Source organism: Elaeis guineensis, chromosome 2, assembly GCF_000442705.2.
Source record: "Elaeis guineensis isolate ETL-2024a chromosome 2, EG11, whole genome shotgun sequence".
Taxonomy (NCBI): domain Eukaryota; kingdom Viridiplantae; phylum Streptophyta; class Magnoliopsida; order Arecales; family Arecaceae; genus Elaeis; species Elaeis guineensis.
Window position 1 is genome coordinate 16281043 of NC_025994.2, and position 72089 is coordinate 16353131.

The 72089-nt window shown below is 38.2% G+C and overlaps 3 protein-coding genes and 1 long non-coding RNA gene across 6 annotated transcripts in view; 3 read left to right on the forward strand and 1 right to left on the reverse strand.

The window, feature by feature from the left end:
* Positions 1–7999: 7999 nt before the first annotated feature.
* Positions 8000–24014, forward strand: LOC105059540 (uncharacterized). The gene is made up of 5 exons (XM_010942871.4): positions 8000–8405; positions 10186–10321; positions 10468–10560; positions 18659–18862; positions 23463–24014. Exons 1-5 carry the CDS (start codon positions 8056–8058, stop codon positions 23670–23672), a joined length of 993 nt encoding a protein of 330 aa, XP_010941173.1. The 5' UTR covers positions 8000–8055; the 3' UTR covers positions 23673–24014.
* A 10336-nt stretch (positions 24015–34350) lies between these two features.
* On the forward strand, positions 34351–44338 carry LOC114912676 (uncharacterized). Of its 2 annotated transcripts, none has more exons than XR_012138529.1 (2): positions 34351–34981; positions 43854–44338. It is a non-coding gene; the product is annotated as an uncharacterized lncRNA (long non-coding RNA). The 2 variants fall into 2 exon arrangements; XR_003798390.2 differs by lacking the exon at positions 43854–44338 and adding an exon at positions 37088–38438.
* Positions 44339–58852: 14514 nt separating this feature from the next.
* On the forward strand, positions 58853–60166 carry LOC105059530 (protein TIFY 5A). Its single transcript, XM_010942860.4, has 3 exons — positions 58853–59002; positions 59115–59238; positions 59759–60166. Exons 1-3 carry the CDS (start codon positions 58932–58934, stop codon positions 60041–60043), a joined length of 480 nt encoding a protein of 159 aa, XP_010941162.1. The 5' UTR covers positions 58853–58931; the 3' UTR covers positions 60044–60166.
* A 4755-nt stretch (positions 60167–64921) lies between these two features.
* The window catches only part of LOC105059510 (glycolate oxidase 1), a 7573-nt gene continuing 405 nt past the window's right edge, over positions 64922–72089 (reverse strand). For both annotated transcript variants that reach the window (XM_010942833.4, XM_010942841.3), the window contains exons 2-12: positions 71763–71925; positions 70435–70559; positions 70011–70057; positions 68395–68472; positions 68157–68281; positions 67645–67711; positions 67510–67572; positions 66178–66247; positions 65982–66082; positions 65532–65636; positions 64922–65324 (exon numbers count right to left, since the gene is read on the reverse strand). In XM_010942833.4, coding sequence (XP_010941135.1) covers positions 65139–65324; positions 65532–65636; positions 65982–66082; positions 66178–66247; positions 67510–67572; positions 67645–67711; positions 68157–68281; positions 68395–68472; positions 70011–70057; positions 70435–70559; positions 71763–71899 — 1104 coding nt within the window. In that variant the 5' untranslated portion in view covers positions 71900–71925 and the 3' untranslated portion in view covers positions 64922–65138. The remainder of the gene's footprint in view (positions 65325–65531; positions 65637–65981; positions 66083–66177; positions 66248–67509; positions 67573–67644; positions 67712–68156; positions 68282–68394; positions 68473–70010; positions 70058–70434; positions 70560–71762; positions 71926–72089) is intronic.

Here is a 72089-nt window from a genome sequence, read left to right on the forward strand (position 1 = left end):
CCATATTCTTACCTTAAATGCCCTCATCATCAAAAAAAAAAGAAAAAGAAACAACTCAACTGATTTTTCCTTCTCCTCTTAGGGTGGTGGGAGAGAACAATAACATATTTCATGTTCAAATTAATCAATAGATTCTGCATGTTATATCATAACAAATATTAATAATTTAACAATAAATATTTTTATAAAATTTGATAGTATAAAGTAAATGATTATATAACCCCAACCTAATCCAACCCAAAGTTTTAAAAATGGCTGAATATGCAATGAGACATGATAATGTGTAGTATCCAACGAAGTTATAATTTTTTTTTGTCCAAAGATGTTTTCAAGATGTTCCACAGTTATGAAAGAACAAAATCAAATCAGGATTTCACTACATAGAGATACTTTCTTAAATATACATATATATAATGAAACACTTCAAGCCATTAGGATGACCTATTCTCCTACCTTAAATGCCCTCGTTACAAAAAGAAAAAAAGGAAACAATGCAAACCCATTTTCCGTTCCCCTCCTATGGGACTGGGAGGGAACAATAACATATTTTATGTTCAAATTAACTAATCAAGTCTGCATGTTATACTTTAATAAATATTAATCATTTAATAATAAATATTTTTATAAAACTTTTAGAGTATAAAATAAATGGTTATAGAATCCCAATCTAATCTAACCCAAAGTTTTAAAAGTGACTGAATATGTAAGAAGCCATGATACTGTATGTATTATCTTTCAAAATAGTACCCTCAGTCTTCTCTTTCTTCACTGTACTAAGAATATTCATACAAAAATCTTATTTCATTTTATCAATTTAGAAATCAGTAACTTCCCATACAAAATAATATAAAAAAGATTTCTTTCAATAAACATCCATTATGTGATTTTCGGCTATTTAGATATAATAATAGCCTCACCATCTTTTCAGAGTTGGAATAGATTAAGAAGAATAGTCTCTATTAGTAGAAGGATTCACAGATCAAGAAGAATAGTTTCTATTAGTAGAAGGGTATGCCCTCCAATTTTATAAATATCTTAAGCATATATATATATAATAATAAATGATTATATTATATTATTATTGTTATCTTATATCATGATTGTTAAGACTGTATATTATATTATTATTATTGTTATATTATTGTTATCTTAATGTTCAATGTATTTCTTTTATGATTTCTTAAAATTCATCTGTAATTGTGTTTTGAAATTTATTGTGCTTCTTTTTGTAATGTTTGTCCTAATATTTTTTTCTAACAATGACTTACTTTATGGGCGGATGTAATTATACAGATGGATATAGTTAAGATTTCATCGAAAGTCATGTGGGAAGAAGTCTACCTGCAATTAAAGTCAGGTGCGAAGTCCGGCTCCCGTAGGAGTCCGGACGAAGTTTACCTGCAGCTGGAGTCTGGCTCCCGTAGGAGTCCGGGCGAAGTCTATCTGCAATTAAAGTCAGGGGCGAAGTCCGGCTCCCGTAGGAGTCCGGACGAAGTTTACCTGCAGCTGGATTCGTGGGCGAATTCTGGCTCCCGTAGGAGTCCGGATGAAATCGGCAGGTGAAGTCGTGGGCGGAGTTCGGCTCCCGTAAGAGTCCGGACGAAGTCTACCTGCAATTAAAGTCAGAGGCGAAGTCTGGCACCCGTAGGAGTCTGGATGAAGTTTACCTGCAGCTGGAGTCATGGGCGAAGTCTGGCTCCCATAGGAGTCCGGACGAAATCGACAGGTGAAGTCGTGGGCGGAGTTCGGCTCCCGTAGGAGTCCGGGCGAAGTCTACCTGCAATTAAAGTCAGGGGTGAAGTCCGGCTCCCGTAGGAGTCCGGACGAAGTTTACTTGCAGCTGGAGTCGTGGGCGGAGTCCGGCTCCCGCAGGAGTCTGGACGAAATCAGCAGGTGAAGTCGTAGGTGGAGTCCGACTCCCGTAGGAGTCCGGGCGAAGTCTGCAGGTGAAGTCATGGGTGGAGTCCGGCTCCCGTAGAAGTCAGGACGAAATCAGCAGGTGAAGTCGTAGGCAGAGTCTGGCTCCCGTAGGAGTCCGGATGAAGTCTATCTGCAATTAAAGTCAGGTGCGAAGTCCGGCTCCTGTAGGAGTCTGGATGAAGTTTACCTGCAACTGGAGTCATGGGTGGAGTCCGGCTCTCGTAGGAGTCCGGACGAAGTCTACCTGCAATTAAAGTCAGGGGCGAAGTCCGGCTCCCGTAGGAGTCCGGACGAAATCGGCAGGTGAAGTCGTGGGCGGAGTTTGGCTCCCGTAGGAGTCCGGGCGAAGTCTACCTGTAATTAAAGTCAGGGGCGAAGTCCGGCTCCCGTAGGAGTCCGGACGAAGTTTACCTGCAGCTGGAGTCGTGGGTGAAGTCCGGCTCCCGTAGGAGTCCAGACAAAATCGACAGGTGAAGTCGTGGGTGGAGTTCGGCTCCAGTAGGAGTCCGGGCGAAGTCTACCTGCAATTAAAGTCAGGGGTGAAGTCCGGCTCCCGTAGGAGTCTAGACAAAGTTTACCTGCAGCTGGAGTCATGGGCGGAGTCCGGCTCCCGTAGGAGTCTGGACGAAATCAGCAGGTGAAGTCGTAGGCGGAGTCCGGCTCCCGTAGGAGTCCGAGCGAAGTCTGCAGGTGAAGTCATGGGCGGAGTCCGACTCCCGTAGGAGTCAGGATGAAATCAGCAGGTGAAGTCGTAGGCAGAGTCCGGCTCCCGTAGGAGTCCGGGCGAAGTCTACCTGCAATTAAAGTCAGGTGCGAAGTCCGGCTCCCGTAGGAGTCCGGACGAAATTTACCTGCAGCTAGAGTCGTGGGCGGAGTCCGAGCGAAGTCTACCTGCAATTAAAGTCAGGGGCGAAGTCCGGCTCCCGTAGGAGTCTGGACGAAGTTTACCTGCAGCTGGAGTCGTGGGTGAAGTCCGGCTCCCATAGGAGTCCGGACGAAATCGGCAGGTGAAGTCATGGGCGGAGTTCGGCTCCCGTAGGAGTCCAGGCGAAGTCTACCTGTAATTAAAGTTAGGGACAAAGTCCGACTCCCGTAGGAGTCCGGACGAAGTTTACCTGCAGTTGGAGTCATGGGCGAAGTCCGGCTCCCGTAGGAGTCCGGACGAAATCAGCAGGTGAAGTCGTAGGTAGAGTCCGGCTCCCGTAGGAGTCCGGACGAAATCAGCAGGTGAAGTCGTAGGCGGAGTCCGGCTCCCGTAGGAGTCCGGACGAAATCAGCAGGTGAAGTCGTGGGCGGAGTCCGACTCGCGTAGGAGCCCGGGCGATGTCTGCCAGCAATTGGAGTCGGGGGCGAGGTCCGGCTCTCGTAGGAGTCCGGACTTCGCGAAGAATCTGGTCGACGCTGGCGGGGTCCTGCCCGTCGGCAAAACTTGGGAGTGTGGCGAAGGCTCGGCCGCCTGGGAGGTTTGAAGAGACGTTGCCGGAGGTCGAAAGTCGGTTGGATCCCCGGAGGGTCACTCCCGTCACGAACTTCGGCTGGGGGGTATTTTATACCCAACAATGATTGTTAAGACTGTCATATTTTTGTAATTGCTATTATATTTCTTTCTTAATGTTCAATGTATTTTTCTTTTATGATTTCTTAAAATTCATCTGTAACTGTGTTTTGAAATTTATTGTGCTTCTTTTTTGTAATGTTTGTCCTAATATTTTTTTCTAATAATGACTTACTTTATGGGTGGATGTAATTATATAGATGGATATAGTTAAGATTTCATTGAAAGTCATATGGGAAGAAATCACATCCAGGCTAACTCTTCTAAATCCAATTTATGGAATCGAGATGCAGAATGGAGGATATATGAGATCATTTGTGGACATCATGCTAGCATAGGATGACAACTCATATAAGATAACTAAGATTTGAAAGTGACTCGGTAGAGAGCAAAATAAATCTAAAGAATTCACCATTGAATTTACAATTAAGAGATTGAAGAATATGCTCAATTTTAAAATCAAAGATTTTAATTATGAAGATAAAAAATATTTTAGATATTTATATAAGAGATTCCGTAATGTCCATAATGATTTTGATGTGCAGCATAGGCAATTGCAATGGGACTAGCATTTATCTATTGAAAGATATAAAAAACTAGCGAATGACTATGGTGAGCTCCAGAAGAAAGTAGAAGGATATAGAAAAATATTTTATCTAGATTCAGGATCATCTATAAATGAAAACAGTCCATGATAGGATCTAATCATCTTTTTTGTATTTTAGTCTTTGATCTTTGTAGCTAAAAAATGTTGATCCTTTTGTTGTATTTTGTAGCTCAAAATTTTTTATAATCAATGAAATGACCCTACACTTGCTGCCTTTTGGGAGGAGCAATATATCTTATTATTCAAAATATAACTTTCTTTGATTATATTCTTTCAAAGTTTTTTTTTTTTCTGAATAATGGCTAACTCTGTAGGCAGATATAATTATAAAAATGAATGTAGTTAATATTTCATCTAAGGTCAAATTAAAAAAAATAATTTTAGGCTCGCTCTTTTAAAACCAATTATGGAATTAAGGTGTGGGATGAAGGATATGTGAAATTATTTGTGGACATTATGCTAAGACAGAATGACAACTTATGTGAGGTGACTAGGATCTGCAGATGATTTGGTAGAGAGCAAAGTGAATTTAAAAAATTTTCTACCAAATTTGAAATTAGGAAGTTGAAGAATATGTTCCATTTTGAAATTGAAGATATTAATTTTGAAGATAAAGAATATTTTAGATATTGATATGAGAGATTCTATATATTCATAATGAACTTTTTGATAAAAAATATTTTAGATATTTATATAAGAAATTTTATATGTTCATAATAATCTTGATGCCCAACATAGCCAACTGCAATAGGATCATCATTTATTGGTTGAAAGATAGAAAAAAACTAGCAAATAACTATGGTAGACTCCAGAAGTAGATGAAAAGATATAGAAAAATATTTCATCCTGATTCAGGATCATCTATAGATAAAATCAATCTATAGTAGGTTCGATCATCCTTTTTATATTTTAATCTTTGATCTATATAAATAAAAATAGGTTTTCTCTTTTACTATATTTTGTAGCTTTAGGCTTCTTAGGATCAATAAAAATTATCCTATTATTTTTGTTTTTTCAAAAAAAAAGTAATATATCTTACTATGCAAAATATAACTTTTATTGATTATGTTTATTGTATTGGATTTCTTCCTCATAATTTCTTATGTTATTGATTTTTTAATGACTAAAATTTATGTTGATTATTTTTTTAAAATCAATATTCTCATGTTTAAAAAAAAAGTTAACAACATAGTTGCTTGCTCCTTATATACTTTTTTTTAACAATAGATAAAATGAAGCCAGTAGACACATGTAGCAGCATAGGAAAAGAAGGATATCTTATTGCCAATGAAAGGGTAAAAGATCAATGAAGATTAATAGATATTTTGATGATAAAATTGAGAAGTATGAAGTTTGAGATGCAAATGTGCATTCTACAATCGATGGTGAGAACCGATGGTGAAAGATACTTCAATAGTTATATACATGAAAAAATATTCAAATCTAGATCCCATCAAACATGTTATTATTATGATAAATATAAATAATATTATTGATGAACTTGATAATTTTTAGAGTTTTATTCATGATACTACTAATGAAAGAGAAGTTATAAATAATATTTCTTTTAAGGTGATTGAAAAAGATGTTGAGTTGATGATAGATGAACATATATTTTTAATATTTGGATATAATTTTTTTTTATATTGATGATATTTGTTGTGTGGGAGAGCTCCTTATGGGGTGTGAAGACCTGGAGATCAGCGAGACGAAGGAGAGGAAGAGGAGGAGAGAGAGAGATGGGCAACCACTAAGATCTAGGGTTTCAAAGGACAGTGTCTAGATGAGATTCTAGGGTTTCTTTTGATGGCGACTTGGAGGGAGAGATAAGAGAGAATTTTTTTAGGAGAAAATGATTCAATTCTCTTTAAAAATCATATACAATTTGATTTATATACAAAGAGTGCATAGCCTAAAAGGTGGTCCAACACACCCATAATCCAAAAACTTCCACTAGCCCAAACAAAAGTCCCAAAGCCTACCTTTGACTAGGCCTTTACTAATGGACCTTTAACAGACCTAAAACCTATCTTCTCATGTCTCTCTAGCTCATGGGACAAGCCCATAATCACTCTTTAGTCCAACCACACAAGTTCCTTGAGAAAAGCTCTACCCATTAATTAGCAGTCCAGTAACCCTAGCTCAAATCTCTTTGGCTGGTTCTCTCAATATACAGATCCACATTCAAGAGCTATACATCTTAGTTTTCATTTTGGATAAGAATCTCTCCAAAAGCCCACCACATGAGGGAGAACACATCCAAACATTGAGTGCTATTCGGACCACGTTTATTCCCTGATCCTCATCAAAAGCTCATGATAATTTGATCATATCTCCCAATTGGCTCATGCATTTTTGGATCTATTTTTACCAACATTTAGTTTATCATCCAAGCTTTCAACCTACATAAGAAACACCAAAAAGTTTTTTGTGGTTAGCAAGATATGCCCTTCAGAAGAAGGGCTGCCTGGCTAATGCCCTAAGCACTAGGTCTGTGCCAATGGCATGGCCAATCCAAAGAGGCTCTTGGCCAACCTCCTTCAAGGGGTCTCCTATCCCTTTGATAAGTGCCTCAAGATGGCCTTACCACCACCTTTTTCCCAATATGTTGATATTGAAGTTTTTTACTACTTAAAAAATAATCCAAGAAGATGAAAAATTTATTATAATTCTTTTGAAATAATTATTTTTTTTGTCCATCAAAAGAAGGTTCACTATGCTCTAAAAATCAAAATAAATCCTTCAATTTTTTCTTCGCCATGTCTTTTTTTTTTTGACTTTTTTTATGTAGCAAAATTCAATAAACTTCTAAGTTTAAGATTACTTAAGCATCAGCGTTATTTTTATAAAGCTTTAATTTGGTATAAATAACGCATACACAAATCACATGAAACAATCAAACCATACTCGTATTTAATTTATACCGTCATAAGGGAAGAGTTGATTTTTTATTATTAGAATAAATCTTAGATTTTTTGAATGTTTTATTGAATTATAGCGGAAGAAAAAGTACTTCAAAATTTTAGAAAAATATAGGAGCATATAACTTTATCTTTGTGTTTATCTCAATTAGTACAAAGATTGATAATAAAATTAATAAGAAACTGGAACCATATATGTTTTGGATCAATGGTCAAAATCATCGTCAGATAGATTCGCTACTTCCGATTGATAGAGAAAAAGTTTATATTTATTCAACTATATATATATATATATATATATATATATATATATATATATATATATATATATATATATATATATGATACTGAAAATGAAGTTAGCAATAGAATGAAAGCGTTAAATTCGAATTATAATCCTTCAGATATAGATCAAAAAATTATAGAAGATCTATTAAAAATATTTAATCATGCAAATTAAATTGTTAAAACTTTTAGAATAATCAGAGATCATTTTAAAAAATTATAATTTTTGCCAATATGATTAAAATTGTGAGACAAACATTGGAAAGATAGTCTACAATATAATATTTTTTTATATTTCAAAATAGCTGATTTGATTAATGATGATTTAAGTCATATGGACCATCATCATGGTATTATTGTTGAACACAGAATAAAATGATTAAAATATATCAGTGACTTCACCGACTATATAGTATTTTATTTTATTTATATATAAAAAAATAATTTTAAAATTAATATTAAATATAAAAATAATTTTTATAAATATCAAATATATATATTTAAAAAAAAATATTTTATATATATTTATTATAAATTTTATATTTTATCCTAAATTATTGTAATTTCAGCATCTTGCCTATATATGGTGACGAAAGCGTTGGCCACTCGCTAATATCTCACAAAAGTACACATACAAAATATCAATTTTTAAAAAATATTTATATAATTTTTATTTATGTATATATATGTTTGGAGCCGGTGCGAAATGACCGTCACCGTGCGTCATCCATCCGATACGGGAGAGGGAGAAGCAGCGGAGAGAGAGAATGGAGGCAATCTACTTGCTGGGTTCCATCACCTCCACCATCGTGACCTCCTCCCTTCTCTCCCTCTCCCTCGCCGCCCGTTCCCTCCTCTCCCGCGTCCTCGCATCTCCCTCTCCCGACCTAGGCGGTAGCGAACTAAGTACAAACGGCGGCGGTGGCGATGGGGACGTCCCCGCCGTCCGGCTCTACGAGGGGCGCGTGCGGCATGCGCGGAGGCGGCCCGTCTCCCACGCCTTCGAGTACCCCGTCCGCTACGCCCTCATCGATCTCGACCGCACCCAGCCCCATCTCCGCCTCTCTCACCTCTCCGCCGATCGTGCCCGCGAGGTCGCCGCCACCAACGGACCCGTGTAATTCTCGAAAGCTAGTAACTTTCCTGTCCTTTTCTCTCTTCGTCCCCCTATCTTCCATCAAAATCCAATCTTTTCTATCTTTAGGAGAGAACTTAGGTTGCGTTTGGCAGCTGGCAATCTATCCAGATTGCTGGCAATTTAAGGAGCCCCACCAGAGGGAGGGAGCGGCTTTCGAGATTACCATTAGGTCGGTAATCTTGTAATACTTTTTTTTTGGACAAAAATACTCTCAAAAAATTTCATGCTTTCCTTCCTCACAGTGGGCAACGGAAAGAGGAAGGGCCAAAACCGGCACCCTCCTCTACACACCCGACCGGTGGCGGCGGGAATCCAGCCGATCGGTGGGCCGCCGTCATCTCCTTGACGGCAGCCACTGGCAATCAAAAGGAAATTGCCTATCTATTGAGATCCGACGGTTTCCGCATGAGAAAGAGGGGCTGCAGGGACAGCGCGAGTGGCCGGCGCTCGGTGCGGGTGACCACGGGGCAGCGCGGGGGGCCGCGGGGGATGGGGTGCGGGGTATCGACGGCGTAGGTGGGTGAAGGCCGCGATGGAGGCGGCTGCGGAGGGCGCGGGGTGCGGATTCATTGGAGGGCCAGGAGACGGTGCAAGGGGTGGCGCGGACAGTCAGGGGAGGTGCCGGAGATGCGACTGCCGGGGACCAGGGGCGGAGCAGAAGGGTGGGAAGGGGGGTTGTGGGGTGCGAAGGAAGGAGAAGGAAAAAAAAAATATATATATATAATAAATATAATAATATATTATATATATATAATATAATATATATATATATTATAATATATAATATATTTTTGTTCTTTTATTCTGAAAAATTGAAACTTTTGTGAATGGGGTGTGATTTTTAATAAATTTGATTTAAAGATATTTTGAGAATTTAATGTTACATTACAAGTAATCTGATTGTCATACTAAATATATCAATCAATATTTTCAATAATTTTACTCAACATGATCTGTATTAAATACAGTAATCAATATTACTTAGGGATGACAAAATTGACCCGATCCGATGGATATGTACTCCACCCAAACCCGGTCAAACCCGAAAAATAGGTTTTGACCGGGTTTGGATTTGGATTTGAGTAAAACCCGAAAACTGTAGCACGGATATGGGTAGGGTATGAGTAGTACTGTTTTATACCCAAATCCGAATTCGAATCCGATCTGAACCTACGGGTATAAGTAGTACCTGAACCCATACCCGAATATATATGTTTATAATTCTGTTTTGGTAATTCTACTTTGGTTGATAACATGCATAAAATTATTTTGGTTATTTATATGTTGAATTGTAATTCTATTTCTACATTTGATTTCTATAAATCTAGACTTATAAATTATGTTGTACGTTGAATTGAAAATTTTATTTTGATTGATAATATGCATAAAATTATTTTGGTTGTTTATTTTTTTTTTAGTATGGGATAGGTATGGGGTGGGTATGGGTTGAATATATGAAAATTGGTTATCCGTGGGAATCTCCAAACCCATTGGATATGGGAATGGATATCTCTTTTCTTATCCGATTGGGTATCGGATAGGGTTTGGGTATAGGGTATTAAGTTCGGATTTGGGGATGGGTGGTACAATATCCGATCCAAATCCTACCCATTGTCATCCCTAATATTACTGATAATCTATCCAGATGATCACTGCTTGGCAATGCATCATTCTATTCTAAGTAGATAAAACGATGTAGTCTTTTATTAATAAAAGAGCTTATATCAAGTCAAGAAAGTTTGCCTTTTTTTTTTTCCAGTCTTCTCTTGACTATACCAGCGAGTGTGGGATACGAGCAGAACCCTCTCAGCGTTTACTACTGCTATGATGTCGTTGGAGAACAAGAACAAGAAGGAGGTGGGTCTTCTCCTCGCCTCAAGATGTGCATTGCAGAGGTTGGTAATTTCGAATAGTCTTCCCCTTTTGTTTTGATTAGAGCAGCATAATGTGATAAAAAAGTTATGATCTTGAGGGGTTTCTCTCCTTTATGGATCAATGATGATGGGTCTGTGAAGGTTGATGGTTGCTGGTGGAATTTCAGGTGACAAATACGCCTTGGGGGGAGCAAGTGTTGTTTGTGTTCAACCCAGGCTCCGATTTGGTTGCAAAGCCTCTGCATGTCAGCCCATTCATGGTAAAGTCTCTCTCTCTCTCTCTCTCTCTCTCTCTCTGCATGCGCGCCTGTATATATATATGTATATATATATATATATACATGTGTATACATGTGTATACATGTGTATACATGTATATACATGTATATATATATATATATATATATATATATATATATATATATATATATATAGACACACACACAACAACAACAACAACTCCTATCAGTGTTATTTTTGTTGTCGCATTTTATCGAGGAACATCTTTACAGAAAATGGTAATATGAAAGTGGATAATAATGAAAATGAAAAAGGTACTTTTCCTGAAACAAGGCAATAAAATGATAAAGAACAACAGTTAATACACAAAAGTAGAATGTAAAATAATTGGCAAATACTCGCATCTTTGTACTATCCAATATAAAAAATTATCATAGATAAGTTGTCAAACCATGTCTTATTCTGGTCTAAAGTTCTAAAAAAAACACTCTTCCATTTCCCTGCAATCCCCCAACTAGATTCTGTAAGAACTAAGAAGAGATGTCTGATTCATGAAGTCCATTGTTGTCACACTGGGAGAAAATTTTTCTCATCAGTATAAAACAACATTTGGATGTTCCCTGTGAAGTCATAAGAATATAATAAATGTTAGACAATAAAATTCCATTTCATAGAACATATTCTTGGTATCAATACTCATTGCCTTTGCTTGAGATGGACCCCAGTTGAGATGCAGTCCAATATAGCAAAAGGTTGAACTTTTAATGGAAATTAGTTTTCTGGCTTTTTCCTCAAACACTGACATATTGACACGTCCTTTTGTTATGAAAATCTAACCAGAAACCATGCATTGCTTCCTGATTTTGGATCTTTTTTCACTCTTTCTTATTATCCAACTTATTGTGGATAAATTCATACTTTGTAGGAAAGCAATTCAATTCTCTTGGTCAAGATTTTCTTGAAATGGGCCTTCATCGATCTTCCCTTTCTTTGCATATTCCAACCACTATATTTATTAGCTTATTGAAGCTTTATACACCTTGTTTAGCTCCTTAAGCCCTAAGTCTCTTAGTTGCTCGGTTCCTTTGTTCCACTTTTTCATCAGTTGCCTTTTAAGCATTCAATTAGCTGAAATTAACTAAGGAATGTTGGATATTGACACATGGTACACAATTTAAAAGTCTAGATAAGTTGACTTAGAAAAATAAGAACTAAGGACCTTCTGGAAAACAGAAACGAAAAGCTATCAACAGTTTCTTAATCCTACCGGTTTTTTTCTTTCCCACATGCTTAACCTTCCAAATTCCTAAAAAAAGCCCTAAATAACTGTTTGGACTCTTGGTAACCACAAATCTTCCATAATAGACTTTTTTCAATTCATTCATAATACTTTGTGAAAACCTTGTTGAAATTGAAAATTTTAAAAGAACATACGTTGTGCTCTGATACCACTTGTTGAAAGAAGAATAAAGAAGAAAGAGAGAGAAAAATACCACAAACAAATCAAGATAACATGGATTGGCCTTAAGCCTACCTCCACAGGCCTGAAAGCTTCATTATGAGAGAAAAAAATCAAACAAATATAAGAGAAATTCATCACTCAACCTTTGTACAAAGATCTCTCAACAAGAAGTCCCAAAATCCTCATAAAAGCTCTCTGAAATCTCTCTTGAAGTCTCTCTGCACGATTAAAACGTCACCAGCTATCCAACATAACAAATGGCTCGTCAATCGGAGCTATATAGACTCTAGAAACTCATAAACAGTGTTTTCCTAGGATATCGAGTCCAAAACAAACTCTAGAATCCTTCTGGACCGTCCGATCGTGACTGGCTCGAATTAGAGGCGTTCGATCACACATATCAGCCCTGATCACGCCTGAAATCTCCCTGGACCATCAGATTGCGATCGCAAGCGTCGTCAGCCGTTGGTTCGTGCAGAGAAAGGCCGTGCACCGTGACTTTTGGACCATGGATCGCTTCGGTCCACGACGGCCGCGTGGACCGCACCATCCCATGCGGTCCATCGTGGACTGCACCAAATTCAAATGCGCACGCCCACCCATGCCCCCATGCTGGGCCCGCCTGCACGCTCGCCTATGCTGGGCCGCTCTTGCCTGGGTCGTGCATCCCGCACCTGGGCCGAGGCCACATGTTGGGCCATGTCCGTGCTGGGCCGCGTGCCTGTGGCCGACCCATGCACTGCCAGCCTACACCAGCCCGTGGGCCCTTTCGACGGCTTGTGGGCCGTACCAGCCTGCTATTAGCCTTCTTTCACGTGTATCTCCTCCATTTGGACTCCGTTTGGGCTGTTCTTGGGCTCGTTGAATTTTGATCGTCGTCTTGAAGCTTGTTCTTAGCTTATTGTGGATTGAATCTCGAGGTATTTTCCTCAGCAATCTCCATCTCAACTTGATGTCCGGCCTCCATCTGTCTCTAAGAGCCTATGATCTGTCTCACCCCCACACCCTGGGGCACGCCTGCTATCTTATAGATGGGTAAACGTGAGAGTCGAGCCAGACTGCTCGATCCCACCTCCGTCATAGGCTGTGTCCACTCTGACCAAAGATCTGCTCGAAAAAGTCTCCTGCGGTAATAGGAACTTCACTCTGTTACGTCGCTTCTCGTCCTTCCAAGTCTCGCATCTCGTGTCCGATCCATCTCAATCTGAAGCTCCACCTCGCACTGGGCTCTTTCTGACTCCTGAAGCTCCACCTCGCATCGGGCTCTCTGTCAGATAGTAATATCCTCTTATCTTTTTCTTTCCCTCCAGAATAACTCTATCGCCGTGCATGACCTTCAGGATTTCATCATCAGCTACCCACCTGTAGTCATTTGAATCCAGTCTACTCAGTGAGATAAGATTCCATTTGAAATTAGATATGTATCGAACATTTTCCAATCTTCTCACTGCACCATCATGTGTTCTCCAGATGATCGTTCTGATATCTTTGATCGCACAGTTCGATCCATCCGACAGATGAACAGTGCCCTCACTGCTCTTCAAAGAGTCAAACAGCTTCTCTCTGTAATATACATAATGGGTGCATAAAGAATTTAAAATCTGCTACTGAAAAGAAGTAGATACCTCATCAGATATCACTAGGACATCATCCTCTGACTCGCTATAGACTGTCGCCGCAGTAGCCGTCGTCCGATCTTTGAGTTGAGGGCAATCTCTAGCACGATGTCCCAACTCATCGCACTGGTAGACCTGATCTTGCTGGAGTCTCTTGTCTTGGACCTAGATCATCCTCGTGGCGATCCTCTACTGCTTTGTATGCTGTCATCTGCTCCTTCAGAAACCACCAAAGTTGAGCTGTCGCCATCTGAGATCGAAGCTGAGTTCTTCCTCTTGAGAATCTCTTTTGGAGAATCACCATGGTGACCTCGTCCATCTTGATGGTGCTCTTCTCCACTAGAAGAGTAGTCACCAAGGACTCATACAAAGGAGGAAGCGACACTAGTAAGACCAACGTCCTGATCTTCTCCTCAATCTTCTCATCTACACTAACAAGATTGGTGAGAATATTTTGAAAGTGGCTGAGATGCTCCTGCACGCTGTCCCTCATCCATCCGTAGTTGGTAGAACTGCCTCTAGAGGAAGAGTGTTGGTGAGGGACTTCATCATGTATAACTCCTCGAGTATCGACCACAGTACCATTGGAGAAGTCTCGCCAAGTGCATGAATCACCACCTCATCTGTCAGGTACAAGCAGATGGTACTCACCGTCTGCATTTGTAGCCGCTCTCGGGTCTTCTCCTCCATAGTGGCCAGCTTTTTTTCGTACAAGAGAGCGTCGATCAACTCATGTTGGATAAGTATGTTTTTCATCCTCACTTGCCACAAAGTGAAATTGCTCTTTCTATCTAAGCGGATGATCTCCATCTTGATTGTGTTTATCTTCTCTATCTCCAATCTCGATCAACACCACCTCTGTCTGGATCGTCTGGTACCACTTGTCCATGATAACTTGGCTCTGATACTAATTGTTGTGCTTTGATACCACTTGTTGGGCTAGAAAGAAAGAAGAAAGAGAGAGAAAAATACCACAAACAAATCAAGGTAACGTGGATTGGCCTCAAGTCTACCTCCACGGGACGTGCAAGCTTCACTATGAGAGAAAAAAATCAAACAAATACAAAAAGAACTCACCACTCAACCCTTATACGAAGATTTCTCAACAAGAAGTCTCAAAACCCTCACAAAGGCTCTCTGAAACCTCTCTTGAAGCTTCTCTGCACGATCAGGATATCATCGGCTATTCAACGCAACAAACGGCTCGTCAATCGGAGCTATATAGACTCCATAAACTCAAAAATAGTGTTTTCCTAGTATACTGAGTCCAAAACAAACTTTAAAACTCTTCTGGACTGTCCAATCGTGACCTGCTCAAACCAGAGCCATCCGATCGTGCATGTCAACTCTGATCACGTTTGGAATCTCCCTGGATCGTTGGATCGCAATCGCAAGCATCGTCAACCCTCGGATCGTGCAGAGAAAAGCCATGCACCGCGACTTTTGGACTGTGGATCGCTCCGATGCATTGCGGCCGCGTGGACCATGCCATCCCATGCGGTCCATTGTGGATCGTGCCAAATTCAAACTGGACGTGTGCGCGCCCCCGTGCTGGGCCGCGCCCGTGCTGGGCCTGCCTACATGCGCGCCCGTGCTGGGCCACTCCTGCCTGGGCCGCACGTCCCATTCCTGGGCCGGGGTCGTGCGCTGGGCCGCGTGCCCGTGGCCGGCCCGCACGCTGCCGGCCTACACCGGCCCATGGGCCCTTCCGATGGCCCATGGGCCGTACCAGCCTGCTGCTGGCCTTCTTTTGCGCATGTCTTCTCCGTCTGGACTCTATTTGGGCTGTTTTTGAGCTCATTAGATTCCATTCGTCGTCTTGGAGCTCGTTCTTTGTTTATTGTGGATCGAATCTCGAGGCGTTTTCCTCAACAGTATATGCACTTACAACTTTTTTATTTGGGTAATTGCGATGGAACAATTCTTTCTTTTTTCTTGTCTTTTATGAAATTTATGAAAACAAGAGTGTTAGTCATAAATTGGATGATGGTATGACCAAACATCTGTATTACTTTAAATCCCTTAACTAAATCCTTATAGCCCCTTATCTAATTCATGTAGCACAGTGTCATAATGGTCAATATCAATGGGAAATCAGACCTTCACATCTTTTTTGCTGCCAAAACTTCCTTCTCATGACCTGTTTGTTAAACCAGTAAGTTTAGATGTCAAATTCAAACTTATAAACAAAGCATCCATCTACTACCAGAACTCATTTTCATTGCAGGCCTAGATATACATAATCCTTAATGTCATTCACTTTCTAGATATCTCAAATTGCTATTAGTTAAAAGGTATACATCAATGTAATCATATGCAGCCAAACAAGATTGTAGAATGCTGGTAGATCCGCAGCGGCCTGCAGCATACAATTTTTGTCTCGTGTTCAGAATTCACGCCTCACTCATAAACTGTTGATGAGGCCAATTTTGTGTGTTTCCTTGTGGAAAATCTAACTTCATGGTTATAGACACTTGCATGTTGGGAGGAGATGTCATGAGGAATGGTGCAAGAATGATATTGTGAAAGGAATTTCTTGTGTATTTCTGATTTCAAAGATAAAGGTTGTGGGGGGGTGTGATTGGCCTTGATTACTGAGATATTAATTATCCAAAAAACTCGTGATTGCAACAGATTTATGATTTGGATGTAAGTCTTAAGGGGAGAATGGTGCTAGTTGGATATTAATGCTAATTTATTTGGTAAAGTTGAAATTTCTATGAGGTGGAAATTGAAAAGTCAAGTGATTTGTCCTATTGTGGACTGGAGATGGCATAGGAAGTTGCAAAAAAGTTTGGAGGTGAGCAGCTAGGGTGAAATTCATTTTACCATATGATGCACTCATAGGTGGTGAGCTGTTGGACTTAAATGAAAAGGTTGTCAGTCTCAAGGGTGCCGCATTTCATAACCATTCTGATGTCAATTGAAAATGGATTGTTGTACTGTTGTCTTAGCAGTTTATTTTTTGGATTCTTTTCATATTTCCATCACTTTGTTAGGATCTGGCTTTATTTACCACATTTACTTCCCCTTGTCAGTGACTAAGCATTCAGAAGATTAACTTATTGTGTGGAACTTTTCTAAAACTGATGTGGAAAATAGGGAGCATCGGCTCTTGCAATAATCTGGTGTGGCAGGAGGTGTGTGAGGAATTGTGAGGTTTATGAAAATACAGACAGGACAGGGGCAGTGTATGCCTCTATGTTGCTTCTGATATCATCTTTTGGAGGAACTTATGGGAACTGTTTTCTTTCTAATGGAAGGCCTCAGTAGTTGTTACTCTTCCAAGCTTCTTACTTGGTTTCTTATGTGACTCTCTGTTAGATCTCTCTTGCTTTCTGTTTAGAAGAGTTTACCTTCCTATCTCCTTGTTAATGAAACAAAAACAAGATCCGATGCCTCCTGTTTGATTATAACACTCTTTAGCTCTCAGTAAGTAGAAAAGCCATGTGAAAATTTTATGTTTCAAACCACAGTAGTTTGTGTCTGAGGCGGTGAGGCTCTAATGTGTGCATATTCCTGGCTGGATGCAAATGTTGCATTCTTGTCATGATGCAGCATGGCTTCCATCTATATGTTAGGGTTCAAGTTATGATTCACAAAGGAGGAGTGCCTGATTCACTGAAGAACTACTTTCTATATTGCTGGTACAGCTCTTCTAGCAATTTGCCAGAGAAGCCATAATGTGTATCAATTGTTTTCAGTTCTGATCCATGCTAATGCGATGTTGATATAGTGGATCGATGGTAAAGCTGAGAGCATGTCTAAGAAAATCTATGGAAAGAATTACATGTAAGTTTCTGGAGTGAGGAGATATACTAAATATAACATTGCTTATGAAATTAAGGATGTCGGAAAAAGCTTTTCTTTTTGTTCTTTTTCTTTTCTTTTCTTTTTTTTGGTACATAAGTGGATCAACAATTAGCATCTTGATATTATTTCTTGTTTATGGCAGAGTGAGAATGTTGAAATGTTGAATCTACTAACTTTACCTGTAGCCTAATGAAATCTTTTCTTTTTTGAGTATCAGAAAAGAAATTGATACTGTTTTGAAAATTGAATTTCAATTACATTCTGATATTAAGTATTTTGTATTCAGTGGTAAATGTAATTGCAACATTAAAAGTCAGATCTACTTTGTAGTGCTGTGCAAAATAGAAACAATTTCACAAAATGTTATTAGAAAAGAAAGCTAAGTGAATATATTGGGATGTCCTGCTAAGAGGGCAAATTTGAACAATATTCAGAAAGAATTAAAGTGGGATTTATTTTTCTATTATTAATAGTGACTTAACAAAATTCACCAAAGAACTCCAAAATCAATTTCAATTGGAGCAATAATAAATTTGGGAACATTGTTTAAGATAAAATATTAGAAAAAGTTGGAATTGAATAGAAATTAGTGTGACTGATATATGATTGCTTGGAGCTCAAGCCTTGAGTAATTGAAAATTCTTGTGTTGTCATATGACCAATATCTAGGTACAACTTTTAGCTTTCATTTGGACTGTTAACTAGGATCTTATTCCTTGAATTCCTCATCTAGTATGGCCTTGACCATCGACCTAGATATTCTTTGAACTGATGCCAGTTGTGGCTAAGGCAACTTTAGGGAAGAGATGGGTTTGCATCAGAACCTAAAAGGTGAATTTGTGAAGAGGGAGACCTAGCTTTAGGTTATACATTAATGCAATGAGGAAACAACTTTCTCCAGGCCAAAGAAAGAATCTATAGAAAGAGGTAAGAGGACAAGTTTTACCATAGGAGAAAGAATCCATCTTTAAATCAGAAATTATGATACAGCTCCTTTTATCTATAAACAAATGAGGCTTATGAAGTGGAAGGTTGAAGTGCCACCATATTGAAGACTATCTTACAACTGCCTAATCAGTAAATATCTTTGATTCCAGTGTAGTTGTTTCTTGAGCTGTCATTGCATGTGTTATTGTTATCATTAGCATGTTTCAGCTCATTAGCTTTCTTTTACATCTTCTTTTTAACTTGTTTTCTTAGTTGTAAATGTTTTGGAGCCCAATGCAGGATATGCTGGGAAATTGGATTATGCATGCTGATGCACCTGGGGAGGATCTTTCCATTGCAATCTCAGTTGAACACCCCACACTTGGAAACTATTTCACTGCTATTTTGCATGCCAAGCAAGTCCACTCTTCATCCAGTTCACTAAAGCTGGCAACATTTTTCTGGCTGATGCCTCATAAGGTTGCAATCTGTATATACTGGCAGGTAAATTACAAATGTATACTATTGCTTCCATGACTAATACTACCTAATTACAAATTTACTCTGTACTTTGCAATCAGATTTTGAAAATGACTCATCAGTTTTGAAAATAAATTCAGAGGTATGGATCCTTAAGTTACTTATGACGTTGAATCCATGACTTAAGAAGGGTAACTCTTCTTCTCCTTCCTTGCATGACTTAGTCCTCATTTCTTGTTCTCCCATGGGAGAAAAGAGTTTTATAAACCTTACTCTTCTCTTCATCGCCATCCATGCTGTCACCACCTCAATGCCCTTTCTCATCTGATTCATGGTCTCACACCCCCTGAGCTTGGGATCCTGTATCAAATCCCACCCTCCCACCACCACCAGCAGTGGTGAAATTCCAAGTCCCTTACAATGGGCATTGCCACCTCCATTGTTGTCAGTGGAAACTTGGATGTAGGATAGCACATCCCACCCACCCCCACACCCCCTCCCTGAAACCCAATCCACCTAGTCTCAACAGCTAAAACCCATTCTTCACTGCCCAACCTAGGATACCACCTTGTGCACCTAGGAGCAGCCCTACCGTCAGGTGCTTTGCTGCCTTTGAGTCCGGCTGTGAAGGGGTAGGCGAGGCAGTAGGGCTAGAGGAGGGAGTGGTAAGCAGTGTTGATGGTGGGGATAGGTGGTGATTGGGAATGAGTAGGAGGTCAGCAACAGGAGAGGATGGCCATGGCAAAGGCAGCAAGGAGGGAGTGGAAATAAGAGTACATGAATCAAGGAATGTGGAGGAAATGAGGAAAGGTGGGGCATCTCTCACAACAAAGAGCTCTCCTATCTCACTGTTAGTTTCTGTTTTGCCTATACTTTAAGGTTGTAAAATTAGTTGATGTGGCATATTATCCATAGCCCTCTATATGATGCATTAGATGGTGCTCTTTAGTATTTTTGTTCCAACCATTGGGGGTCCCAAGCTACTTAAAGCCTAATTCTACAAAAGGGATCTCAGAGATGTCATTTATGATAGATGATATATTAATCTACAATTTAGATTTGAAAAAAAGGTATTTACTACATTGGACAAAATAGAAAGATTTTTTGAACAACATTAACTTGTGATGGTCATTCAAAAAAGATGATAAGATAGATGATTAACAAGTAATTTTTTTAACAAATACAACTTACAAGTAAATATATTCTTGATGGCAATCTTTTCTAATGCAAATGTAGTACATAATTTTCAAAAAGGAAATAAATGATGCAATTTTATCAAGGAGCCACTCACCTATGTCCTTGAGTTCATAATCTAGTGATTTAGTGAATGATTAAGAGTATATTCTAATGCAATCCGTGGTTGGTGTGAAACTCAATATGCTAATACCAGCAAATTGTCAAATAGGGAGAGTTTCAAAATGGAAAAAATGCATAAAATGTTGAGTTTGCTCTTTCCCAGGATAGTTATGGGATTAGGCTAAGATTGGAGAGGGTCCATTCTATTAATAACTTTTTAGAATATTGTAATTGGAATCATAAGCATAGACATAGGGTTACGGAGAGAGGTGCAAAATTATTGTCATGCCCCGATCCGACGGTCTAAGCCGAGCACGTGATAGAAGACCGCATATCCTTAGGGTTTAACCCCACAGGATATGCAAAGCCCTCCTTTTAATTCATATATATTCTCATCATTCCAAACTAAGGCAATGGTGAGAAAAGGAAATCCTTTAATACATTTATTTAATAAAAAAAAGTTCACAAAGACTAATAAGGATGAATGACATATGGTCCAAATCAATTTTATTTAAAAACAAAATTAAGCAAATGGCATCTAAAGTCCTACGCTCCTCACTGCTTGGTCCCAAGCACCATATGCATTTCTGGATTTGAAAATAATAGAAAAGATGGAGTGAGCTTTATAGGCTCCGTAAGTTTTCAATATTTTTGAGGGATCAAGCATAAATAAAATTTTATTTCAACCATAGCAATTTGACAATAATAAGATACATGTATCGATATAATTATATTTTTCAAAATATACCATGCATGATAGTAAAACACAAAATCCTCTCTTAGTTTTTGATGACTACAACCACACTGAATTAGTATACTAGTTTTTAAGACTAGTCTTTTTGTCCTGTCACGAAGTTAATCATGGCTGTATGAATCAGAATTTTTTCTCTTTTAGGCCTAGCACAGGCATATGCTAATAGATCGCATGTTTTATATTCAAGGGTTAGTTTCTTCTGGACCTTGTCACGAGGCTGATCATGGCTGTACAGCCTGTACTCACCAAAGACTGAGAGAGAATTTTATGTTTTATTATTATGCATGGTATGTTTTGAAAAAGTAATGATATATTATTATATATATATATATATCTTATTATTGTCAAATTATTATGGTTGAAATAAAATTTTATTTATGCTTGATCCCTCAGAGATATTGGAAACTTACTAAGCCTGTGAAGCTCCCTCTCTCTTTTTTATTTTTTTCAAATCTAAAAAAGTATATGGGGCTTGGGATCGAGTAGTGAGGAGCGTAGAACTTTAGATGCCATTTTCTTAGTTTTGTTCGTGAATAAAATTGATTTGGACCTTATGTCATTCATCCTTATTAGTCTTTGTGAACTTTTTTTATTAAATAAATGTATTAGAAGATTTGCTTTTCTTACCACTACCTTAGTTTGGAATGATGTCAATATGTATAAATGAAAAGGTAGGCCTTGCATATCATGTGGGATTAAATCCTAAAGATATGCGGCCATTTGTAATGTGTCCGGCTTGGGCCGTCGGGTCAGGGTATGACAGATAAATTAGCATCAGAGTTGACCTAGCCCATAGCACATGTGGACTAGAGGATACTATAGCACAAGTTCATTGGGATTGATCATGGGTTGTTCGTGGTGTTTATGAATAGATTTGGATCCTTAGTTTGGCGAGGATGCCAAAGCTTAAACGAAAGGAGTATATGTGGATCCGTGCAGGTGTATATTTAGTCCCACATCAGTTATTCACTAAGAAGATCTTGGGTTATTTATTCAGAGTCAAAAGAATCTGAATAATACCTTCCAGCTAGTTTTTTTGGATGAGATCCTAGATTGTTACAATTATGATAGAAAGAAACATGTGTGACAATCAATCACAATTGGGATATTTGTTACAACATGCTTCTTGCATAGCTCTTTGTTTTTCTGATTTTTAGCCTTCAAGAAGCGGGACAGTTCATTGCTTGTAAGGATCTTGATTTACACTTCTCAGTTGTGGCATTTTTTCCTGACGAAGCATCAATCACATGCTCTTCACATGGGAAAGCTTCAATCAGGGGTTTTTTTAGTGCACTTCTTTAGCTTTTTCATCTTTGTTACATTTAATCGACAGTTTGGCTTCAAGGAGCTTTCAACACCTAGTGCCATTGTAGTTGCTTGACCAGTGGTCTTTAACCAGCTATTGAAGATTCATGGATGTCATCTCAGCCTTGACATTTCCATATCTGCCTTTTCATATTTCATATGTTGTTGTAATTAGTTTTTGCTGATTCTTGTAGTCTTGAGGAAAATTCTCAAAATGATTAATGAGTTAAAACTGATGCCATGTTGGAGAGAGAGGACAAATTGATGCAAGAAGAAAGAAAGGAAGAAAGAGGGGAAAGAAGGTTGATGATTTAACAAGAAGTTTGGTTATGATAGCATTAATTATTTGGCAGAAGACCAGGAATATGTTTTAGATAAATGCAATGAAGAAAGTTTGAAACGTGATAACTGGGAAAACTCAACGTAGCTCAAGAAATGTTAATGTGCACCATCCATGTTTGCCGAGGAATGAAGGAAATTTTTGTTAACTAATGTACAGTGATATCTAAAAAATTGATAAGACATCAAAAGATTATGTGATTTGGTCAGAGATGAAGAATGATCGCTTATGATTGCATAAAATCTTAAATTACTTCCATGGCTACAACAATATCATGCCAATATTAGTTGCCTATAATTTTTAACCTGTATGTCATGGTGGTACTCAGGCTTAATCTTTAATAATATGCCATTTAAGGGCCTTTACTGATGATCACTTGCCAAATGTAAATATAAAATATTATGATCTAAGTCGATATAAGATACAAGAGAACTTTGTTTCACTATTTCAGATCTTAATTCCACTATTTAGAGGAAAGGGACCGCGTTCTGTCCAACTTATGCTCAGGAATCTGCATATTATTTCTGCAACTAAAGCAGATGATAATCTTATTTGTCTCCACGCCCTTCGGTCCATTTTAAATGATTTTTCTTGGAAGGGTATGCCTATCATTTCTCACCAAGAAGGGATCTGTCCTTATTGCAAATTTGATCCTAGTTTTCCAAAGCTTTTTGCTCTAATTATTGACCTGTCCAAACAAATGAATGCATCTTAGTGGAGTAAAATTCAAGTGTTCATTATGCTTCTTTAGAAGACCTAGAAGATCTTTCTGGTATTGATTGAACACAACGCATGTAGAAGTTTATACATTAAATCTCTCACAGAAGCAAGGTGGTTGCAACTTTGAGTCCTTTAGCATTACTGACACCCTGTTCATGGTTATCTACTTAGATCAAGTGTTCTCATTTCTCTTTTGTGCATTTCTTTAGGCCCTCAAACTTTGGTGGAAAAATGTCTCTTTCTTGCAACATCCCAAGTACATAAATCCTATGTACAGAGATGATGCTCTAACACGGGATCGGAGACTCTGCTGCTGTCCGAGCATTGGAAGGAGCAAGAACCATTCAATTCGTACGAGTGATGAAGACAATAGTTATAGATGGTGTGTATGGAGAGATGCTCAATGGCCATGGTCATGAGGCTTTTCAGTTGGTCTTCTTGTTGCCTGCTCATCTTTGTGTTGCCAGCTCATTTGTTTATGCTGTCTATAGTGTAATTTTTCATGTACTAGTTATTTTTGTTGGCAAGCAACACATCTTCCACGAACTGTTGGGATGTATCCTTGTGTGAAACCCTTCACATCTGACTGTTTTATCCAGTGAAACAATGGTGGTTGTAATGGACACCTAGTTTTGACTCCATAACACCTGTGGGGCTCTTCAGCCTTTTCTTCTTTTTTTCTTTTTTTAAAAAAAAATTGTGTATACTTTTGATTGTTGCTTACAAATCACATGTGCCGTTGTACATTATGGCGGTCGATATACCAGTGTTTCTATTTATCTGTTTTGATTTGGGCAATCCTATTAGTCATTTCTTTTTAATTTTTTTCGATAAGTAATATATTTGGTAGCTTTTGTATTACTTGTGTGCTGAAGTAAATAAACAATCTTGAAATTCTCTCCATTCTTGTTTTCTCATTTCCATTGATAATTGACTAAAGCAAAAAAAATCCATTCCTCATCGAGCATGTGAGAATTTGGGTTTTGAATTTTTAATGCTCATAACTTGCTGCATTCCTAGACTCTTCTTGGATATTCTGAGTATCTTGTATAAGTTCATATTCCAACTTTATACGGATCATGCTGCATATTGAAGCTATAAAGAATGGTCTATGCCCTTTGTTTGATCTAGATATTATAAATTTGTCCCTAATGCAAGTTCGGGATAAACGTTTTGTTTTTAAGAATCACAGGGAGTGTTAAACAGTCCTAAATTTCTAATTAGTGATGCGGCTAAAACTAAAACTACATTATTCAAACTAAATAACCTAAACAATCTTCAATGTGCAAGATAACCGAAAGTCTTTCTAAATGCCAACCTTGTGTTTGGTTGGGCATTAATTTGTATCCATCTAAATTGAGAGCATGTAAGGAAGAATAAATGGACATTGATGGATGCATTTTTGTATAAAATTATTCTCATTGATGGATAGATTTTTACATTGACAAAATTATTTCTCATTAATTTTTTTGATAAAATTATAATATTTATTTATTTATTTATTTACATTATATATATATATACACACACTATTAATCATATATTATTAAATTTTATTATCAATTTTATTAATTTTTAATATATAATTTCAATAATTATCATTAAATAATTAGAATTATCTTTTATTTTTTTATTTTTATTTACTATTTTTAATTAACTATTTATATAATATCAATTAATTATTTAAATTAAATTATTAATGAATTAGTTATTTATATAATTAATATTTAATTTATAAAATTATTTATTAAATTATATATTTATGTAATTTTTCATATAATTATAGATTATAATGATTGTAAATTTATATATTATTTATTTTTTATATAAATAAGTATTATAACTTGATTATAGTAATATTTTTATCAAGAGATAGTTTAGTAAAAATATTATATAAATATCATCTATTTTTTTTTATTTTTTATATACCAGACAAATAAGGAAATCATTTTTATCCATCCTTCCATATTTCACCAAACATATGAAAGGATGGATGGAATCCATCCTCTCTCTCATCGATCCTTCTTCCTTCAGCAATCTTTTTTTTTATCCATCTTTCATACCAAACAGACGATAAAGAAAAATAAGTATTTCATTAGGCCATCAAGCACCATCTTCCTCCAAGTATCAGAGGATTGTTCCATTCATCCTCTACATCCATCCTCTCTCTCATCTATCCTTCTTTCTCCACCGATCCTTCCTTCTATCCATCTTTCGAACCAAACAAATGATAAAGAAAAATAAGTATTTTATTAAGCCATCAAGCACCATCTTCCTCCAAGTATTAGAAGATTCATAGTCAGCTTTTGAGAAGAAAAATTCATCCTTCTGTAATACCTTGATGTTTCTTGACACTACCTGTCAGGTCCCCGATCTGAGATCGCGAGTCCAAGATCGTGGCAACCGCTATATATTTATGAAAAACTCTCTCCACAAGCATGCAAGGCATCTCATCACGATATCAATACATCACAATAAAATAAAATTAAATAATTATTATTCAATATTGATTCAAATAATTAAATCAACTATCTTACATCCAATAAAGTTTCACTAAAAATAAAATAATAGTCTAATTTCAATGAAGTTGACAGCGCTAAATCTCGCCTCTAAAAGCCCTATCCCAACATTATTAACCACGCTGGCAATTAATTATCTGAATCTAAAAAATAAAAAAAAATAATGAGCTAGACAGCTTAGTAAGTAATAAATATCTCAACTAGATATTTCAGATATTATATAATATTCAAGAACAAATACTATGAATAAATATTAAAATATATTTCATGCTAATTCAATACAAATTCAATCTTTTCAAATATTCACATGTAATATAATCATAAATTTGATTCGAATCAAAACACTCGTAACTCAACGGCCTCGACTATGACCAATATTTAAATCCCATTGGCGGAGTCCACTGAATACCAGTGCACAACTTCCACTGGCAGGGTCTACTAAACACCAGCGCACAACCCTCACTGGCAGGGTCTACTAAATACCAGCACACAATCTCCACTGACAGGATCCATTGAGTACCAACGTATAATCTCCATTGATGGGACCCACTGAAATATAGTTAGACTAAGAGCATAAATCCGATTTGTATCAAAATACTTTTGTATCATAACATATCATAATTTTTACTGAACATATGCATAATCAATAAATTATAGTATTTCAGAATCACTTTTCATTTAAAATATAATTTCATAAATCATGTAAAATTTTAAGAATAATTATTTATTTTCAAAATAAATATGAAATATCTTGAGAAGATGATTCATTACTTACCTTTCGCAGACCACTGAATAAACAGATTGATTAATCTTTAGGAGATTCTTCAGTGTCTATTATTCAAAATTATATTTTTACATTAATTCTAATTCAAAAATAGGTCTAACAAATCTCAAATTAAAATTTCTCTTAAGATCGAATCCTTCACTAAGCTCGATCAAAATCATCAAAGAAAAGCTTTTCACTATGCTAATTTTAGAAAAATAACTTTAAGAAAGAAAAATCCATCAAGAGAGAGAAACAATCTAGAGAGAGAAAATTTTAGAAAGAGAAAGTCCAATTCTAGAGAGAGAAAATAGAGTTTAGGCTGAAGGGAGAGAAAAAAGAGGGAGAGAGAGAGGAGAGAGAAAATTTTCTCTCTCTTCTTCTTCTTTTTTCTTTTTTTTCTTCCCGTAGTTTCTTTTGGGTGAAACAGGGGACCGTGTGGTCCCCCTTTGTTCGGCCGATCAGAAGCTGGCACGGCGGTGGCCGGCAGTAGGAGGGGCTGCGATGGTGCAGCTCGAAAGAAGCCAGACCGACAATCGGCGGTGACCACCAGCCTCGAAAAACCAAAGAAAAGAGGGGCGAAAATAGGAGACTTTTTTCCCAACAAAATTCGACGAACCTGGTCATCGGCGATCGTGCACACAGGCAAAGGAAGGATGGGGGAGAAAAGAGGAAGAGAAGTCGGGGCTTATCTCGAGCTCCGGTGACCTCTCCGGCGAGAAATCGAGGTGAGCACGGTGACGGCTTTCACGAGCGATTTCCAGCGATCCTCGTCGTTTTGGCTTCTGATTTCTTTGGTGGGGGAAGAGAGAAGAGTCTCCCTTAAAAATAGGGTTGGAGTGGAGGAGTTTGACTCCTCTCCAGGATGTTTTCCGACTCCGATTAGGAGCCCGTCGGGAGAAAGAAGAAGACTCTCGGGAGTCTTCTTCATTTTTTTTTTAGGCTTTGTGGATTGGGTTTAAGGCCCAAATGGGCCAAGTATTACATTCTTCCCTCCTAAAAATAAATTTTGTCCTCAAAATTTTTTTTTTCTGCTTAAGTCCTCAAAAATTCAGATTACTTTTACGTTAAATCATGTAATCCTCTAATTTTAAAATCGAATTTTTCATCATAATATCTATCAAATCAAATTACTGTTCTGATCAGTTTGAGGATAATTTAGACCACTATGCTTTAGTTGCGTACTCTGATTCAGTCCACCAGTATACTATGTCAATTTATGTTTCTAAATTATATCATGATCAGTATAAGTCATTGTCCCAATATCCCCAGTGTCTACCCACCTATACTCATGTTTGATTCTATATGTCATATAATTTATCCACTTATGCTCTGATACTATATTAATTGTTATATCCCCGACCCGAGATCGCGAGTCCAAAGTCGTGGCAACCGCCGCATATTTATGAAGAGCTCTCTCCACAAGCATGCAAGGCATCTCATCATGATATCAATGCATCACAGTGGAATAAAATTAAATAATTATTATTCAACTTTAATTCAAATAATTAAATCAACTATCTTACATCCAATAAAGTTTTACTAAAAATAAAATAATAGATCTAATTTCAATGAAGTTGACAACGCTAAATCTCGCCTCTAAAAGCTCTGTCCCAACATTATTACCTACACTGATAATTAATTATCTGAATCTGAAAAATAAAAAAAAAAGATAATGAGTTAGACAGCCTAGTAAGTAATAAATATCTCAACTAGACATTTCAGATATTATATGATATTCAAAAATAAATACTGTGAATAAATATAAAAATATATTTCATGCTAATTCAATGCAAATTCAATCTTTTCAAATATTCACATATAATATAATCATAAATCTGATTCGAATTAAAACATTCGTAACTCAACAGCCTTGACTTTGACCAACGTTTAACCTCCATTGGTGGGGTTCACTAAATACCAGCGTATAATCTTCATTGATGGGGCTCACTGAAATATAGTTAGATTGAGAACATAAATTCGATTTGTATCAAAATATTTTTATATCATAATATATCATAATTTTTACTGAACATATACATAATCAATAAACCATAGTATTTCATAATCACTTTTCGTTTAAAACATAATTTCATAAATTATGCAAAATTCTAAAAATAATTATTTATTTTTAAAATAAATATGAAATATCTCGAGAAGATGATTCATTACTTATCTTTCCCAGACTACTGAATGAACAGATTGATTAACTTTTAGGAGATTCTTTAGTGCCTATTATTCAAAATTATATTCTTACATTAATTCTAATTCAAAATTAGATCTAACAAATTCCAAATCAAAATTTCTCTTAAGATCGAATCCTTCACTAAGCTCGATCAAATCATCAAAGGAAAGCCTTTCACTACGCTAATCTTAGAAAAATAACTTTAAGAAAGAAAAATCCATCAAGAGAGAGAAATAATCTAGAGAGAGAAAATTCTAGAAAGAAAAAGTCTAATTCTAGAGAGAGAAAATAGGGTTCAGGCTGAAGAGAGAGAAAAAAGAGGGAGAGAGAGAGGAGAGATAAAATCCTCTCTCTTCTTCTTCTTCTTTTCTTTTTTTTTTCTTCTCGTGATTTCTTTTGGGCGAAACAGGGGACCATGTGGTCCCCCCTTGTTTGGCCGATCAGAAGCATGGCCAGCATGGCGGTAGCCGACGGTAGGAGGGGCTGCGATGGTGCAGCTCGAAAGAAGCCAAACCAACGGTCAGCGGTGACCACCGACACCGAAAAACCAAAAAAAAGAGGGGCGAAAACAGGAGATTTTTTCCCCAATAAAATCCAACGAACCCGGTTGCAGGCGATCGTGCACACAGGTAAGAGAAGGAAGGGGGAGAAAAGAGGAAGAGAAGCCGGGACTTACCTCGAGCTCTGGTGACCTCTTCGGTGAGAAATCGAGGCGAGCACGGTGACGGCTTCTGTGAGCGATTTCCAACGATCCTCGCCGTTTTGGCTCCTAGTTTCTTTGGTGGGAGAAGAGAGAAGAGTCCTCCCCGGGATGTTTTCCGACTCCGATTGGGAGCCAGTCGGGAGAAAAAAGAAGACTCTCGAGAGTCTTCTTCATTTTTTTTAGGGCTTTGTGGGCTAGGTTTGAGGCCCAAATGGGCCAGGTATTACATTCTTCCCTCCTAAAAATAAATTTTGTCTTCGAATTTTTTTTTTCTGCTTTAGTCCTTAAAAATTCAGATTACTTTTACGTTAAATCATGTCATCCTCTAATTCAAAATTGAATTTTTCATCATAATATCTATCAAATCAAATTACTGTTCTAATCAGTTTGAGAATAATTTAGACCACTATGCTTTCGTTGCACACTCTGATTCAGTCCACTAGTACACATATGTCAATTTAAGTTTTTAAATTATATCATGATCAGTATAAGTCATTGTCTCAATATCCCTAGTGTCTATCCACCTACACTCATGTCTGATTCTATATATCATATAATTTATCTACTTATGCTCTGATACCATATTAATTGTCACGCCCCTAACCCGAGATTGCGAGTCCAAAGTCATGGCAACCGCCGCATACTTATGAAGAACTCTCTTCACAAGCATGCAAGGTATTTCATCACGGTATCAATGCATCACAGTGGAATAAAATTAAATAATTATTATTCAACTTTAATTCAAATAATTAAATCAACTATCTTACATCCAATAAAGTTTTGCTAATAATAGATCTAATTTCAATAAAGTTGGCAATGCTAAATCTCATCTCTAAAAGCTCTGTCCCAATATTATTATCCACACTGATAATAATTATCTGAATTTAAAAAATAAAAAAAGTAATAAGCTAGATAGCCCAGTTAGTAATAAATATCTCAAATAGATATTTCAAATATTATATGATATTCAAGAACAAATGCTGTGAATAAATATAAAAATATATTTCATGCTAATTCAATACAAATTCAATCTTTTCAAATATTCACATATAATATAATCATAAATCTGATTCGAATCAAAACACTCGTAACTCAACAGTTTCGACTCTGACCAACGTTTAACCCCTATTAACGGGATCCATTGAATACCAGCGCATAACCCCCGCTGGTAGGATCCACTAAACACCAGCGTATAATCCCCATTAATAGGGTCCATTGAAACATAGTTAGGTTGAGAGCATAAATCCGATCTGTATCAAAACACTTTTATATCATAATATATCATAATTTTCACTGAACATATGCATAATCAATAAAGCATAGTATTTCAGAATCACTTTTCGTTCAAAATATAATTTCATAAATCATGCAAAATTCTAAGAATAATTATTTATTTTTAAAATAAATATGAAATATCTTGAGAAGATGATTCATTACTTACTTTTCACAGACCATTGAATGAACAGATTAATTAACCTTTAGGAGATTCTTCGGTGCCTATTATTTAAAATTATATTCTTGCATTAATTCTAATTCAAAATTAGATCTAACAAATCCCAAATCAAAATTTCACTTAAGATCGAATCCTTCACTAAGCTCGATCAAAATCATTAAAAGAAAGCCTTTCACTACGCTAATCTTAGAAAAATAACTTTAAAAAAGAAAAATCCATCAAGAGAGAGAAATAATTTAGAGAGAAAAAAATTTAGAAAGAGAAAGTTCATTTTAGAGAGAGAAAATAGGTTCAGACTGAAGGGAGAGAAAAGAGAGAGAGAGAGAGAAAATCCTCTCTTCTTTTTTTTTCTTTTTCTTTTCCTTCCCGTGGTTTCTTTTAAGCGAAACAGGAGACCATGTGGTCCCCCCTTGTTCGGTCGATCAGAAGCGTGGCTGGCATGGCGATGGCCGGCGGCAGGAGGGGTTGCGATGGTGCAGCTCGAAAGAAGCCAGACCGGTGGTCGGCGGTGACCACCGGCACCAAAAAAACCAAAGAAAAGAGGGGCAGAAACAGGAGATTTTTTCTCCAACAAAATCCGATGAATCCGATCACCGGCGATCATGCACACAGGTAAGGAAAAGAAGGGGGAGAAAAGAGGAAGAGAAGCCAGGGCTTATCTCGAGCTCCGGCGACCTCTTCGGCGAGAAATCAAGGCAAGCACAGTGACAGCTTTCACGAGCGATTTCCAGCGATCCTCACCATTTTGGCTTCTGATTTCTTTGGTGGGGGAAGAGAGAAAAGTCTCCTCTTAAATAGGGTTGGAGGGGAGGAGTTTGACTCCTCGGGGTATTTTCTTACTCTGATTAGGAGCTGATCGAGAGAAAGAAGAAGACTCTCGGGAGTCTTCTTCATTTTTTTTTTTTTTTTTTTTGGATTTGGTGGGCTGGGTTTAAGTCCCAAATGGGTCGGATATTACACTACCAATGAGATAAGGGAGGTTGCTGAGTGATATCGTATCAAAAAGCTTTCAACTTTAAGAAGCTTCTACCAGAATTTGAGCGAGGCTTCTAATTTGATAACAGACTTACCGGTAATAGGCGTACTTTATGGTCATAAATTGTTTCCCTTCGTTACTTAAGCAATGAAGCCAGGGATACTTATGGAAGGGAAGCTAATAATCAAGATCAATCAAGTAAAAAGGCAAGAAAGCCTTTAACAGCTTTTTTTTTTTTTTTTTGGGTAGAAAAACAGCTCTTTTAAAGTCCACCCTAAAACTCAAATGGTACCATTTCTTCAACATAAAACATACTAGAGAGTGGCATCTGGAGACAAACAAGACACAACTTTAGACTATATACTGAAAATGATTTTAAGAACTTAATAGTAGTAAACATCAAAATTGCTTCACTGATGCTCATTTAGACTGCATTGTGGCTGAATTAAAAATTAATTTGTCTGGCTCATCCTAACAGTTTTCCCCACCCTTCCCCTCCACCGCCCAGGCCACTGTCACCGGAGGCGACACCGTGCACCGCCGCCCCATCAGATGCCCAAATCCTGTCTTTTGCACCATTTGGTGAGGATAAAAAATATGGCATCAAAATCGGAGGAGATAAGATGGTATTATTGCGGTCATGGATCAAAAGATCGGATAATTTGGATGGTTGGTTTATGCCTTCACGCTCGCATACGTGAGGTATTATCCGTTTTAACCTCTAATACTGTCGCATGAGATCTCACGATTTTATCCTTTAAAAGGCACCTCATGTAGGAGAAAAAATTCTAATCTATATAAATTATACTTCCTACTGACTCATAACCGATGTGAAACTAAATATGTCCATCCCACCTACAACATAGACTTTCGGTCAAGAAGAAATATGTGTGAGCAGGAAGCGTTCCCACAGACGGCGCCAATGTTGCGATAAAGGGTCAAGAGATCGAATGGCTCGGATGGTTGGGTTGATTCCGTGTCTGTATACGTGAGGTATTATCCATTTTGGCTTCATTTTTGACTGTCGAGCTGTACGATTATGTTGTGACTGAGATGGATATCTTTAGTCTCACATCAGTTGTGAGTCAAGAGAAAGTATGGTTTATATGGATTGAAATTTTTTTTTCCATATGAAATATTTTTAAAAAGTAAAATAGTATGAGAAGCTAAAATGGATAATATCTTATGCATGTGGGCAGGAAGATATAAGCCAACTATCTAAACTATTAGGCCTCTTGACCCATGACTGCGACAGATATAATGCTTAAAATTGTGGTGGCAAGGGAGAGGGAAGAGCAACAGGTATAATGCTTGAAATTGTGGTGCCAAGGGAGAGGGAAGAGGGAAGCCGAAGAAGGTGCGTCGAGGAAGATCTGTAGTTGGGTCGTCGGTGAGGTTTGGTACTCAAAACATGGGTTTGGGAAAAATCCGAAGAGGATATCAAGAGGACCATCTATTAGGATGGCGGAGATGGCGAATATGAGGAACTTGCAGCGGCGGAACCCTACGAGGAGCTCTCCGATATTGAGATCGTCTGCAATATCTGTACGAGTTTAGAATGGTGGTGGGGTGGTTGGAGGTCCTGTCGAAGTCAGGGCAGCGGAAGCATGGCTTCTCCAAATGCAGACCTCATATCCGAATGTTCGCATATTATTCTTACCATGCGGATCATTTTTTTTTTTTTTTTTTTTTTTTTTTTGCATTGGAAGCTCATGCATACACCAGCTTTAGGTTCTGAGTGACCGCATAATATCTTTCCTATGCGGATTTATTTCGCATAAGAATTTTATGCACAAAATAATCCCACGCCGCTGGTGTCCTTACACGCGCGCGCACACACACACGGAAGAAATCCGCATAAGAATTTATGCGCCGAGGGATTCCAGCTCCAGGAGACTGTTGTCTGCATACTTTTTTTTGCGGAGGTAACTTATAGGAATATTATGCGCGTGGTTGATTTTTTCAAGCGCCTGTACTCATATTTTTCCTATGTGGATTTTCCTCCGCGTATAAAATTTTATGCAAGACGCATTCCATGTGCCCGTGCCTGCATATTTTTCTTGTGCGGACATAAGGCTGCATATAAAAATATTATGCGCTGTTTGCTTCAGGATCCGAATGTCCGCATATTATCTTTCCTACGCGGACTTGTGTCGTGTAAGAATATTATGCGTGGTGCTTGTTTCAGGTACTACCGTCCGCATATGTTTCCAAGCGGATGTTCTCCCCGCATAAAAATTTTATGCGCCGATGGAATCCAAGTTCTCTGTCCGCATACTTCTTTTGTTGAAGCAGTCAGCATAAGAATTCTATGCGCCCTACTAATTTTTCATATGCCTTCCGTCCTCATATTTTTCCTATGCGGAACACGTCCGCATAGGAATTTTATGCGCACGATTTGGGAGAAGAGTGCGCATATAAATTATATGCGCTCGTCCATTTGTGGTTATGCATATATATTTTAAACAGACATGTCGCGCTCGCGTAGCTGAGCCAAATCTTGATTCACCTAGTACTACAGAAATTTCCCATGCCCCCGCCATCTCTCCCTACCCTCATCCTCCTCTCTTTTCCCTTCCTCCCCTCTTCTCTCCCTTCGTCGAACCCTTTGAAACCCCATCTCCAATCCGAGAAAACCCTAATTCTCCGATCGATCTTCTCTCCGATCTCGATCCAATTGATTTCTCAGGGTTTCGATTGCTTCTTGCTATCGGGGAACAAGATTGGTTGATTTCCAGGGGTTTCGATCTTTTTGGAATTGAGCCCATGCTATTGGATCGGGAGGAGGAGAGGGAGAGGAGATGTATAGCAGTATCAAAGAGCAGGCGATCGAGTACGCGACGCAGGCGATCCACGAGGACGTTGCCGGGAACTCACGTCAAGTATGAGAAAAACCCCAAGATCGAGAAGGCTACGGGCGGCCCTGGACCGACCGCCAATAGGGACGCCGCCGTAGCCACCAGGCCGATGACCAAGCCCAAGGACGGGTACAGCGGTTGGGATGGACAGGATACCGAGGCGGGGCTCACCCCAACGTAAAGTGGAGCGATGTCACAGTGCTTGAGAATGCCAAGCAGGCCTTGCAAGAGGCCGTCATCTTGCCCGAAAAATTTCCTCGGTTCTTTCCTGGTATGTTTCGATTTCCCCTTTTTAGTAGCAATATAATTATCTAACTGTTTAAGTGGGCAATGAAATTATAGATCTGGTGTTAAAATAAACTTTATAAGAATTGAATTCTACCATCTTGATAGGCTTGCTTGCTCTTCCCTATTAATTTGCTCTCTCTCTCTCTCTCTCACGCACACACGCACGCACGTTCATAACAGGGTTAGAAGGCATGATACGTAGACATGCTATGATGATAATGGCAAAAATTGGCATTTTGATATTAGACCAAAGTGTAAGAATCAAGTTGAGCCATTGTGTGTAAGCTTTCTGCAGTTATAGACTCAAGCACTTCTTTTCAACATGTATTCAAAAGATGTATTTTTCTTTTTTAAGCTATTAGATGGAACTATCTTACAATTAATTGGAGACCTCATTCTACAATCTTGCTTACCAAGGCAGGTGAAATGGTAGAAGCTTTAAACTCTCAAAGTAAGAGAGATTGTCCTCAGAAATAACAGAGATTTCTAGTAGTCAGCTGATTACTTGAGTCAAAATAAGTCAAAGTAGGATCTCTACTTGGTCAAGTGAAAAGATAGATAATCCTGACATTAGGGATGGAAACATTTTTGATTCAGTTCGCATAAGCAGCTACTGATGATGGATAAATTCTTCTTGTTCTGGTGATCTTTTGCTGTTGGATTTCGAGTAAAAAGAGCAAATTCAGTTCAAGAAAGCCAGTTGCTTAGGAAAATCTCCTTCTCATTTGGAATGAAGCAGAGATAGGTGGCTGTAATGCATTGGATAAACTATATTGAGTTTCATATCAAGGATAAGAGGATAGAACACAAAGTAGAAGTCCTCTCCCCGGATGATCCCATTCTCATGCATGAATGGTTTCAATCAGTAATCTAAACAAAAATAGCCCAAGTTGTCATGGACAAGGATTGACCAAAGCAAAAAGAAATTAAATGGCAATGGAAACCAACAGCCACTGGATAAGGCTACCTTTAAGCTGAAGCCATGCTTGCATCATCTCATGAGCCAGTATCGGCCTAGTCATCTGCATACATGAAGTCAAATATTATAGAAATATTTGCACAAAGAAGACCTTTTTGGCTACTCTTCATACTAAAATGATTGATTAGCAGTATACAGTGTGTGACCAAATAATAATATCTCTCTCAAACATCTTGCTGAAAGATGTCAAGCCAGCATTCAGTTAAAAAACAATATGGTTGTTAGAGTTTAATGTGCAAGAGTCCTTTGCAAAAGTTAGATGAAACTTTACAAAATACAAATAGAAACAGAGTCATAATGAAATTGGATGGAACAAGTGGAAGTTAATAAACAATACCTTGGGAGCCCGTACAATACAAGAATGGCTGTTGCATCACACAGCCGAATCAGTCTGTATGGCCCTTAATCCCAAACTAATTTGGATTGGATACCTGAGTCCTTTTCTTCCATTCCACTCGGTTTAGGATCATACTTTCTCAAAAGAATGCTGAGATATCATAATCATATGAATTTTTAAAAAACATACTAAGTTGGTGCTCACACCATAGGGGGAAATAGAACTTATCCAAGGGCATAAAATAGGTGTAGATGTTTTGTCAATCCGAATCCATATTTGATCAAATTCCATATTACTGTACTTTTTTTTACGTAACAACCATTGAAAAGAATTTTAGTTCATTAAGGTGCTGCATTTTAGTAAAATGGCATAGCTGAATATAGATTTGGAAAGATAGAATACTTATTGCTTGCAAACATGACATTTTGGGTAATAAAGTTCCCTGTAGCAAGACTTGTGATATAGGAAATTCCCATAGAGAACTGTGCCTAAAAAAACAAAACAATAAGCTTGAAGCTTTTCAAGCATGATAATCACTGGGTACTAGCTTCTTTACCTCATTAATGCGTGCAACGAAAAACAGTGGATGTCAAAGAGCACCCATGCAACTGAGCTAGCACCCGTGACGGATTTGATTTTTCCATCGAGCACATATCCTACACCAAGGTTTTGTTTCAATGAAATCCAATATGATGCTTCTTATTCATTACCAGAAAATGAGAAACATTACAACTCTGAGTGAGACAAACATTTTTTTTCTTGTTGGGCTATAGGTGTATATGATTCTATCCAAAATGGGATGCCAGTTTTCCAACGTGACACCAACACTCAGAGCATAGGAACTGGAAAAGCTACTAAACTCATCATAGCAGCCGGACATGTGCAATGCATGTTGGAGGGAAACGAGAAGAGAGTATAAGTGATAGAGTACAACATTTTTAGGAGTCAAATCAAGGAATCCATTCTATTGTGGTTGAACTGGAGAAAGATATTGAGTCCAACATGTTTGAGAGTTTCATGAAAGGGTCCAAACTGATTTGAAAAGAAGGAAAGAGAGCACATCTAGTGAGTCAGTAAAAATATTTTTTTAGGATAAATGAGGAAGGGTATTCTTGGTATAAAAGTGTGAGAATCAATGAGGAATATTCCTTGATTCAAAACTATCATTTTATGCAGAGCATAGATATAGTCTCTCAAAGATGAATGTGGTTTTTTACTACAATTCTTGCCTTTTTCTTTTTTGAGAGAACGGAGGAAATAAGGTGCTTCCACTCCAGTTTAGAATTACGTGATATAATAGAATAATACAAAAGAGGGAGCACTCGTATGGACGCACTCCCACCAGTTTTCAAAGGAAAGCTATTGGCTCATGACGAGATACCGGCCTCCAGTTTGCATAATCCTTGTTTAAAGACCCCAACAAGTATGCCTGTCAATACATGAACCTAGGAACAGTGTTTTGCTTGTTGCTGTTTCGTTTGTAATATTTTCAGCAATGCCCAAGACCGCACGTGTTGAAACCTTCTTGCACGCCCGGCAAATCCACTTATCCCTTTACTTCCTGTTGATGAACTTAGAAGAGTAGCTTATGCAGAGGTTCAGCCATTTCCAGAGACTGTTTCTTCCTTCCAGATGGAGACGAGGTGTACTCAGACATCTTCTCTGAAGATGCTGCCTGATGACTGAAACTGCACGGTCTTGAGACGGTGCAGTCCAATCACAGAATAACAAGGTGATCCGATCGCGGACAACTAGATGGGAGCATGCTTCAAAATCAAAGACTCCTTTGTTCCTTTCCATCCAGATACACCAAAAATTAATCGCTCAGACGGCATCCCAAGCTTTCAACACTTTCTGGTTACACATACTTGATCTGCATATGTGCCATAGCTCATAAATACTGCCAGTCAACTGTTGAAAGTTGACACCATGCAGGATCGAAGATCAAATCTGCCTAGAATAATTGTAGTCCAACATTAAGTGATCTATAGTTTCTGAATGATTAGTGCAGAGAGGGTGGACCTTGAATGCCTCTCTTTTGTAAATTATCAACAGTGAGCATCCTGTTATAATAACAAAGTCAATTGAAAATTTTAACTTTCTCAAATAACGGTGTTTTCTAAATGATTTTGCTGAAGAAAGTGGTCATTACATTACATCATCATGTATCAGGAAGAAATAGCTTCTCTTGGCCGCGAAGGATCTTGAGGGGTGCCATTTCCAATACCTTCTATTATTATCAGCCCCAAGTTACAGGCGTCTCATCTAAGCTTCCAACCTTTGAAGCTCATCGGTTGCTGCTAAACTTAGCGGCTGTCTAAAAAGTGTGAGCCAATTTCTTCGTTGCAAAAGTGATGGACCGAGATGCGCAACCATGAATAGATGAGGGAATTGTCGGGCAAGAGGTGAGTTTTCAGATTAAGAGTTATACCAAAATGAAGCTAGTCGCCCGTTACCAACTGCAAAGATAGAAGAGCTGAGCCAGATCCTTCTTCGCCAGAAAGGTGAAGTGGTTTTGATGCACCTGGATCACTCGATGTGCTCTTGGAGTATAAATTTTCAATGGGAAGTTTGATTAATGGCTGTACTCAAGTAATTTGCCAACAATTTCTGGCACCAAAGGAAAAAATCGAAATAACAAAAAGAGGAAAACACAATGAAGGAAAACATGACTCAATAAATTTAAAAAGAACGTCACTCAATATCAACAATTAGAAGACTGAAATACCACATCCTCGTCATTCAATGTCAGGTTTGTTCTCCGAAAGTATATAGGAGAGAAAGGAGCTTAAGCTTATGCAAACGAAAAAGGTCTGAGTGTGCCTTTGCTGCACTTCTTGTAGCTACACCTCTATTGAGGCTGGATGTCCTATAATCTTGAGTGGTAAACTTGCTGAATTTAAAGACCGGTAGTTTCCCCAAAACCAAGAGTGCATGCAGCTGATCTTCTGGTTAAAGAACCAACAGTGCCGAAATGGAGAATGAGAATGCTTACTAGCTTCAATACTTTTTTGGTTTCTTTGACTACTGTAAGCTGGTTCCCGTGAGAGGTCATACACCTCTTGTTTGAGGTTGCATGTTTACAATGGCAGCCTTGTTCAATCAAGGAGAGTAGGTCAATGGTTCCCCTAAAAAGCATCTATAAATAATCAATCATTGCATACAAACAGGATAGGTGACACAATTCCCACTCTCTAGGTCGAGAGTGAGGAAGTGAAGGTGCTTTTGCGGAGGTAAGGCGGAAAAAATGTCAGTTTCATATTAATTTTATGATAAATAATCCCATAAACCTATAAAATAATTCTTTAACTTCTTTGCCGTATTAATTTTATAAGCTAGGAAGAACTACCAAGCTAATATGCCTACAGCATTTCGCCCTCGAAACCTAACCAGAGTTGTGTGGCACGAACTTTTGCCAGGAGAAAATCTTTGTGCACTGCATATGGTGTAATAAAATTGATATGAAGCACACGATCCAATCATATTGAAATACATAATCATCATTTTTCAATACGTATTTAATAATATATTTAATATTTATAATTTTATTTTTTCATTTAAAATTTTGAATGACAAAAATATTTCTCGTGTTTTGAAAAAATTATGACAAATTATGACTTTCTACATAAAAAAAATCATAATTTTTTTCAAAAGTCATAAAAAATAAAAAATATTTACGTCATTCAAAATTTATAAAATTTTTAAATGATGAAAATATTCATCCCTTCTTTATGATATTCTGTGGTCAAATTATGAATAAAAAATTATAATTTAACTACAGAATGTCATAATATGGTCATAAAATATCATAATTTTTTTTAAAAAAAATATTTTTATTATTTAAAAATTTAAATAAAAAAATTGTAGATATTAAATATATTTTAAAAAATAATAATTGTATGATGTAATAAGATGAAATGATGTATTTTTTCTATGAAGAATTGCTCTTTTTGTTAGGTTTGGTAGTGTCTGGCACGGGCTGCTTTTTTTTTTTTTTTTTTGATAGAAAAAACCTCAGCTGCTTCAAAAGGCTAGGTCTGCGGTTGGCACGGCATGAGGGCCCCACCTTATCCACCCAATGAACACCCGATTTGTGAGCAGGAAATAAAGATAAGTTTTTTGGTTTAAGAATTAGGATGGAAATAATTGCGGCTTAAATCAGGACAAGAACGAGACTCAGAATCCATATCCTCAAGATTGTTGTCATTTAAAATGAGACCCATGGAGGTTGTCTATTGGTAGGACTTGATGTGAATATCTTAGCTTGCGTGCTGTCATCTCAAATCATTTACTCCAAAAATTACCAAAAATAGCATCGAAAAATAAGGCTTCCTTGCGACCTTGGGATCGCTACTTTTTTGACTATTGAAGCACCACATATTTCCAGAGGCGAGCAACGCAGCAAACTGAGTATATATTAACATATCCTATAGAAACCACTTTATGGATCTTTTCTTTTATAGCCTCATCTCATTTTTTTTAACAAAAATTAAAAATAATATAATAAAGATCCAATTTTATGTTTCTTTCCTCGAGAAATAAGTTAGGCATGCACAAACGCTACCGTGGAAGTTTTCATTGCTTTTCTTGGAGGCAACCCATGAGATCCATCAGCTTTTATAAATGAATAACGTGGACTACGCTAAGGAGTCGTGACAGTTGCCAACTGCTCCCAGTTTTTCCCGTCTTAGCCTTCAAGGTCCAAGGAGTGGGACCATGCAAGTCGGTGCATCCACCTGGGAATTAGCATTCCAAGCTAGATGACATCAGATGGAGTCCAGAGTCACACCTCCCATCCTTCCAGACTTCTGAACGTGGGATCCATTTCTATGCATCTGAGTCCTAAGCAAGTTTGATTAATATCCTCCTAAATTTCTTTGTTTCCGATTAATGTATCTAACATGTGGCATCCGCATCGAGATGGGAAGATGGCATTGATACACATTTACTATTTGTGCAACTAGATAGGTGTACTTTCATTTTCGGCAATACATTTTTTTTCTTTCTTCATAAGAAATCGAGGGGTATTGAAGCAAAGTCTGATAAAATAGGAAGTAGGAACTGAACTGATCAGACAAGTGCGTTTTTATAAAGTAAGATTTAAGCATCTATTATTTGTGTGATACAAGAAGCAAAGAAGATCGGATAATACTTCAATTTTTCTTTCTATTCTTCATCTCAGGCAAGATTGAGATGGCAGCTCAGCTTTGTTTTGGGGGCTTCAAAGTCTGGATGTTTCTACTTGAGTAGTCTTTGTTATCTGCTCAGTCTTTTAATTTCTAACTTGGTTTATTACCTGGTTTGTTATGTTAATTGCTTTATAATTTCTCGGTTCTTGCATAACTAGGCTTCTAAGTTCACTATATTTTCTGGTTCTTTTATCAATAAAAATTGGTGGTTCGTACCTCTTTTTTCCTCTTTAAAAGAAAGAAAGAAAGAAAGAAAGAAAAAGGGAGAATAGAGGTCTGCGCAGAGAATGCAGATAAATCCATTATTTGTCCCAATGGTTTGCACTACAATAATGGAGATAGTAACAGTAGTACTAGAATCAGTATCATTTTCTTTTAGGCCCCTCAATTTAACTAATTTTTTTCTTTGGGCCAAAGTAGTGGCTGCTAAATATCATTTCAATGGTTCTTGGTTTAATTATAAAGAGCCAAGTCATTGCTTTGCTATTTGGAATGAAATAAGTGGAATGGGAAATAAAATTCAATATGCATTTCATTGGTAAGTTGCATCTGGTCAATCTATCAGTGTTATAGCCGATCCCTGACTTACTAATATTCTTCTCACAGCATGGCCTACTTATCTTAATATTGATCATATTGAAGATTTTCAAAGAGTTTCTGAGCTCATTAACCCTGATCGGTCCTGGAATGAAAATTTGTTAACTAATCTTTTCTCGGCAGAGATGATGAACCATGTTAAGCACATTCCTATAGTGCAAGAATCATAGTCTGAGCAGTTGACATGGCCCAAAGTAATTCTTCTCACCCTGCTATGAAAGACTTCCTCCCCTTGGTTTCTCAAGCATCTGATTCTGATACTCAAATTAATTTTATCTAGATTTGGAAGTTGCCCAACCCTCCGAGAGTAAAAACTTTTTGGTGGCAGCTTCTTTGGAGGAAACTTCCTACTAAAAGCTATTTAGTCAAGAAAAATATTATTCCTTCTACTGGAGAAAATTGTGATCATGTTGTGGTATCTTGTCCATTTGCAATGGCTTGCTTGAGATTGCTAAGTAGTAAAAGTGGATTGGGATACCAGCCGGACTCATTGTCAGCACTGATTGAATTTTTGTTTAATACTAAGATGGAAAATTTCTTGAAAATGATGGTTGCCTATCTCCCATAGCTTCTGTGGAAAGCAAGAAATGATAGGATTTTTCGGAATTGTGTCATTTCTCCCATCCAGATCATTTATACAGTAAATACCATGTCTGTTGAAGTTCTTAAATGCATTTCCTACTCACCCTCTGATACACAGTTAAGGTACTGGGGCGGTCATTCTCCTACCCCTCCTAATTATGTAAATGAAGTAATTGTGACTTGGCTGCCCCCTCCCATAGGTGTCTTGAAGGTGAATTTTGATGCTTCTGTCTCTGATACTAAGGCTGCTATTGGCTTCATTATTCGAGATTATAATGATGTACCGCTGAGAGCTGGGGGCAGACTTTTGCGACCCTCTTCAGTATCTTTTGCTGAACTTGTGGCTGCTTGGTGCGGCCTCCATACAGCCATACAGGATCTCAATGCTCAAAACATTTGGTTGGAGGGTGATTCCATTATTGTTATTAGCTGGTTGAAAAAATTAGATCATGATATACGAATTTGATCTCCTATCCCTGGATGACATTAGACAGTGGAAGAAAGGCAGGAACATATCCTTTTTTTCATACTTACCGAGAAGGAAACCAAGCTGCTGATTTCTTGGTTAATTGTGCCTTAAAGGGAGATGTTATAGATATTCATTATGTCATTTCCAATCCTAAATTTGCAGATATTATACAGGCAGGCTGATAGAAGATCTATTCCATTCATAAGGTATCAAAGATGAAGCTAACATACTCTGTTTTCAGTGCAGAGCCCAAGAGGATGAATCTATATTTCCTATAAAGAAGTTTTCAAATTTATGTCCCTTTATGTCATCTTGCTTGCCCCAAAGGTCTACATTTCTTATTCTTATTATATCCCTCTGAGTTCCAGCATTTCATGGGGAAAGCTGCGGCTTTTCAGAGCTCTTCTACCATTCCAATATACTTGATTATTTTGCATTTTATTCAGGCTACTCTTGTTTCAGGTTTTTTCCTCCAATATAAACAAATTCATGTTAACAACCTGTCACGGAACTGTTTATCTTGGTCTTCTAATGCTCGCTCTGAACTTCATAACGATTTTACCATGGTCTTTCTATTCTCTTCAGTATGCTGGATTCTCAATTATGGATCATTATACCTATCTACTGCTGTTGTTTGGGATGCTGGAATGTTGATGGGGCCATAAGCTTTCTTCATCGCCTGCTAATGTTTTTGTATCACAGGTTTGAATTTCGCAGATACTATGAACCAGTTGCCTCAATTTTTCCATGCTGCCAGCTATGTATTTTCAGAGTTCTTACTGAAGGGAGTTGGATTTGCAATCATCATCATGCCAATCTTATATTACAAGCTATATATGCTGTCATATCTCCATTCCTTTGCTGTTATTTTGTCCCTCCATATGCATTGGAATGCTACAGCATCTACTTTGGATCACCATCTTTGTGCAATTTGCAGGAACATTACAGATTTCTCCAAATTGGCGAATCATCATTTAGCTGATGGGTGCTCTATGTCTATTGTATTGATGCTGTTACAAATGTTTTCTTTTCGGTTTATGGGATATCAGAAGGCAACCAGTTGACCGGGGGATGCAATCAGGAGGAAGTCTTTGTAATCACTTCTTTTCTTTTGCGGTCACCACACTAATATTTTGCAGTGGAATGCAACAGCAGTTTAAGAACAATGGTCAGGCACTTTTCTTGGCTATTGAGTTTTTATACATTGTTGTAATCCATCCTACTTACTCATCCTGTTGGTCTCCTGATTTTGCTTTAGGAACAGCTATTTTATTGTATATATTAGCTCTGTAGATCATCAATCAGCAAGAGTTTATTGCTTCACTTTTGGAAGCTGGTGCATTGCATGCTATGTGACAACGGTCATGTCACATGTCACAGGACACCAGTACCCTGTTTTGTTTTGTTACTATGGCTTTTCTGGAGTTTAGGCGAATTATTCAGTATAAAAACAACCGCCTTAAATTATTCCTGCAGACAAAATGACGGGGGTTGATTATTTGAGGTTGTGACAATCCAGGCCTTCCTCCTCTTAGATTGGTTTAAAATACTTCTATAAGCCTCTTCCACCCATTTGCGATATTTTGATCGCTGAATTACGAACGTAGCATGTTTTTTTTTTCTTGGTATGAGAACATAGCATGTTTAATAAGTGCATGCAACCCTACCAAAAAAACAGGTTTCTGCGACATTTGTCTAAAAAGATTCACATATTATAGTTTGATCTTGTCCGGTGTTTGTATCATGTGCATCCCTCTTGATGTATGATCACAATGAAAAAAAAAAAAAAATCAAACTCCTTTCTATCAAATAATCTTATTATTACGGTGATATCATGAATGCCTCAGATTTATAGCTCTATAAGCTATGACTATACTGTGACGAGGCATGCTACGAAGAACTATCTTCATATGAGCTGAGCTGACCCTGGTATGAGCTCCTCTATGCTGATACGAGATATCCCGAATATCTATGATGATATGAGCTGAGGCCAAAAGTAATAATATCTCCACGTGGAGAGCACGTGAAGGCTAAAATCTCTCCTGATTGATAACCTATACAATTAATAAATGGGACCCTCATCTGTTATGAGGTGATACCACTTATTTAATAAGGCCAAAAAATCAGGCACTGACTTCGAGATTATTCAAAAGGGGTATTCAAATCTCCCACTCAGTATGCTACCAGCAACGATCTCCTCACTTCACGGGAGTGATCGTGGGCTGAATTATCTCGCTAAATACGGCAATTTCAACAACCCAGTAATCTTGAGATCATGCAATTTTACAGCTAATGACCCAACTGTCCGATATCCTTCTATATGAACAGTCCGAGCCCCGAGAACTCAGATGAGTCAAATCAAATCCCTTTGAGAGAACCAATTGCTGCTCTTTTATTTTCTGCTTTTCTAACTTGAGCATCGGAGGGTCTTCGTCGAAGCCACAATCTCTGGTTTGAGACTTATTTTGCAGGTTACTCCAGCACTGATATCCCTGCATGAGAATCAGGCGTCCGTCTTCCGACCTCAGCCGTCCATCTTTCGGCCTCGATCGATTTAAGCAGAACAGATAGAGGAAGGGGTGCTTTTCGCAATATGTGATTAATGAAAACTGCCACCAAATGATTGAGGTGACCTACCATCTTTCGAACCATCATCGGTGCTGGAGAAAGCCATGCACCAATGGTGCACCCACCAGCGATGGAGGCTCCTCTGTCAACCCAACTAGTGCTGGTCATGGTAGATTATTTTGACCTACTCTTCCAGCAGGTTCAGACTTTGATGGCCATCATTCAGACAGTCCAAACTGCTCCCGCACTCTTTTCAGCAACACAATCGGTACCTCTCTTGGTGGTGCTGCTGGCATCTCCTATAGTGGCACCCTTACCGAATCCAGCTTCCTGGCCACCATCATATCCTCAGTCGGCCACAAGTGCTCTTCCTCTGAGCTCATGTCGCTCCGAACTTCTTCCTCCGAGCTCACGCCGCTCCGAGCTTTCTCCGAGCATCCAAGCTCCCAGCCTCTGATCGAATTTCGAGGTAAGTTTCTCTATTTTGCTCTTCCTGCAAGTTCATCCCCTCATACTTGCTGACCATCTGCAAGCTCGGATCCGCACTCCTCAACCTCCATCCGAGCTCCGACTCCCTCCGTCTGAGCTCTCGGCCCTCATCCGAGCTCTCGACCTCCGTTCAAATTTTTCAACTGCTCCTCCTGTGGGCCCTATCAAGCTCCGAGGGCCTTGTCATCTTAACATTCAAAGCTGTAAGGGGTTCCTTCGAGGTAAAACTGGCCAGATCCGAGGCTTGAGGGGTGGTAGATCCAAAGTTATTTGCATGCGACGCCCTCCGCTCACACATCTTGGTATGAAAATCATCCACAGTCGAGGTCTGGCCTACAACTGTATCGTAGCCACCCATGAGGAGCCTCAAGGTATGCTATGTTCATTTATTATGGCCCAAGTGGCCTTGTAGGAGAAAGTAATGGAGCACATGCCGGACGTAGACCCACAACATTTTAAGTCAAAAATGAAGCATAGGAATGCATGGAGACGGTGGAATATGGCTATCTGAAGTAAATCCTTCAAATCCGAGGATAAATTCTTCAAATTCGAAGATAAATCCTTCAAATCCGAGGTAAAATTTTTCAAATCTGAGGTAAATCCTTCAAATCCAAGGATAAATCCTTCAAATCTGAGGTAAAACTCTTCAAATCCGAGGATAAATCCTTCAAATTCGAGGATAAATTCTTCAAATTTGAGGTAAATCCTTCAAATCCGAGGATAAATTCTTTAAATCTGAGGTGAAATCCTTCTAATCTGAGATAAATCTTTTAAATCTGAAGTAAATCCTTCAAATCTGAGGTAAACCCTTCAAATCTGAGGTAAAATCCTTCAAATCCGAAGTAAATTCTTCAAATCTGAGGTAAAAGCATGTAGATCTAAGGTAAAAATCAGACTAATCCGAAGCTAAAAATAAGTCCAAACTAAGATAAATAACAGGAGTCACAAACAATGCTCCCAAATAGTACTCACGTGAGAGGTCAAAATTAGACTAATCCGAAGCTACAAATAAGCCCAAACTAAGACAAATAACAGGAGTCACAAATAATGCTCCCAAACAGTGCTCACAATTCTCATAGTAAAAAGCTTTTGAACCTTATCTATTATTCTGTATTGTTCCTTTTGAACAACAGGTCTTCAAGTATTTAAATTGAAGTAGAGATCAAACCAAAGCCACAAAGATGAGGTGAGATCTATGAGACGACCTCCAAAAAACTAGCCTCAAAGGGTCAACATCATCACCAGAAGGTAAATCTGATTATTTACCTTCAAAAGTATGATCTGACTAAAAAATCAAAAGACTCAGCTATAGCTGGTTTGGCAAGTTTTCTCATCTTTTGTGTGTAGATCTATAATTCAAGACTTCGACGACTCCGAGGTAGGATTAACTTACAAGATTCTAGCAAAATTCGAGTCGCTCGAAAAGATGAGAAGTGATAGATGCCACATGCATAAGATCGCCACAGGCACATAATGCCACTCATGAGGGCTAACTTACCAGACCCTCGAGAAGACCTTGATGACTCTGAGGTGGAGTTAACTTATAAGACCCTAGTAGAGCCTAAGTCGCTCGAGAAAACGAGAAGTGCTAGATGTCGCAAGCATAAGATTGCCACAGGTACACAATGCTACTCATGGGTCAGAAAACCGTCGAGAGTGCATGTCACAGACACAAGCTCGCCACCGGCACACAATACCTCTCGCGCAAAGACGAGAAGTGCTAGATGCCACGGCATAAGATTGCCACAGTTACACAATACCACTCGTGAGGGATAACTAAGTAGACTCTCAGAAGACCGTCGAGAGTGCATACCACAAGCATAAGCTCACCGTCGATACACAACACCTCTTGCACGAAGATGAGAAGTGTTAGATGCCGCAGGCACAAAATCGCCGCAGGCACACAATGTTACTCGTGAGGGATAATTAATTAGCCCTCAGAAGGCCACCAAGAGTGCATGCTACAGATACAAGCTCGCCATCGGCACACAATGCCTCTCGCATGAAGATGAGAAATGCTAAATGCCGCAAGTACAAAATTGCCGCAGACACACAATGCCACTCGTGAGGGATAACTAATCAGACCTTCAGAAAGCCACCGAAAGTGTATGCCACAGGCACAAGCTCGCCGTCGGCACACAATGCCTCTCATACAAAAATGAGAAGTGCTAGATATCGCAGACACAAAATCAACGCAGGCACACAACGCCACTCGTAAGGGATAACTAATCAGATCCTCAAAAGACCGTCAAAAGTGGATGCCACAATTATAAGCTCGCCGCCGACACTCAATACCTCTCGCACAAAAATGAGAAGTGCTAGATGTCGTAGGCATAAGATCGCCGCAGGCACATAACATCACTCATGAGGGCTAACTTATCAGACTCTCGAGAAGACCTCGATGACTCCGAGGTGAGGCTAACTTACAAGACCCCTGTAGAGCCTAAGTCGCTTGAAAAGATAAGAAATACTAGATGCCATAGGCACAAGATCACCAAAGAAAGGCACACAACATTACTCGTAAGAGATAACTAATCGGATGCTAGAGGAAGAATAAAAAAAGACAACATAATCGAGGCATCATGTCAATAGTACTCCTTTCGCTTGATTCTCGGACTCAAGAGTAGGGGGGTATGTTACGGTAGTATCATAGGTGCCTCGGATTTACAGCTCTATGAGCTATGACTATACTGTGAAGAGGCATGCTGTGAAGAGCTACCTTCATATGAGCTGAGCTGACCCTGATATGTGCTCCTCTATGCTGATATGAGATACCCTAAGCATCTATGATAATATGAGCTGAGGTCAAAAGCAATAAATATCCTCACGTGGAAAGCACATGAAGGCTAAAATCTCTTCTAATTGACAACCTATGCAATTAAGAGGATGACCCTCATCTGCCATGAGATGACACCACTCATTCAACAAGGTCAAAAAATCAGGCACGGACTTCGAGGTTATTCTAAAAGGATATTCAAATCTTTCACTCAGTATGCTACTAGCGACGATCTCCTAACTTCACGAGAGTGATCGAGGGCTGAATTATCTCGTCAAATACGACAATTTTAATGGCCCAGTAATCTCGAGATCATGCGATCTCAACAATCCAACTGTCCGATATCCTTTTATATAAACAACCAGAGCTCCGAGGATCCAGATGAGTCAAATCAAATCCCTCTCAGAGAACCAGTTGCTACACCTTTGTTCTCTGCTTTTCTGACTTGAACGTCGAAGGATCCTCACCGGAGCCACAACCTTCAGTTTGGGACTTGTTTTGTAGGTTACTCTAATGCCGGCATCCCTGTACAAGGATCAAGCATCTGTCTTCTGATCTTAGCCATCTGTCTTTCAATCTCGATTGATTTAAGCAGTAACACTTATCATCCATTGTTACTTCTACTTTGCAACACTGACATTTGATAGAAAGCATCCAAAATAGGTTTGTGCATTACATAATCCTAAACTCATGATCACTTCTATTTACATCTTATCATACTCACGGTCCATGACTATGAGGTTAGTCTGAAAGCTGTTGCAAAGTTGTCCTTTTGGATTCTAGTAGCCTATGTATAAGATCTTTTTCCTGCTTCACGTTTTGAATGTAGCATGACTACTTTTCTAATGATACAAGGGAACAAGTAATGATCATTATAACTTTGACTAAAATATCAACACGCAGTGCACATAAAAGAAGAAAATGTATAGATCCGTGCATGAGGTGGGCAACAAAAAATAATTTGGGAGGTCTCGAGGGAAGAAAATGATAAATAAGAAAAATCAAGGATCTTTCTGCACCCAAATCTGTTTCTTTCTCTCCAAAGTCCGGTTCAAGAAAATCTTCATTACAAAACCGGCAGTCCACATATTGAACCCTAGCTTCTAGACTAAAGATAGTTTTAATGTTTAACTTGATGTGTGGTTTCACACACCTCATTGTGGCCATTGCCTGTGAGTCCAAGTCTATATAAAATATATTAGAATTTGACATCTCGAGATTCAGTCTATATTGAGCCCACAGCAAGGTCCGCGGCGAAAAATGAAATCCAATGAGACCAAGATCACCCCAAACAAAGCTCGGATGGAGGAGATACGGGCTTTTGAAGTCGGCACGAGACCGGAGATGCGGAGGACCGTTGGCGGCCGGCGGCAGGCCGGCGGAGCGGCGACGGCGCGGCCGCAGGCGGCGGCGCGCGGCCCAGGTGGAGCCAATGCACAAGACGTGCGACCCAGGCGCGCGGCCCAGGCGGGTGGGCGGCTCAACCAGGCGCGCTGCCCAGGTGGGCGTGCGGCCCAGCCCCTATGCAGGCCCATGCCCGACCCAGGCCCAGGCGCCTTGCCTGGGCCTTGCACCCCGATCCACCTTGGATCGAGCGGTCTACGGCTGGACTTGTGGACTGCGTGAGCATTTTCCACGCATTTCTCGCGATTCATGGCACTATTCCATGGACCGATCGTGATCGGACGACCCATGGAGTTTCCAGTCTTGATCCGACGGTCCAGAGGCTTGATTTGGGCTGATCAAGGAGTCTTAAACCTAATCTAATTGGGTTTAAGCCCTATAAAAGACTTGTGATCAGGGAAAAAATAGAGGATGTGGTCTTTTGGATTGATTTTCTCATGGAGACTCATGAGTGCCTGTGGCGGCGTGAACCCGAGAAGGAACCCGAGGGAGAGAGAGAGTTGCTTGACACTGAGAGAGAAGGAGCAGAGCTTCTGGATAGCGGACGCCGGTCGCTTCAGGAGTTTAGGAGGACCTTCCAAGAGAGAGAGCTTTTGTGAGAGAAACTTCTAGTGAGAGAGAAATTGGGTGTACGAGAGTTGAGGGTGAAATCTCCTCTTGTAAAATTTCTTTTTCATAGTGAAGTTTGCATGCCCCATGGAGGCGAGCCCTTTTGTGGCTAATCTACGTATTTTGATTATTTTTGTTTTATTTCTTCTTTCTTCCTGCTGTATCGCGTAGTACTGAAAATGTCCTGGGAGGTGGTGTTCTGGCCAGACATTCATCCAACAAGTGGTATCAAAGCAAGACGGTACAAGGACGCAGATTGCAACGGTGGTGAGCAAGACTGAAGATGGAGAAGACAGAATCAATCAAGATGGAGATCAACAAGTTTGATGGTAAGAGCAATTTCTCCTTGTGGAAGGTAAGGATGAAGGACATGCTCATCCAACAGGGGTTGATCGATGCTCTCTTGTGCGATGAGAAGCCGACCACCATGGAGGTATGGGATTAAAAACGACTACAGATGCAGGCGGTGAGCACCATCCACATGTATCTGGCGGATGAGGTGGTGATCCATGTGCTAAGCGAGACTTCCCTGACGGTGCTGTGGTCAAAGCTCGAGAAGTTGTACATTGGCAAGTCTCTCACCAACACTCTTTTCCTCTTGAGGTAGTTCTACCAACTGCGGATTGCTGAAGGACAGAGCGTATAGGAGCATCTCAGCCACTTCCAGAAGATCCTCACCGACCTCCTCAGCGTTGGTGAGAATGTTGAGGAGAAGATCGGGGTGCTGGTTTTGCTGGCGTCACTCCCCCTTTGTACGAGTCCTTGGTGACTGCTCTTCTAGTGGGAAAGAGCACTATCAAGATGGACGAGGTCACCGCGGCGATACTCTAGAATGAGGTTCTTAGGAGGAAGAACCCAGCTTTGAGCTTGGTGACGGTAGCTCAGCTTTGGTGGCTTCTGAAAGAGCAGAAGGTGGTAAATGGAGCGACAGGAGATCATGACGAGGGCGGTCCAAGTCCAGGAGGGACTTGAGCAAAATCAGGTGTTATCGATGTGAGGAGTTGGGGTATCTAGCCAGAGATTGCCCTCAACTCAAAAATCGGACGGTGGCTGCTGTAGCGACGGCCGGCAGCGATTCAGATGGAGATGTCCTGGAGATATCTGATGAGGTATCTACTTCTTTCCAACAGTGGATATTAGATTCTGCATGCCCCTATCATGTATGTTGCAGAGAGGAGCAGTTTAACTCCCTAGAGAACAGTGAGGGCACTGTATATCTGTCGGATGGATCGAGCTGTATGATCAGAGGCATTGGGATGATCAACTGGAGGACACATGACGGTGCAGTGAGAAGATTGGGGGAGGTCTGATACATACCCAATTTCAGACAGAATCTTATCTCACTTAGCAGACTGGATTCGAGAGGCTACAGGACGGTAACTGATGGAGGAATCTTGAGGGTGCTACGCGACGATAGGATTATGCTGGAGGGGAAGAAGGGGAGCAGAGGATATTATATCTTGCAGGAAGCTCAGTGCGAGGTGGAGCTTCGGGAGTCAGGTGGAGCCCACAGCAAGGTGGAGTTCCAAGAGACGGATCAGGCATGAGACAGGAGACTCGGGAGGATGAGAGACGACGTCGCAAGGTGAGATTCCTATTGCCGCAGGACGATATCCCGAGCAGATCTCAGGTCAGGAGGAGCACAGCATACGACGAAGATGGAATCGAGCAGCCTGGCTCAACTCTCATGTTTGCCCATCCATGATCAGCAGGTGATTGCTCCAGGGCATGGGGGTGAGGAGATCCAGAAGCTCTCGAAGTTTGGAGGAGGCCGAATATCGAGTCGAAGTGGAGATTGTTAGGATTTTATGCCTCAAGATTCAGCCCATATTGAGCCCACAATGAGGTCCACGACGAAAAATGAAATCCAATGAGATCAAGATCACCCCAAACGGAGCTCGGATAGAGGAGATATGAGCTTTTGAAGTCGGCATGAGACCCGAGGCGTGGAGGACCGCCGGCGGTGGGCCGGCGGTGGCCAAGGCGGAGCCAACGCACGGGATGCGCGACCCAGGCAGGCGGGCAGCCTAGCTAGGTGCATGGCCCAGGCGGGCGCGCGGCCCAGGTAGAGCCAACAAGCGGGATGCGCGACCCAGGCGAGCGGGCGGCCTAGCCAGGCGCACGGCCCAGGTGGGCGCGCGGCCCAGCCCCTGCGCGGGTGCGGCCCAGGCCCGCGCGCGTGGGTTGGCCCAAGCCCAGGCACCTTGCCTGGGCCTGCACCTCGATCCACCGTGGATTGGGTGGTCCACAGTTGGGTCTGTGGACCGCTTGAGCGTTTCTCACGCATTTCTCGCAGTCCATGGCACTATTCCATGGACCGGTCGTGATCGGACGGCCCAGAGAGTTTTCGATCTTGATCCGATGGTCCAGAGGCTTGATTTGGGCTGATCAAGGAGTCTTAAACCTAATCTAATTGGGTTTAAGATCTATAAAAGGCTTGTGATCAGGAAAAAAATAGAGGATGTGGTCTTTTGGATTGGTTTTCTCACGGAGACCCGTGAGTGCCTGTGGCGGCGTGAACCCGAGAAAGAACTCGAGGGAGAGAGAGAGCTGCTTGATGCTGAGAGAGAAGGAGCAGGGCTCTTGGACAGCAGACGCCGGTCGCTTCAGGGGTTCAGGGGGGCCTTCCAAGAGAGAGAGCTTTTGTGAGAGAAACTTCTAGTGAGAGAGAAATTGGATGTACGAGAGTTGAGGGTGAGATCTCTTCTTATAAATTTTTTTTCATAGTGAAGTTTGCATGCTCCGTAGAGACGAGCCCTTTTGTGGCTGATCTACGTATTTTGATTGTTTTTATTTTATTTCTTCTTTCTTCCTGCTGCATCGCATGGTACTAAAAAAAATTCTGAAAAGTGATGTTCTGACCAGACATCCATCCAACAGAATACTGGAGTCGACCCCTCGACTATCTATTTTTAAGAGTCAAGTCAAGCTTGGGTTGCTCTTAAAAATTTGTTACTAGTTTTCTATGCTTTTACCAAGGTATCGATGTCTTTACCGATAGAAAACGTAGAAAAGACGATGCCTTAATAACTGCATTATTATGTTGGGCCCAACTGGACTATTATTGGTTATTATAACTATTTTAATTATCATTATAATGAAAAGTAATAGACAATAATTAAAGAATGATTATAGCATTTTGTCCAAGCCACTGTTCACTCAATAATTTTCTTTTAAATTTTATATAATTATTCTTATCTTTTTCTAAAATTGTAGGAATATCTCTGTGTTTTAAAATATTGCTGCATAAATCATAATCCTCATACATTTCAGAAATAATCGGTTACTATTTCTATCGCCTTGTACATTACAACTTGTTTTATGTGCACTAATTCTGAGGCTATATGTAGTGAAAATGCCATAATATGTACTAGTTCTAACGGCCTAAATGTTGGTTCTATCTGACTTCTCTTGGCAACACTATTTTATATCTCACCTAACTAATTTACTGGGTGATTTATAATGCAAAGTAAGTCCTTCAAGTAATAACACAACATTAAAAGAAATGTATGTGACAATATGACTTACATAGTATGAAAATTGGCGTACATAGAGCAAGCATTAATGCATATGATGCTAGAATAGTGTTAGCATGAAATATGACGATGATAATGCAATAGCCTAAAATGTGGAACTTTCCTACAATTGTAGATAAAAAGATAGGGATGATCATATAAAAAGCATTTTTTTCTCTGTAGGTGATAATAATTTTTCTTGGAACAAAAATTTGAATTTTGACAAAAATATTATATTGTTTAGAAAAATATTGAAATGTTGAAGGATAACAATCAAACAGGAACCATTTTTATAATGCTTGTCATTAACATGTATGCATAACAAATTTCCTTCGTAATCATTATAATGGCCATTGTTTTAAATTATAGAATAGTTCTTTTTAGTGAGCTGGATATTATATAATCCTAAATATATCCATAAGAATCAGTATGCAAAATACTCAAAAGATGATAGGGGCCACAGAAATAGAAGTCTATAAAATAGTTCCTGTATGATTGATTACATCAGTCCAAACCAATTTGTGGTACTGTTTGCTTCCCTATAAATATATATTACCTTCAAAGAATGTAAGATAGCAACCATTTTTCTAATTACAATCCCATATAAATGGATGGAAATCAGCCTTTAGAGGTGATGAAGCTGATAGCCATTTTTTTTTTTTTTTATAGCCATTTAACAACTATCAAACAATCTTCCTCCAAAACAATGTGCGGGATTATAAAAATTTTTGTAGCATATATCCATCTTTTACATACAGCTCACAGTTAGTGACCTTCAAGAGAATTGAATCATCTGAGAAAATACAGTACCTATAGAAGAAAAGTCATAGATTTTTTTCTAAAAGTATATATAGCATATTATTTTTTAATCAATGAGATAAAATAATCCCTATTATTTAACTAGCGATGAACTTAATGTTTGTCTACTTAACGATAAAGTAAAAATAATGTCAAAAAAAATGACTAATCCAATAGCAGATTCTGTTACTATTAGAACTAATAAAGTAAATAATTGATCCATCATATCATCCAAAGAAATGAAAAATACTAAAAAGTTTGAATTGACAGCTAATGGCATAGATTTAATTCGTATTGACATAATAGGAATATTTTGTTTATTAAGAAAGATTTGCCAAATGCCCTATAATATATGCCACATTAGATTTGCTACTATTCCTAGAGTTCTTAGTATCCCTAAGAGTCACCCTAAGCCATATTGCTAATGCTCTTATTTTCAAACAACAACTAGGGGCATTACATCTGAAAAGAACTTCAATTTTGATCCTTTTTTTTTTCAATAAAAAAGATCTAATCCATTTGGAGGCAAATGACTAGGGTCTGGAACATCCATCCAAGCAACTTGTGCTATAAGTAGGAGTAGGAAATTTGAATAATTTGAACCTATCTATGATCATGGTTAATAAAATAGTTCATTTGATCAATCAAATTTGCCATTAGTTTAAGAGTAATACTAATAATTTTTTATGTCAAACGACCAAAAATCCAATACTTCATGACTTGCGCTGGGATCATAAACAGCTTTACTAATAGGCCAATTCTCCGTTGCCTGGAGGCGGTGTATATAATTTAAAGCTCACCGGCCGCACACTGTGCCTACGGGTGGAGACCCCACTTTGCCGTTGGAAACAGAGGGTCGTCGCGCTGTCGTTATAAAATGTACATTGTATCGCGTGCTCAACGGGGAACGGACGATCACGCCGTCATTTTCTTCGGTGACCGCGCCGTTGACTCCAAACGGAGACGCGGTACGGAGAACCGCTGCTGGTTTTGGTTTAGGTTCAGGTTAGGTTCAGGTTCATTCCACGACGGCGGTGGTGTGGGCACCTCCCTCCGTCGGTAATAGACTAAATAGTATACTGTTGGCCTACGGCTACTGTGTGGCTGACAGCTGGAAGAGAAAATATAGGTGCATGATTTGGTCTTCTACCGGCAACTTTGGCTTGTTTAATTTATATGCGTAGTTGTTCACTTCATCGTGCCTCATCAAGGGAAAAAAAGAAAATTAATTTTTGACTGGATATTATAAATGGATTAGTGTTGATAATATATAATGCAACTCAAATTTTATTTTTTGGATAATGTAATCATATCTTTTTTTTTATATATATAAAGTAGAATCATAACATTTAAACGTATGTTTATATCGCTATACTCAATCAACGTATCAACTCTTCTCGCTAGTATAATATATAGAGGCACTCATGGGACATTGATCCAAATAAAGTCTACCATTGGGATGGAGCGATGTTCTATAATAACTTTGCATAAATCTTATTTAATAGATTTGTACATAGCGATGAATTTGAACTAATTGCAATAATTATATTCAGCTTTGGAGTAACTAGAGATTTCAGTTTGAGTTCTGAATGATATATTTGAATAGGGAAACTGAGATGATTATAGGATAGATGGGTTTTATTCTTTTTATCGCAACAAAAAAAAGTTGCGTAGATATTTCTTGATTTCAACTCACTAATTAATATAGTATATTGCATTGTGACATATCATCTAGTGTGCAAAACATATAACCCACTTGATTTCAAACCTTTTAATCTCTCTATCGGTGTATGTATTAAGCTCATGTAAAGATATATGCCGACATATATTTAGTTCTATATTAACTATATAATAAGTAAATTTTGAATATATATATATAATTAAATAATTTAAAATAATATTTTTTAATTAATTTTTTAGAATAAAAATATAAATTATTACCAATGATATTGAAATAAATTTGGTCCATAACCCATGTGGAGCAGGGATATCATCCTGCAAAGTATAATATCTATGTTTATTGCCATTGAAGTCACTCCACTGGTGATAGATGTCACCATTTTAATGGTTCGATGGGGAAAGAAAAGGACAAAAGAAAAAAGTTGGTTTAATTTCATCCGTTCTGGAAGAGGAGTCGGCAAGTCGTCCACGACGAACGTGCTTTGAAATCATATCGAGGAGTCTAGCACGAGGCACCGCAGACTTGTTGCCCTTTACCAGCCTCCCAAGCACGTGCTTTGAAATGCAGGGTCCAGGAGCATTCAATTTCAGCCAACCAGTTCCTGTCTATTAATTACTTTAGCTTGATTCTAATTAGATTGATTTGGGTTTAATAGTGCTTTCATTTTCAAAAATTATCTTAACATAAAATGTTAGATGGTTGACCATTGACTAACAATTGGGCCTAGAGATCAGCTCCATTGTTGATCTGGCATTTTAATTTAGTCGATCTCACATTAAATGGAAAAAAAAAAAAAAAAAAGGCTTCATGATGGTGAATTTTCTTTTAGGTTTGGAGTAGGTCTAGCTTTATTAAATCCATGGTTTACAATAAGATCATTTTAACATTATGTTGGTGGTTATAACATTTCAAAGGACCCCATTACTAGTGGCTAGAATGATCGATATTAACAGCCATAATTCGAAGTTGCATCTAAATAAAATTATATTTCTATGTATTTTCATCAACAATGAATTTTGCAGAATTTTCCTGTCATTAATCATCATTTAGCAGAATTTTTCTGTCATTAATCTCAATATTCCCATTTCATATAGATATGAGTTATTACTAATGTTATAGCATTCATAAAAGTTAATAAGATTTTTCCAACCTAAAGTTTGTTTTGGTAGTCACTCTCTTACCTAATAACTTACCTAATAAATGTAGTTACCTAATAACTTTTCCCAATGAAAGTTATTGAAAAGTTACTAGGTCCCTTTTGTACACTCTCTCTTTGCTTGTAAAAGAAAAAACAAAGGAGTTAGCAAGCGTTTACAAGATTATGAGTGTAACCATAACTTGGTTAAATCAAAATTTGTTGTTATGGGTCCATTTGAACAAGATTATGGACATTACCATAAATTGGTTAGATCCAAACATGTGATGGAGATCAAAACCACGTAGCTTAGAAGTTGGTCATCAACAAATCAGCTACATTTGATAATGACATCTCCTATTAAGAAATGTGTGCTTGAAGCCTTCACTCACAACATGTTCCCCAAAAAAAGAAAAAGAAAAATTATATGTGGACCAGTAGGCGACCACGATACCCGGTAAATCTATCATTTTCCACATGAGAAACAAGTGTAAAGAAAACGTGGGGAGGGGCAACAAATGGGATCCGAAGGAAAGAGGAAAAGATCAAAGAAGCATATCTCATCACGCCCACCTCCCCAGCCCGGTCGTGTCTCATGTCGACTCCAAGAATTTCCCCACATGCTAAACTCGTTCTCCACGTGTTTTTTACACCATCACCACCCCCACTATCTCTCTCTTCTTTCTCTCTCTAATCCATATAAAACCAGTCCCTTGCTCTCTTTCTCTTTCCAATCCCTCCAAGATCTCCACACCCACTAAACGTGAAGCCTTATCCTCCAAGAAGAAGAAGAAGAAAGAAGAATATGAAAATGGTTGGAGACGATTGCGAACCGGAGCTGCATCTCAGCCTTGGCAGCTCCACTGAATCCAACAGGTATTGTCATCAAGATGAGAAGAGAACGATATTTATTTATTCATTCGTTGCAAGTTCTTGCTTTCAATATTAATTCTATTATTTTCTAATGGAATTTTCTGAAATTTTACAGGATCGGTGGATCGTCGGCAAACTCAGAACAGAACAACCAGCAGCAGCAGCAGCAGCAGCAGCAACAGCAGATTACTATCTTCTACAATGGTCGGATTTGCGTCTGCGATGTCACAGAATTTCAGGTTAGCTTTCTTTCTCAGTTTCTGTATCCTTATTCTCATATGTACTTAATTCTTTCCCTCTTTTATTAGCTCAATATGTGCCATAATCCCTCAAATCAACATTAGCCCTTCTCTCTAAAATTCTACATTAGTTACATAATTCTTTAGTTGCCGCCAGTCCACCGGTTCTTCTTATTCTCCTTATTCTGAAATTTAGATTATAAAAAAGAAAAACTTTCCTTTGAGAGAGAGAGAGAGAGAGAGAGAATGATGATATGAGAACAAACAGTAGGACCGTTAGGAGGGGAGGAGATGGTGGTTGCATGAATGGGCTTGGTTGGTCGTTTTTTATAACGTGGATGCCTCGCAGCCACTCTCTTCCGTCTGTTTTCGTTCTTTATAATTCAAAAATATACAACCATGTTCTAGATTCTAAATCCAATCACTGTATATCTCTTTATAATTTCCTCCTCTTTTTTTTTTTTTTCTTTCCAAACAACCTACAATATGTTAATGATCTTTTTATGATTAATTGCGACAGGTGAGAGCCATCATATCTATGGCCAACCGAGAGATGGATGACAGACTGAAGAAGAAGCAATTACACCATCAACAGCAGCACCAATATCTACAAGAGAATCGCAACGAGTCGTCTCCACCTCATCAACCTCAGGCTGCGCCGCCGCAGCTTCTGAACCAAGGGCTATTGATGAAAAGATCATTGCAGCGGTTCCTTCAGAAGAGGAAGACGAGAATAAATGCTGCTACCACTCCTTACACTCCTTACAATCACAGACATGAGATATTATTCTCTCCGACATCATAGCTATCTAGTGCAACTTGGTTTTTGTTCCTTATTTCTTTCCTTGGGGGTTGTCAAAGTTAGTTGATTTTGGTTCTATGTATCTAAATTTTCTTGAGTAAAAACAATATACTTTCTTTAGTGTAACTTTTTGTGCATGTTAAGATCCTTTGGTTGTTTTTTTCATCATCAAAAAAAAAAAAAAAAAAGGAAGAAGAAAAGAAATCCTCTGGTTGTTTTCAATGGATTATGGTGGAATTATCATGATCCTGGATTCATGAGAGGTGGCATGAGTAAAGAGCCATCTGATCACATGGAACCTTTTAAAGTAAAAAGTTAGTCTAAAGATAGATCTCAGGAAAAAAAATTGGGAAATGGTATACTTTTAAAAAGGAAATTAAAGAATACATTATAGAAATCAGTCACATTTTTAAAAAATTAAAAGCTGAATTTCACATCATTCCTTCCTAGACAAACCCCCCCCCCCCCCCCCACCCTCTTTTTTTTTTTTTTTTTTTTTTTGTGTGTGTGTGTGTGTGAGAACCGCAAGAGCCAGAGAAACATCATACATCAACTAGTCTTGTCACAGTGTTGTGGGGTTGCATCAGGTCTTTTCACATAGACCAAACCTATTCACAAACAATATCTAGGAGGTGAGAAGAGCATGAAAGTCGAGCACTCGATTAACATATAAGTTGGAACATGTCAATCAAATGCATCACCCTAGATTTTAGTATACTCTATTGAAATCCACGTGCTCTAAGATTTTATTTCAGTCTTTGAATCCTCCATTTTAGTATCTTCCTTAATATAACGATGATATGATCCTTAATTTCATCAGTGTGCTGTCCTCCAATTTATTCTGACTGAAAAAGAGAAAATCCTGTCCTTCATTCCATGGGTTTTGTGGTAATTAGCTCGAGGAAAGTACATATATTTTGCCACATATATGCATCTACTTTTTTTTTTCTTTTTTTTTTTACAGAAAAAATCTCTTTCGTTGTTACAAAACTCAACTCATGTGGACAAGGAATTACATATTAAGGATATTATGTTGCCTGGTTTTAACAAATGATAGTCCCACGTTGAATAGATTAAAGACTCTTATGGTATTTATATATTTTTGAGCCCATTTTTATTTAAATATCTGGATTTTTAGATAGAATTTTTTTTTTTTTTTTTTTTTTTGAGGAAGATGGAGACTAATGGCATATCACCATTAGTCACCTGTTTTATTAACAAAGAGTAAAATTTATAAAAAGATGAATATATAGATGAACAAGAACTTTGACAAGCACACCCAATAAAAGTTTGGGACTTGCCAGAGAAAGAGGAAAAAAAATCAAAATGGAAAACAAACTTTAAGATTTAGAAAAAAAATTCAAAAAGTGATGGCAATAGAGAGGGGTATTCTTAGCCACCAACAGTATGTGGGAGCTTCAAGCAAAAACTTCAGAGTACTGCAAGTCTTCTCCATTATCATCCCAATAGCAAAACATAGCCAAACATAATAAAGAAGGGATAGTAGAAAGGAGAGCACACAAGCCACAACAGCATACAGGGTCATGAAGTTTCACATCATCATCTTGAAACATAAGTGAGCATAAGCAGCCTTAGAAGTTGGTCAAGAGGAAAATAAGCACATTAGTCAACAGCACTTCAAATCAGAAAAAAGAAAATGAGCCATCATATCTAGAGTGCAGGAAGATCAGAATCCAAAGATTACCATAGGTTGGCCTTACGACATCCAGAAACCATCCTTTAGAATAGGTTCAATATAAAAAAAAAAAAATCAAGGAACAAGTTACAACAACTCCCAACATGTCGATAGAATGGGACCGATTCCAGTCTTCTTAGGTGGAATTTTTGACTTTATTAAATTTTTGGGGCGCCGATGGATCTAGACTAACATTTTTTTTTTTTTTTTTGACGAAAGGAGTTAGACCAACTTAAATTTAAGAATCCTCACGGTTTCTTGGGGTACAAGTGGTAGGATGACTGGCTGTCAAGTCATTATTTATGGGTCCCAAAATGATATTTTGGACCTCTCGAGCTGGGCTTCCATTGTATCAGGTGAAATACTTTATGTAATATGATATATTTATGTGATTGATTTATTTAGTCATTATTTTTTAATATATATTTAATATTTAATATTTTATTTTTTTATTTAAAAATTTTAAATAATAAAAATATTTTTATTTAAAAAAAAAATTATGACATTTTATATCCATATTATGACATTCTGTAGGTAGAAAGTTATAATTTTGATGTCATAATATGTCATAAGATATCATAATTTTTTTTAAAAAAGTAGTGATATTTTCATCATTCAAAATTTTCAAACGAAAAAACAGAACTACAAGCATTCAATACGCATTAAAAAGTAGTTGGACAAAAATGCTCTTTCTATATTATGACATCTTGGACCATATTATGATATCTTGGACCATACTATAAATTCTACATATAGAATTTGCTGTAGGATATCATAATATACTATAGAATGTCATAATTTTCTGAACCATATTATGACATCCTGCATATAGGAAGCCACAATATATCATAGGATGTCATAATTTTTTTCAAAGAGTAGGGATATTTTCGTCATATAAATTTTTCAAATAAAAAAGTAAAATTGCAAGTATTAAATTATACATTCAAAAGCGATGGCTATGTAGATCAATCACATGAAACGGTATGCACTATATCGAATTTTCTCCACCGCTCATGGTGCACAAAGAATTTCTCTTGTAACGGTCCTCATTTTGGGCCGTTGGCCTTTTCTTTCTTTTCTCATTCTTGAGCTCTGTTAAGCTAATAAGAAAGGCCAAGCAGACTGCAGTAGTTGCTTCTGTAGGTAAGCATCCATAGGCCAATTGACACAAAAATTAATAAATTATGCCCTATGCATGTCACTTGATCTAGACTTACCACGATCTAAAATTTTGCACCAATGAGTAGCTTATTGGCTCTCAAGCTGTTGGATGGGCAATCAGGACCTCATAGTATGCCTTTTTGATAATAAAACTTCCCTCCCGTGCCGACCGCTATAGTTGAATATATATATATATATATATAATGACTTAAAACTAGGCTAGCTAACTCATCTACTGGATTTGGAGTTAGTGCATAAGACTAGTTTTAGCACTACAATTAGATTGAGGTCAAATCACATGAATAAGGGATATTTTTTTTCAATCTTAATTAGGTATTGTTTTTTATGTGAAGGACGTGCTCATATGTCATTGTTGAGAGAATTCGTTTGTATCAATCCTTTTCAAGGTCTAAATGAAATAGAGGATGGATTTTCCCATCTTTCCTTTTCTTAAAGGTTCTATTTTAATATTTTAACTATTATTATTTGCACTTATTTGTACCATTGGTTCTTAATTTTTTTTAAAGATTTACATCAATTTTTCAAGTTGACTAAATTCAAATGAAGAATAAACCAGGCTGAAGAATTTGATTAATTACCATCTATGCGCATCACATGTCACCGTTAGACAAATAGCTGCTGTTAATTTTCTTTTATATTTCATCTCAAGTAATGAAACAATTCATGGAAGGATGGGATCTAGTTGTGATGGCTGTATGGTGGTTGATCTGGAGGCAAAGAAACAATTGGAACTTCAAGAGCAAAAAGTGCTTTTACTCCAATAATCTATTTTTATCTACTTTTACTATGTATAATGGGAAAGGTTCAGAACTTGGCTGCTAAGCATGAAACTGGGCTCTCTTGTGAAATTAGCTAAATTACTGACACCCCTCTCCCCCTTTCCAATTCTTAGGGACCACATAATATGGAGGAAAAAAGAGGGGGAAAAAAATATGCTCCTCTCCTGAACACCTCCCCCACCCCCTCTTCTTTATATTCTGCTAGATGTAGTGGCTTATTATTTGTAAGAAAACATATGTTTCTCATGGATAGGATCCTATGATTGTATTCACTTCATTCCCCTTGAAATAAATTGCTGGATCATTCCCATTCCCATCATTCTCTCAAACTTTTTTTTTTTTCTTTAATATAAATCATTCTCTCAAACAAATCTCGGTCGCATTTAGTACCTGAAATGACAACTATTCATGCACTTATATCTTAGCAAAAGTTCACCCAAGTAAAAATAGTCATGGTGCAAGATGTCAACCATTCCACATGCATCACATGTACATGGGAGGCTTGAAATTAATGCCCTGATGACCCAAGGTTTAAAGTTTCTCTTTGGAAGTCAGCTTGAGCAACAAGCTTTTATGAAAAAATATTAACAAAACAAGAATCACATTTTTGAAGAAAATTTCTGGTTTCACATGCATAACTTCAAAGCTTTTCCAAGGGGAGCTCCCCATATGATTCTTGTCTATGGAGAAGGCACTCCATCCAAACATTCTCTGCATGGAGTCTGGATATGAAAGTGGAGTAGCAAAGTCCTACTTTAATTCCTCCACCTACTGTATGTATTTTTTTTGGTATAATCCACCTAAACTCAATTATTTTTTAACCAACCGCAAAGGTTGAGTATTTAGGGCGCCAATGAAGCAGAAATTATCATTATGGGCATAGAAAAGCAGAGGAGCACATGATTGTTGTTTTGCCTTTCATTTTTCTAATTCTAAGTTGGACAGTTCTACTGGCATCCACAGCCAATGCAATAGACCATCTGGGCATTTGCATCAAACATTTCACCAATCCCTGTAAAGCATTCAAATAATGCTCCTTAACAACTCTAGTATCAGGTGAGCAGACGGCCAGTCTACACTTAAATGATTCTTGTAAGGTTTTCGATGAGCAAATTTCATTAATAGTAGAATAGAACTTTCAATTGAACTAGTCTGTAGACATCATAAAATAGCAAAGCATTAGCATGCCATCATACCAGCATCTGGTAGGTATTCCAGCAAGCAGATTCAAATTCCAAAATTTGAAATTTATGCTAAGGTGAATAGGTATCTAATAACAAGAATATACAGTGGAGGCAGCATTTATAACAGTATATGAAAATATAGGATTCCTGGAATCCATTGCAATTATGTCCCCTGGACAAATAGGCTCCTGAAAATGAAATCATCCTACAACAAGAGCATATGTGTTGTAGCTCTCTGTCCTTGGATGGAGAGTGATTTATAACCTGGCTACAGGGCGATGCATGTCTCTCTCAGTCACTATGTGGCTGCGAGTGATTGCTTTGAGTGAGGTGCAACCGCTTAATGCCATAGTTAGCTCGAACTCGTTGCGAAGCATCTGAAGCACCTTTCTTACGCCGGCTTCACCTTCAGCAGCCAAAGAAAACACCACAGGTCTTCCAATCTGAAGTCAGTGTGAGATACTAGAATCAAATCCAATCCTTGCAGCATGATGAAAATAAAGAGAGCAAAAGAAATAGCCAACCTAATGCCTAAATAAATTGGGTATGATGATCATGCAACTGGAAACAACAATATAGGGAAAAATATTAAAAGGCCAATTCCTATTGCATGCTGTGTTCTCTACCAAAGCAATTCCAGTTATACTTACAAATATACCAGAGGCTCCCAAAGCTAAAGCCTTGAATACATCTGTTCCACGGCGAACACCGCCATCTAGAAAGACAGGAACTCGGCCTTGTGCAGCTCTGACAACCTGAATGTACCACCACTCAAAGCATAAGTCAAATCTTTTTTTTTTTTTTTTTAAATGCCTAATAGGGTGTTGATGTGTAGTGACAACTGAATAATAAACATGAAGATGTATCATAAATTTCAGCAGATATTACGAGCATGGACTTTCATACAATATATTTGAAGAATCCAGAATACTAAGATTGCACAAGGCTATTTCATCTTACGTGCTAAAAACCATGCCTTAATTTGTAATAAGAAGTCCATCCAGACTAACAATGGCACATAAAAGATTTTCAGCAATTGATATAGTTGAGTAGATTGTCTTTGTTAGACAGACTAGAGCTGGTATAATAAGCAAATTTACCTCCTCCAGAGCAGTGATAGTAGCTGGAACATAGTCAAGCTGGCGAGCTCCATGATTGGACACAATGATACCAGCTGCACCATTTTGTATGGCCAACCTTGCTGGATTTGTTAAATCAAAAATTAATTTACATGTATGGACTTCTTTCAAAAAGAAAAGGAGGAGGAGCAGAATACAACAAAAAGAGAAGTTTTACTATCTTCTGCAGTGAGAACTCCTTTCACTAAGATTGGCATAGAAGTGATTGTCTGCAACCACTTAACATCCTGTCCGGATCCAAAGCAAACACCCTCAGAAAGGATTGGAGAATTAATGAAAAATATAAAGTATAACTAACATTATTATAGTGTGTGTGCACGTCTTCTTTTTAGATTTATGTACTTTTTTCTTCTTACAAATCAAGACATTGAATGTATGCATATGTGTACACGTGGATATATATCATCATCATAATCACCTAGCCTTTTCCCTATTTGGAGTCGGCTCTATGGATTCTCATCCATCAAGTATTCCAATCCAAGGCCACCTCTGATGTTATTCCAAGTTTCTCCATATCCTTCCTCATAGACTCCATCCATGTTAATTTATGCCTTCCTCTTCTTTTCTTACAATCTTCAACACAAACGAAACCACCTCTTCTCACAGCAGCCTCTTCAAATCTTCGTTGTAAATATCCATACCATACCAATTGTTTTTCCATCAGTTTGTCCTGCAACTCATACAGCTTCTCTAATATATTAATTTTTTTAATCTATCCTTCCTAGTTTTACCATACTCCATCCTAAGATTCTATTTTTTTCCCGCATGCAATTTGCTTTCATGTACTTTATTTATTGCCCATCGGTTAATTTGTTAACATTGTCTTTACCAGTCCTAAGCTTGGATGAAAAAGTGGAGGGTTGACATCAAATTGACCGCCGGCTGCAAAAATATGTTAAAAACTATGAAATGGATCCAAAGATAATTTATACATAAGGTTAAACTGAAGTACTTATATGTAGTGATAAAATTTGGTGCCACCTTTAATTAAATCAGCATTCAAAGAGGTAGTATATAATTTTACAATTTCCTAAGCTTTTAAGGGGGGGAACTGGGGAAGGGTCATATTGGATTGATATGTTTTTCATGAACTGAGACAACTATAGGAACCAGAGACATCGGTTCAATTGTTACTAACCAAAATGACAGATTAAATCAGCTCTGGGTTATTACCATGACAAACTTGGAATTCCAAACTAAGAATCAATTCATTTTGTCTTATATAGACAAATAATGGACATATATGGAAGTGTTTAGGTGTTTGAATTTCAAACCAACAATGAACGCTATCATTCTGCTGGGCATAATGCGAGTAAAGCAACCTGAATTATTTGCTAAACTGCTTCAACAGGTGGTACAGCAATAACTTGATCCTCACATGGCCCCTGCCTTTTGGCGGCATGTTTCATTTGATTGTGGTCAAAATCCCAAACCACCGAGGCTAGTAATAACTTTGTAATGAAACACCGACCGAATAACTTTGACATACCTTCCAGCTTAGTGATCGATCAATTTGTCCAGCCACATAAGATGCCAACCCAGAGTCATTGGTCTGCACAATACCACAAATGTATTAGTGAGATTGATAGACAGAGTTAAAATTGGATGAGAAATTTGAACTCACCTCGTCCATCTTGCCAAGGTCCAACCCCTCAAAGTTCTTAAGTGTCAAAAATGGTGGCAAGGTAAATCTGTACAAACAACAAATGAAGAGATTTATTTCTTAAAAACCTGAAAGAGCATAGACGAATAGCATCGATTCGAGGTATTAAGACTTTGCAACTGGCGTTTGACGTCAGCCTTTGTGACAAAGTGGAATCTCGCAACTTCTTTATATGTCTCTTCAAGGTATTGCATTTCGACAATTTTACAAGTATGTTGGAGTTAGTGAATAATTTTATGCCAATTTCTTCTTGCTTTTCTATGAATCAATCCATGGCTGATATGTTGGGAAAGATAATTTTATAAGACAGTTATGATCGAGTGCAACCAAGTTAACAGAGTCTTAGGTCCAAAAACCTTGCAGATAACACTTGCATTAACTAGTTCTGACTAACAAATGCCACAGAAGTCAACAGTCTCAATTATTACAGATATAACTCGGTCGAAGAAATTAAGTGATTAATTAGGATATACCTGTTCTTGATGTCTGCTTCCCTGCGCCCAAGTCTTGGAGTATCGACAGTGAGGGCTATTGCCTTGAAACCAGCCCTTTCAGCCCTTTTTACAAGCTGTGCAACTACATTCCTATCTTTGTAGACCTAAGAAATAAAGACTAAATGATGAGAACAAACAAATCCTAGGAAAATTTACAGCAAACATATAAAGAGTACTAAGAAACAAAAATGATAATAAAGCAGAAGAAAATATTTACATAGAGCTGGAAGAACCGAATTCCTGGTCCTGTCGAAGCAACCTCCTCAACGCTGGAAGTAGCCCATGATGACAGCGTCTACAGAAACAAATGGAGGAATAAAAACATAATTACTGTGCACATGTCATGTTGAAATTGGCAAATCAAAGTCACACAAGCATACATATACTTGATATATAGGAAAACAATAATAAAGTAAAAATAATTACTCTGAAAAAAATGATAAGTCTGGGGTTTGAAAGTGGGGGAGGGAGAGAGAGGCATATGCTCAAAATTATGTCTAACGGAGCACAAAAGAACAATGACTTTTACTTCTGAAAATAGGCAGCATTCTTTTTTCCTATTGAGAAAGGAGCAATAGAAGCAGTAAGCTTTTTGATGTAGACGTGGCATTTAGCAAGCGGACGAAGCTTGACATGAAACTATGCATACTTTTTCAAAGGAAGATTCTTTTTTGAACAGCTCTACTGAGGTACTGCAACTAACTTGGCAGACAGCCAAGTCAGGATTTACAGATGTTATCTCAATTCTTTGATTTTTACTACAAAACCTAACCTACAAGGTCAGAAGCACTGGCATGCTGAGTTCATATACGACAATGCCTATTCTGCAATTACATATTCCTGGTCACAAAGTGCTTCAGCCAGTTTTTTTTTTTTTTTTTTTTTAATTTTTATTTGAGAGGTAGCATGGGTTTTCCCATGGTTTCATTTCATGAAGCAGTAAATGAATACAAAAGAGAGTATCAGAAAGCAAATAAAATTTTGAAACACAACAGTTTCTGAGGCTCTAGGAGTGGCATTCAAGCGGGTAATGAACCATCTCGGATGGTAATGTCCTTCAGTTGCATCTTGTCCATCCTCCTTCCTTTTAGAATGAAGTATGTTTGTGAAGCAAGGTGTGGAAGCTGATTTTGTCAAAATGAAACTGGCGAAGCATAAACAGGACTCAAATACATAAAGCTCCTGAAAGGAGTGATAGCCTGACTACTGAATCCAGAGCTGGGAATTTTTATTCGGGCAGGATTCTACCAACTGAATTCTCATCCTGATCTGATCAAATTTCAGCATTCATTATAAGGAACAAATTGTTCGGCAGGGAAGCGATCATTTCTTTTATTAGGGTAGATGAATTTTGCCTAACCAGCTTGAGATAGATTCGACTCGGTTTCAAGTATGTATACAATGGAAACTTTTACCATAAACTACATAAATAAAACATGCAGAAATTGGAGACAAAATGTGTGTTCTTGCCAATGGCAATCTCCATGTGCATTATTCTTGTTTCTTGGTTAGTTAATATTGGAGAGGAAGTACAAATGAGCTATCTAACAACCAAGAATCCATTCCTGACAAAGTTTTGAATGGAGAGGCATCTAAAATTTTACAGTTATTGAAGCTAGATCCAAGATGTCTTTCTCATCAACAATATAATATGCTAAGGTTCCTGAAAGCCAGCTATGCGTTGGTAGTGATTATTGCTTGTATTGGCAGCAGAAACTGATGTCTCTTAGCCAATTACAGAAAGGCAAGTTATTCTTGGAGTCTGCATAAGTTCTGCTAGTGGTGTTACTTTCAAATCATTAAACTATGAAGTACAAAAAGGCAATGACAAACCATAATGGTGCCAGCTGCTGATGCTGCCCTTGCAGTCGCATATTCTCCTGAGGCATAATATCAGACTCAACATCAGATGCCTTTTCTTAAGAGCCAGCCCATGCAAAATACTATTTGCTATGTGAGGTAACTTGTAACCTTGTCATGAGTCAACAAGATGACTCAAGTTAATATAGTACCCTCATTTCTTTAAAAGCAGCTAAAATTTGTACAATACTTTGAGAATCCATTCATGTTGGGAAAAGGTAGAATTGAAAAATTGAGACACAAGAATACAGCATCTTGTTTTTCAAATTGTAGTATGAAACTGAGGACTTACATCCAACAACTGAGTCTAGCTAGGCTTAAAGCACCAAATGGAGTTATTATAAATTCCTAAAACTTGGTGCAAACATGAAGGATACAAGATCAGGGATTCATATACCTTCTGGGTGGGCCATTTTCTGCATGGCAGTGGGAGCAATCATAATTGGCATTGATATCTTGAAACCAAGCACAGTTGTAGTCATGTCAATTCTGGACACATCGATAAGTATGCGTGGACGAAACCTAGTTCACAGTCAACGAAGGTTTGGTAAGATGAATCCTAGTGTAGACTGGCTAATGATACAAAGTTTTTGAAGCACAATCTGTTGGAATTTTCATATAAGATGGAGCACATTACATATCTGTACCATTTTAAAGACAACCAAAGGTGAGAAACAACACGCATGCATACCACACAGTGAGATAAGGCATCTTCATCTTATTGCAAAAAGAAAAGAGGAAAAGTATAGGGACAAACTCTTTTGTTAACTTAGTATTGACACCATATCAAACAGATGAAAGATAATGTGCTCAATGAAAGGCATAGGAAGAAAATAGAGTTTGATCCAGCAAGTGACAGAGTTGACAACCGCGCGTACTTATGGTAATTCTTCAGTGATATATTCCTTCATGCCACCCATCCTTCCAGTATGTCAGAAAAGATGAAATACATAAAGATTTCAAAGAAAGTGGAGAAAAACAGTTATCTTAGCGCTGGCGTCATATTAACCAGCTGAAAGATATGAAATTCTTAGTTTAAACATAAGACAGAGGATGGGGAAAAAATCTTACATCCTGCAGCTGACAAGATTTCATATTTTCTATGTTTAATTACAAAATGATTCATTCCTTCATAAATAATTATCCTCATACTACAGCTTTGCCATATGAATTCTACTTTAAATAATGCGACATCTAAAAAAAAAAATAATTCTAAACGTGTCATGCAAAACTTATCTCTGGCAAGGATGAACTGCTGACCTTGCCATGAGAGTTCTGAAAGAATCTCATTCACATCTATCTGTGCGACACAATCAAAAGGAAACTACACGAAAAACAATAGCCTCCCACCTAAGTATAAATTATAAAATAAAGATGAACATAAGAATTTTAGTATAATTTACCAACCAAAATAGAGACTAAAATTGGTGTCCACCACCATCAAGCACTAAATGAATCATGTGCTTGAGATATACTGACAATATTTGAAATGTCCTGCAGCAATGAATAATGTCCAGAAGTGCAGTTCCTTTGGACAGTGTTAAACCAAAGCCGCTTATGAAAGAAGGGAGCATTTGCTGGTATAACATCAATACAAAAGACCGTCTTTCTTGCTTTAGTGCTACAGGAATCAGTTTTGGAATTTGGATCATCTTTATCATTATAAGAAGAGCACAAAATCTAATATGAAATCAATAAAAGCAAACATCAACAGAAGAAGCTTACAGAATCCTAGAGAATGCTTCCCTATTCTCGTTCAAAGTCCACTCATCCTCTGCACCAGAGGCATAGTAGTCATAGACCATCTTAGGCAGCTTTTGCTTGGCGATTGGCTGATATTCCATAACATTGGTGATCTCCATGCTCACGGCTGCGACGTAACTCACCTCTGCAATTCAAGACAATCAACAGAATCAACAATTAGAAATCAGATGATCTGAACATCAGTAAAAAGAAAAAATCATATCAAATCTAGCAAGCTCACAGCCTAATATCTAGCATCCAATCCATACTAGTAAACAGAGAACAACGAGTTATTAAACACATACTCTA

What these genes read in the sequence shown, in the direction of transcription:
- LOC105059540 (XM_010942871.4), top strand. Translation starts at nt 8,056, where the DNA reads ATGGAGGCAATCTACTTGCTGGGTTCCATCACCTCCACCATCGTGACC. An exon ending in TCAAGATGTGCATTGCAGAG is followed by an intron (nt 10,322 to 10,467) that starts GTTGGTAATTTC and finishes GTGGAATTTCAG; the next exon opens with GTGACAAATACGCCTTGGGG. An exon ending in TGCATGTCAGCCCATTCATG is followed by an intron (nt 10,561 to 18,658) that starts GTAAAGTCTCTC and finishes AGCCCAATGCAG; the next exon opens with GATATGCTGGGAAATTGGAT.
- LOC105059530 (XM_010942860.4), top strand. Translation starts at nt 58,932, where the DNA reads ATGAAAATGGTTGGAGACGATTGCGAACCGGAGCTGCATCTCAGCCTT. An exon ending in AGCTCCACTGAATCCAACAG is followed by an intron (nt 59,003 to 59,114) that starts GTATTGTCATCA and finishes GAAATTTTACAG; the next exon opens with GATCGGTGGATCGTCGGCAA. An exon ending in GCGATGTCACAGAATTTCAG is followed by an intron (nt 59,239 to 59,758) that starts GTTAGCTTTCTT and finishes TAATTGCGACAG; the next exon opens with GTGAGAGCCATCATATCTAT.